The sequence below is a fragment of the Ruditapes philippinarum genome, unplaced genomic scaffold (genome assembly GCF_026571515.1).
Source record: "Ruditapes philippinarum isolate M1 unplaced genomic scaffold, ASM2657151v2 ctg2142_1_1_1_1, whole genome shotgun sequence".
Taxonomy (NCBI): Eukaryota; Metazoa; Mollusca; class Bivalvia; order Venerida; family Veneridae; genus Ruditapes; species Ruditapes philippinarum.
The window spans coordinates 149,819-221,907 of record NW_026861827.1 but is presented as its reverse complement, the minus strand read 5'-3'; the positions used below and the strand labels follow the sequence as shown (position 1 = coordinate 221,907).

At 32.4% G+C, this 72,089-nt stretch overlaps 2 protein-coding genes and 1 long non-coding RNA gene across 3 annotated transcripts; 1 reads left to right on the top strand and 2 right to left on the bottom strand.

The window, feature by feature from the left end:
- Nucleotides 1-13,538: 13,538 nt before the first annotated feature.
- Nucleotides 13,539-15,998, bottom strand: LOC132716959 (uncharacterized). The gene is made up of 3 exons (XR_009623889.1): nt 15,782-15,998; nt 14,652-14,754; nt 13,539-14,384 (listed from the first exon to the last, which is right to left on the bottom strand). It is a non-coding gene; the product is annotated as an uncharacterized LOC132716959 (long non-coding RNA).
- Nucleotides 15,999-19,036: 3,038 nt separating this feature from the next.
- Nucleotides 19,037-30,525, top strand: LOC132716958 (CAAX prenyl protease 1 homolog). Its single transcript, XM_060700303.1, has 11 exons — nt 19,037-19,166; nt 20,122-20,241; nt 20,994-21,140; nt 21,740-21,826; nt 22,328-22,444; nt 23,000-23,152; nt 23,816-23,957; nt 24,420-24,535; nt 25,466-25,654; nt 26,174-26,314; nt 29,529-30,525. The coding sequence occupies exons 2-11, from the start codon at nt 20,158-20,160 to the stop codon at nt 29,745-29,747; spliced, it is 1,395 nt and encodes a 464-aa protein (XP_060556286.1). The 5' UTR covers nt 19,037-19,166; nt 20,122-20,157; the 3' UTR covers nt 29,748-30,525.
- A 3,846-nt stretch (nt 30,526-34,371) lies between these two features.
- Nucleotides 34,372-48,847, bottom strand: LOC132716957 (baculoviral IAP repeat-containing protein 2-like). The gene is made up of 10 exons (XM_060700302.1): nt 48,213-48,847; nt 47,757-47,908; nt 43,426-43,480; nt 41,983-42,120; nt 41,462-41,646; nt 40,585-40,678; nt 39,772-39,864; nt 39,020-39,133; nt 38,293-38,328; nt 34,372-34,576 (listed from the first exon to the last, which is right to left on the bottom strand). The coding sequence occupies exons 1-10, from the start codon at nt 48,238-48,240 to the stop codon at nt 34,389-34,391; spliced, it is 1,083 nt and encodes a 360-aa protein (XP_060556285.1). The 5' UTR covers nt 48,241-48,847; the 3' UTR covers nt 34,372-34,388.
- Nucleotides 48,848-72,089: the final 23,242 nt, after the last annotated feature.

The window sequence follows — 72,089 nt, the reverse complement described above, 5'->3', positions numbered from 1 at the left end:
ACAACCGTTTATATACGGCCATATAACCTGTCAGAAATATTTATAACGAATTTATAATACAGCAAGCATCATTTTTAGAGGAATAAAGCGAGATTTCTTTATAAATCGACAGCAGCCGTGTATATAAAACTATATAAACGTCACGATTATCCAATGAAAAGCGACGTTACAAACGTGCAGTATTATAAAAAAAACTATATAAACGTCAAGATTATCCAATGAAAAATGACGTTACAAACGTGCAGTATTATAAACACTGACATAATTATATTATACCAGGACGCCTTACTTCCTCTGATGTATTTTTACGGTTTATTTCTTATTCTTTCTTTTTACTGGTAGGAAATGTTGATATCAGTGTCTCAAATTTGCATCTGTTAATGTGACCGCATAGCTTGAGGCATTTCAGTGTGTCTCTTCAGGGAAAACAAATGTTGACGCTTAACGAATTGCAAAATAATGCGTCGAGTTGACGAACTTTAAATTGACTATTATCGAGCTAATTGTTTTACGTGACGAAAAAATCACTTAATATGTCAAGTTTATCTCATCCATACAAATCTTTGTTCTTTATGTCAATGACACTCATAAAATTTATGGTTTTCACCTTTAAATGGACTCTCAACATTTTTGTGCAGGTGGTAAACAAGTGGTCAGCCGGCATGAACTTAAACTTGTTGGGCAATCTGATGTGCATAATAATAGAATAATAATTATCCTAATTGAATAACACATCTTACAGAATAAATTATAAATAGTAATGTCGAATCAGCAGTTTCTTTCGTATTGGCGATGAACATTGTACTTGTTTATGCTAAATAAATAGGGAATATTAAAGGTTTTCTATAAATATAGGATTTATTTTCATCGAGTGGTGTGAAAATAAATAGTTAATATATGATAATTTTCAAAACCACAAGATGAAAATAAATTGTGCATTTATAGAAGAAAAAACTGGAAGTTTCTGTATATTATATACATTTTCTCTTCTTTTTTCACATAACAATTTGAAAGACTTCCCCTTAGCTGAATTTTGAAGAAAGTAGTCCTGCTAGACACCAGTGAAAATACAGAAAAAAAATTTTAACTGCAGTGAAAAATATTTTTTACAGTGAAAATACAGAAAATGAAAATTCGCAATTATTTTATCAATACTTCTCAATATATCATTTATAAAGATATAATAAAATATTAAATTGAGCTGAATTCAATTGGTCAGAAGGTCCAAGGCTTATGTATGCATTTGTACATACCGCGTGCGTTAAAATAAAACTTTTAGTGAAACAAACAAAGAACATATGATTTACATGAAGTAAAAATAATGACATATTTAATGATTTATTATAAACAAATGTTTTAAATCTACGCCAAGGCATTGACAAAGTAAGTACATCAACTAACTAACTAACGTTCAAAACTGATTTCATCTTCAAGAATTGCTTTGACTTGACGATGAAGCCGATTCACTGCATCTCATGGGGGTCAAACTGAACAATTTATACAGAACTAAAATGTCATACTTGTCAACAATTTAATTAGATGACTTTCAAAAAAAGTTGTTTAAAATCTTTACTGTCGCGGATGTGTATGTCACACTGTCGGGATGCTGTCTCCATCTTGGGATAAGATTGATTGTATGAATGACTTCTTCTGTTGTTTTTTCATTTACATTTAACATTTTACAAAAATTTGTAAACAGGAAAGTAACAAATTAGTCCCGCACTAAATGTATGCCGTAAGCAAATTTGAATTTCTATTTTAAGACTATGTCGATCTATGTAGAGCTATTCAGTTTCTTAAGATGTAAAACTATAACTCGCAAATTAAATATAAAAACTTTTATACTTTAAATTATTATTATTGTTGTTGTTTTTGATGATAATGATGATGCTGCTGCTGTTGTTGTTGTTGTTGTTGTTGTTGTTGTTGTTGTTGTTGTTGTGGTGGTGGTGGTGGTGGTTGTTGTTGTTGTTGTTGTTGTTGTTGTTGTTGTTGTTGTTGTTATTATTATTATTATTATCATTATTATTATTATTATTATTATTATTATTATTATTATTATTATTATTATTATTATTATTATTATTATTATTATTATTATTATTATTATTATTATTATTATTTATCAAGGTACAAATATCCAACCAATTAAAGACAGTCCTATATATATTCAAAACACATTAGCTGAAGATTGAATACAATTGAGGTAGGAAATAAACAACTTTCGACCAAAAAGGACATTGTTTTTTCTGCAGCATTTGGAAAATAAAGAAATTAATTTTTATTTTATTTTTAGCATTTCATAAATACTAACATTTATCGATGCTCATTTCTAAAATAGGTACGTGCATGCGTTTACGTGTGCCTTTTTACTTTAAGTGTAAAACTATTTTGGTTAAATTCATAACTTTTGCATCGTTATTTGTTTAAAATTTACACTATTTTGTGACATAAAAGTCGTTCCGTATTATTTAACCATTCTATTGTAACATTTTATAAGAAACAAAACGCTTTTTAACGTTGACATGCACAGTAAAGAATGTGTTTCAAACCGTTAACTTATTCACGTGAAATTATTTACGGGAATTATAACGCTATAATTTGAAATTTGTATTGCAAGAACTATTTTGGTAAACACAGAACAACGCATGTAAAACGAAAATGTTACGTTTTGTTGAATACAAGACATATAGTCTTTTAATTTATATAAATTAACTTCAGGCCAAAAACTGTCCAGTTCGTCTGCATTTATTTTTGAGCTGACGTAAGGAAATCACTCACGAAACAATAAACAGATATTGATGATGATCCTCTTTCAAGACTCTAATAAACATCAAATGACGCACAGGTATGATAGAAATAGCAACACTAAAATGTCTAGTGTGTTTTTATATAAATGCCAACTGATAAAAATGTCATTGTATTTATAGCCATAATAAATCTGACGTTTTACCACGAAACTAATAATAATAAATGAGTAGTCTATTAACAGCGTATAAAAACAACATGTCCTTGAACTTTGACCGTATGAAACATTTCTCAATATACAGAAAGGTCAAAGACTTCTAAAATCATTTACATCAATAGCGATAACATTTTTGTTATTTGAAAGTCAAATAAAGATTTGAAAGGATGAGCTTGAGAGGTTGTGGCATTTTAAGAAATCAAATTGTTTGGGTTTTTTGTGATCTTAATAATGCGTATTTATACCGATATATTGTCCAATTTTCAACCAATTGGATAACTTATAGAAGTAATTTTTTGGTATGTGATTGCAGTTGAACATAAAATTTGTTGTTAAAAATGCCAGGGTTCGCTGCATCCTACTCTAGAATAAATATATACCATAGAGCACAATTTTCTGAGCTGCTAATTTAATATATTATCACGAGTTGTTGTTTTATATTGATACCTTGCTTTAGATATTTAAAAATATATCAACTTTTTAATTAATGTAGCATTAGTATTGAATTTAATATGTGTAAGAAGCTTGATCATTCGGAATTTGAGCTCCATTTCATATCCAAAACAAACTTCTGCGTGGTCTCCTTATCGTAGTTTATGCGAAACGACATTTGAACAAAATTAGATAATATATAAACAAAATTACAAACATTCAACTCAATAAAAAATCTTGTCCAGACTTTGCTGAATTTATGAATTGGAATAGTCCTCTTTGAAACTGTTTGACAGTTTAAAGAATTTCAATATTAAAATACAAAATTCGAGAAACAAGCAGTTAAGTCTTAATGGACTAATTTATCATTGTTCTTTTCTGATTTACGAAATCTCATGTTGATAAGAAGGGATTCACCCTAATCGCATCTTCCATGTGAATGTTGAAAAGCTAATTTTAAAAAATACAGTTTTATATAACACTTAGTTTTCTACAGCATTTCTGACGAAAAAGAAACATTATCAGTTCGGATTCAAAACGATTGCGATTTTATAATCGAAAAAAAAAATCAAATTTAGCATTTTCCCGTTGTTAATATTCTAGAGAAACAACCATATTGCCTTTTTGTTTGTATGTTTGTTTGTTTGTTGTTGTTGTTGTTTTTTTTTTTGTTTTTTTTGGTGTTTTGTTGTTGTTGTTGTTGTTGTTGTTTTTATATTACATGTTAAAAAAGGTTAAATTTACTCGAAATCAAATAATATTAATGCATTAAACATTCCAAATATGTTTATTGCATCAAAAATACACAGACAAAAGACGCACTCACAAAGTACGTAAAATACGATTCTTTACTAAACATCCAAGATTAGTTCTTGCAGATTTCACGTATTTTGGTAGATTTCAAGAACATTCATAGATTAAGAAAATAATTACATATGTAACATGTGAATTTCTGCAAGGTAGGTCAAGTATAAAAATAATGTTTAAGATATTTTTCTATGGTCAATACCTGTGAACATGTAAACAAAAAGTGATATTTGTTTTCAATTAGCCTTGACGAACAATAAAAATACATGCTTTCGTGTCTAAATATGTGTATTTGTCTGTCCTTTAAAAATAACTCGCAAAACCGCGTGCCAAGTTCGATTTTTATGTCCTTAACATAGTCAAGATGGTGTTCAAACTCAAAATTGACAGAACCGTATGTTTCCGGCCGACTAGAACTATTTGTGTAACAATATTAGCTTGGAAGATAAATATCTAAATTAATGACCGTATTTTGATGATAAAATACTCATTTTACGTGACTAATAGGTTTTCCCAAATGCATGACTGTCCGCATTTATTTCACACATGTATTATTTTATCTGAAGATTCCAAATGCATTTGATATATTAACGTCAATTTTAGTGTGTAAAAGGTTTTGAAAAGAAGTAATCTTTCATTGCATATCAACAATTGTATTATAGATGCTTAACTCTCATTTATTTACTTGATTGTTTATTTACTTATTTATCACGTATTTGATCATAAATAATTCCTTTTTTTATGAATATATAACATAAGCCGCCGTATATAGAGTGTCAAAATTGATAAATTTATCATACGGTCAAAATTGACACATTATACTTTTCTACAACATTTGGAATGAATTAGTTCAACCAAATGGATTGTCAATAAACTTATTATGATCTACGGTCCATTTCAAGTTTTGCGTATATTTTCAAGATAAAAATATTCAAGGAAATAACTAGTAAAAAATTAGCTTCTATGTATATAATCATGTCAAAAAATGAATGTTTGAATATTTCCGCTATTATATAATCAATCTTTGGACTTGTGTAAAAAAGACATTTTTAGCTTCTACTTTATTAAAAAAATAAAGCGTATTGGATTATAATACGCACATTTACTATAAGAATTTCAAATAGTAAAACAAAAATAAAAGATTGAAATGCATCATTTAAACATTGTTAGAAAATATTCTTTAGCAGAAACAATTTAAATATCAAAGTTCTAAGCGATGTAGTCATAACATAATATGAATGATGAATAATTATTAAAATATTTTGTTTGAGAACACTGTATTATATCTTCTATATAAATGTATGTAATATCGGATCATGTATATCACAAATCCAAACAACATCCATATATAATTCTTTCATGGTGTGTTGGTATGTCTGATACTAAATAATATCGACGCAATTATTTATTGTATTACAAACCTTCCATTTTAGACCAATTCACTATAAGTACGTAACTACTATATTGAAGTGCGTGCTTTCTGTTTTTGTTTTTATTAGAACCGTAAAGATATTAAAATGTATAAATTATGTATTATGAGTCAACAATACCATCTGTACATACAGTTTATCTTTCTTTATCTTATTATTACACTCATCTTTGTCCTAACAGAAACAACAACAAAGCCTTGTTTGTTTGTGTTGTTTTCTTATGTCAGACAAGTTCATTGTTTCAAAGGGCACATTGTTATATTGAATTTATGTACCGTACCTTTTTATGGTCATTGCATAAAGGGTGTAAAACAATTACTGATGTAAGTCGCCATAAAGCTGTTTAATTATGTTGTCATACACCTAGCACGACATCTGGTGTGATGTAACGCACTTGAAAATAAATGAGAAAACATAATGAAACGTTCGTAACGGTAATTAGGTGTGTCTAGCAATGATTTCGCACACGTGCGTCGCCCGCTTCATCGGATATTTAGAAACATCTTTCTGACAATTTAGGTTCTTTGGTGTGATTTTGTTCAAAATACAAACACAATATCTATCAAATACAGGCATTCCCAATATAGTTCTTCTAGTAATTAAAATGATGAAGATAAGTTAAAAATATCTTTAATATATAAGGCTTTTTTTGCACGAAAAGTTAAGTTTATACAGAATTTATTTTATTTCAATTGTGCCGGAAGCTATAAGCTTAAAGATACTCCTGGAACTAACCTGTACTGATCTAGTAATAAGTAAAACGTTTCTTGCTCAAGAAAACAACGGCTTTCCCCCTGACGAGGTTTGAAGCTACGTGGCTAGCGATCCACAGACGAACTGGCTATCTGGCTATCTCACAAACCCATGATGTAATGTCAGTGCATATGTCTTTCGCTATAACATTATCATTTTACAGAAAGTTAATGCATGTGCACTGTTTTCGGGAAATGAAAAAGGATGTGACGTAATTGGAAAATGTAAAATCTTTAGATGACATTTATCAATATATTTTTTTTTAAATATCAGTTTAAGCTAGAATTTAGAACAGCTCAATAAACCAAAAGAATTTTTCGTTAAGGTAACTTTTCGTTAAATCTTCGTTCGGAATGTGCACTCTTCATAAAATTTGTAGTTGGCCCTGTGACATCATACAGTTTTCATCTTAATTTCATGAAAATATATAAGTGTGTAATACTGGTAAGTTGTTTTTATGATCTCCATATTGCTATCTAGCTAGGAACGCTGTTGATAAAAAATCATTTTGTTCTGAAAAAAAAGTAAACATAATGAACAGACTAACATAATTATGTTTTTAAACATAGATTAGTGAACATGTATAGGTACTTGGAATTTTATGACATCTTTCTTAAAATTTGTTCATTCTTTCGCTTTTTGATAACAAAAATACATAAACTAAGGGATATCTAATTAACAAGAAACCCTTAACTTTCGACTTTCCCCAATTGCACTTTCCTCTGTGCCGATTTGTCTTTTCTTTCTCCAAATTTTGTTTCTACGCAAACCTCTTTTGCTTTTTTTAAAGTTTTTGCGTGTTTTAAGTCTTTATTTAAATTTGAAATAAATTATAACATATGCTTTATTTTCTTCTTTGTTTCTTCTGTTGTTTTTGTTGTTGTGGTTTTGCTCCAGACACTCAATGAAACTTAACTAAACAAGAAAAATATTTTTGATTTAGAAAACAGAGAACAGTATTAAGATTTTAAATGAAGACGATCAAAGCATATTTCGAAGATTTAAGCATTTTTTTTTCTCTCAAAACATTGGTAAAAGGGTAACCTCCATTTAGAAAGAATGTGAAAATTGCGCCGTGATCTTTCCATAAATAAATACTGCAAAAACAATAAGTGGCAGTTCTCTATAAATGAACTTTAACTACAACTTTAATGTCAGATTGTTTTCGTTAGACAATATATAATGTATAAGGACATTTATAGCACTTGGTAGGAATAAAATAATAATAAAGCTACTAAATACGTATCTAATAAAAACGTCTATGGGCAAGCTGACAGTTGTCTAACTATATCAGGAAGTATTCTATGTCATAAGTTGGCTGTTGTAATTCCTACGTCACGATGGAACATTTGTGACGGATTTTTTATATGTCAGGATAAGGTCCTCGACTGATATCTTGAAATTATCTTTGGTCCGTTCGACTTTTGTGTTTGTACTGTACATGTAAAGTAAATAACATGTTTTAGGTATGCAAGGAAATATTATCTAAAAATAGTAGCTACTTTAGAAGACATCGATCCTGATTTAAAGCCTGGAGTTTGTTAGATTTCAATAAAAAAAATACCGGTATAAACACAATAAAAATAAGTGTTCAGTTTTCGTTTAAGAATTCTTAAATATACATTTCAATGTTCACGCTTTGGTGTGATAATTATTAAATTTGCTCTCTATAATTGCTTGCACAAAAAATACTCAAGTTCATTATTTGTATACCGGTATCTCACAGAGCCCGGAATGTTATCTTTAATTTTGAAGGCATTAAGTCCTGCTTCCTAGGTTTGCATAAATATCTCAGTTTTTATTGAATAATTATCAATATAAACAGTTCAATATCTATTACACGTGCTCACGTTTTGGTGTGTTTTTATACAAAACGTAAGCAAATTTTGTGTTAAAATGTGCAAAGAGGTGAAGGCGAAACATTAAACATTGTGTAGACTTTACGTTAATGCATTTTTGCACATTTTTAATACAAATTTGACCAATATTTTGCATCTATTACATGTACATGTATAAGCTTTAGTATAGCAGTTTTCCCTCTACTTTTTTTTCTTTCTTTTTGTGTGCATGAGTATGTACGATAGGTGATCAGAAAATACATATACTTTCTATATAAAGTAAAAACTGTGACAGATATTAAAAATTTATCTATTTATTTATTGTTCTAACAACTCAATTGCTTTGCGGATAAAATACATGACTATGCTCAATTATAAATTAATAATTTGACAAATTCGCTATTGTGGTCTACTTGAAATCAAACTGAGGAAAAAACGATAACTGGCAATCGACATATATTCAAGTTATTAATGCTAAGAAAGAATGCATTTACTACATGCACTTGTGAAGATATAGCCAAATTATGCAGTTTAGTATGAGTGATAATTGCACTTTAGCTCCCTATGTCTGTACCTTGTTAGATCTGTTAATTATGTGCGGACGTCTGACAAAAAAAATCGTAAAGAAATGGAATGTAAAGTGAAACATGACAGAGGAGAGCGATCCTTTCTGTGAAATTTAAACTCTTGTTGTGCGCATTTGTAAAACAAGTTTAAAATTTTATATTGTCAGTCCCGAGATGCATGGCTTGTCATCATTTTTGACATAAATCTGGATGATGTTTGTATATCTGAAAGCTGTGTTTCCGTTCTTGAGTGTAAAAAAGACATGCCTCCGTAAAAAAATCAAAATAAATTAGAGAAGATGACATTTTGCTTGAAAAGACAATTAATATCATCAAAATATGCGCATTTAAATTTATAAATAATAAGGACATTTAACATTGTAATAATCTAAGCAAACAATTTTGAAGAAAAGAACAAAACTATATACTTCATTTCAAATTTATGGCTCTAATATGGGCCACAATTTTTGCACCCTGCCGGACTCCTGTCGTAGTACCATCGACTGTCTCTTTCCATCCTGTCATTCGCAAATTCATTTCTTTGTTCGTTGGTTGCAGGTGCCGGTAACAGTATTCAATGCATTCTGTTAACAAAATGAGGCACATCCTCTAGAGTTATTCACCACAGGTCAACCAACCATCCCGTGTTATTAAGATGACTTCACCTTGACCAGCCGTGTTCCTTTTTCACGACGAGCGTGCCTAGGGAGAGATTTGGTTAAAATGAAGACTTAATTCTACGACAAATGAGAAAACACTTTTCGGCACTACCTTTATGTAAATTGGCAATCAGTTTGTAGTTGCAATTGTCTAATCCCTGATGTAAACAATTAATTGGGACACGCAATCGGTACAGCGGTAATAGGTTATCTACATACAAGAAGTGCTTTGCCTATTACCATTCATGGCATGGCACTAGATTCAATGTTTTCATTATTTAAAAGTAATATAAATATCCAAAAGTAGTTTACTGCAGGGATGCCGATGCTAAAAATAAAACCTTAACCAGGCGTTGTTTGAGATTCAAAAGTATCAAAGATAGTTTTACAAAGCCAGCAATCCATGACGCCGTTTAAACTGTCTGTCAACGTAGAAACGGCTATCGTTTATTTTATTTACAAACATGATAAGTTATGATTAACTATTAGAATCAAAGGGAAATGAGGCAAAGACAATTTTACATTATTTCCTGGTGTGTTTAGATGTTTGTGTAGCAATAGATATTTCCCCAAAGCCGGGACAAATACTGTTTTGCTAAATTTTTGTCATGGTTAAACGTTCAGCAAAAATATGTTCGGCATGGTAATTAATGGTACAACATGTCAAAACAGTAACACATCAAGCATGTTTTGCAATTTAATTACATATATAAACATATATAATCGCTTAAACTGTACCTAAAACGCCAAGCCTGTCACAAATGTGTTATTTTTAGGTAAACTAATTTATATTTACATGGTCTGTCATGTGCAAACATCTTTCCGGATCCAGTCAAAGCGACACTTACTTTCCACAGCTTCTAATGTCCAGGGGGATAACTTTTATATGGGGACTATTCTATATTTAAATGGATGTTTGTCTTAGATACATTTTCAACATCAATTTTATTATTGTAACTTCTAATATAAACTTTGGTTAATCAAAAAAAAAGGCCAAAAATCACATACCGTTGATTATAAAGCACAAGGACCTCATTTAAAAGAGTTGGATCATTTTACAGGGGAACCATAGCAATAAGAAATATACATACGAGTCCGAGTACTTATTTATTTGTTATAATTTTCATTTACACTGGGTTGCTAAAGCAGAGACATTCTTACTGTAGACTGTATTATTGTTGATCTTTTTGCCAGAGAGATAAAACGTGCCGTTTTAGGTATCGACTTTAATAGATTTTGTGCTTCTACGGAATAAACCTCAGGTTTTTGTACTGCCCAACTATTGTAAATGGGATAATTTCATGTTAATAACATTTTTTTTTTCAGCTTCCATATTTCGGAAAATATTGCTTGTAGAACATTGGCGGCAGAACAGGCATCTATTATGGAATATCTTAGTTTGTTTTCTTCTACAAAAGTTGATTTACTTTATCCCGGCCCGTCACTGATAGAAATGGATGTCTACTACTAGTTTAAATACCTGCATGAGTATTTTTAAACATATTTATATCTAATGAAATGAGTTATACATGTATATTTATCAAACAAATATGAATATCTGAACCACTGAACTACGTCAATACATTATAACTCGTAACAAACATAGAAGACGGGGGCAATATGTTTGCTTCTTACTGTTTATTAATCTATTTTTATCTTAAGATAAAATTATATTAAAGCATTACAAGGCAGTCATTCATCTTTAAGGCATTTTGTGAACACTTGATTGGTCATGTTAAAAGTTAATGTTTCTATATCTGGCGGATTAGTCTCATAAAAACAAAACACTTCACAATCAGTAATATTTAAGCTACATAATTAGGTTTCAAAAGGTCAAACTGTTCTTTAAAATTTGATTTTCCCCAAAACACGCGTTATTAATATAGAGAGTTTATCACAAATATATATGCTGTTCTTTTACTTGGGGACCATACGCCGCATTTCATGGAATGGCACTACTGTATCACATTGAGGTTCCATGGTAACCGCCGTATGAAGACATCTGCGGATGTTTCTAAATTCAAAATTTCACCATTTTCGTGTTAAATGTTGAATTCTGCTTAAGCCGGTGCTATGGGGCGTGAACGGTAACTTGCACTTTCCAGTACCGTCCATGAACAGGCTCAATCAAACCGAGCCTGCAACATTTTCAATTTTGTTATGTTGGACTTTCTTTAGGGATTCTGGTTTTTTTCTGTTTTACTACGACACTGATAAGCCTGTCACATTAGCATCATCTTGTTACATACTAGTAGACGTGACCAGGCAAATGTTTCGTAAAATGCCTCTTAACATGTTTGAACCCCTTTTCAATGAACTTCTCAGAAATCAGTTAAATATTAATTAAATTTTTCATATATCACATGCTCGACCAATCTCTTAATCCAATCTCTAACATTTCTCCCTTCATTTTTAAACCAATCGCCGTCAACGTTACAAACACTTAAAGGGAATCCACTGAGGTTTAAAAGCCTAAAAACATAACATTTGAAGTTCTTACATAAATGAGCTGGGGCTCTTTAAACAGAAATATGTGCAAAGATAGTTAAGAGATATACTTTGAAATAAATTGGAACTTTTCTTAGCCCGACTTGAGTGAAAAGCGTTTAAATGCTTTTTCATTTTGGGCCATTTTTTACAATTTGAATAATTATTCTGGAAAAACGAAGTGCGCGAATGATCGGAAATTTTGCTCAAAGATTAGTGGTCTAAACCTTCATCAAATGGTTCATTTATCTGGAAAAAATATGTCCAGTCCAGTCATGTCAAACAACCTCAGTGGAGTCCCTTTAAGTATGACTCAAAGAAAATATTAAATGTTTGGTACCCATGTATCCAATAATAAATCTTGCTCAAAATACTACAAATTACTATTGATATGGATGCTTATTTAACACCTTATAAAATATAACCAATGAACTTACAGTGTTTACATCACGTGATGTTCCAATAAAAACTCATTATTGGATCCAATCTCGTTTTTAATTTCCAGTGTTCAACAAACCGTACCAAATGCATATCGTACCCAATAAAGCCTCGAATCAACCCCCACATAACCCAGCAAAAAGAACCAGTGGCTAGGAGCCCAGGAGGACCCAAAAAAAGTCCTTTTGCACTTGAAGTATTTTTGTCAAATTTAAATATAAATACAAATATGGTGGTGTGAAATAAAGAGGTCATTATATATTGTTGTGAACAATACTGATTCTATTGGCTCGTACACAGCTGCAAAACCTTTATTCAAATCGGTTTGCGCTTCGTCCGATTTATCGGTTTGACTGTGTTGTACTCGTTCAGTAGAATTCAGAATTGTACTCAACAATGTATAATATCATCATAAAACTCACCACTTTCGGTCCAATCAAAATTTGTAGCTTAATGTTTTCCAAAACATACCATAGTTTTTTTCAGATGTAATAAAAAATAAAAATTGCTATAATGAACACAATTAGGTTATTTTATCTATATAATTACTCGGATTACAATATGTATAATATATAGATTTTTATGACAAAACACACTAAAACAAAAACAAAAAACAACAGAAAATACAGCAAAACAAAAATAGTACTGAAAAAACTATAATAAAAACAAAATGAACTTTAGCTTTATGCCTTGTTAAATCTTTGAATTATGTGAACATTTGGGTTTTTATATATACGTATAATAAATAGGAACTTATATATCTAAATGTAAAGTGAAACTTGACATGGCAGAGCATTCTTCAGCGTGAAGTTGAAACTCTAGTTTATAGTTCAACAAGTTACAGATTTATTCTGCCAGTCCCTATATGCATTACATGTCATAGTGTTTTACATAAATCTAAATGATGTTTGGATATCTGAAAGCTGTGTTTCCGTTCTTTAGTTTTAAAAAAAGTATTATTTATGTTAAAAATCACAATAAAGTAGAAAATATGACATTTTAGATGAAAAGGCAATTAACAATATGAAAACATGCGTATTTTAAATTTTCAAATAATAGGAAAATTTAACATTTTTTAACGATATTAACAAACACTTTTACAGAAAAAAGACAAAGTACCCAGCAAACAAAAGACGTTGTACCAACGTTGTACTGACGTTAAACCCTGACGTTGGGTAAACGTTGGCAGAAGGTTGGATTTGAAAGTTTTTTAGACGTCAGAAACCGACGTCTATACAACGTCATAAAATGACCTTTATCCAACCTTTTCTGACCATAATCCAACCGTTTCTGACCATTATCTGACCATAATCCAACCTTTTCTGACCATTATTTGGACATAATCAAACCTTTTTCTGACCATAATCCAACCTTTTCTGACCATTATCTGACCATATGCCAACCTTATCTGACCAAATTTTCTAACCATGATTTAACCTCATTCAAAACTTTTGGAATACGATTTTTTTTAATTTTAAAGCTCTTTAATAGGGTTAAAAATAAGCATTATTATGATTTTAGCAATTTATTTCATACTCGGAATCACAAGTACAAAACAAGAAATGTGGTACTATATAACAAATGCAAGATTTACATAATATTTTTTGAAACTATTTAACTTGACGGTATGTACTTTAATAACGCTTCATGTATTAATTAAGCATGTTAAACAAAATCCTTCTTGAATATTAACACTGACATTTTATATAGCAAACATCCATGCATGTGTTTTTTCTTATATCACCACTGAACTGATCACTCTGAGTTTGGGATTTTTCAATCATCTATCCAACTCACTAAATGTATATTTGTCTTTGTATTTTATAACTGAATCTAGATCTGAATGTTAAATGGAACAATATTCTGAATATTTTGTTATAACTATAAATAGCAATGTTCATGTAACTTCATTAGTATTCTAGCTTCTTTCGTCCTCCTCCACTAAGTCGATCTGGGGCATACTTTAAGCGTATCATTACCGTCTCCAACCTGAGATCTCATCACACTTTCTGAAATTAAAAAAATAAAATAATCAGTTACAAGTGCAAGAAATTAATCACTTTTACATATTATAATTAAACGAAATTCTAACAAAACTCTCCAACTACTTAAAAAGATACATGCACTTATTATTTTTAATTTAGTTTAAACCATGTAGTTTCGTTTACCTACTGTATATATCTATTAATTTTGATAAAAATGGCTTCGTGAAGAATTTCATTATAAAATCAAGGGTAATAAGATCACTGTATTTTCTATAATATTTTGAAATATACCTGTCACAAAATCTTGGTAGGTTTTCATTTTTCTTTTCCTCTAAATATTTTCATCTTCCTCATGAACTTTTGACACATGTTGAATTATCATAATTTTCACAATCTGAAAGACGAAATATAATCGTTTTAGAATTTAACCATGTGGTGAAAGGATGTTTGTCTAATACAATAGGCAAAATCAAATTACTATTAATCTTAGTTAATTCATAAGCGCATGAAAAACTGATATAACAAATACCGAATTAATTCTACTCCCGCAAAAATTGATATTGTTATTTTTTATATTCAAAGTACTTTGTACAAATGCTCATACAACATCAAAGAAATTCACATGTTACTGTCATTTGTATAGATATCATCTCTGCCCAGCATGATCTGGTCTGCTAAGTGTATATAGGACAGACTGGCTTAGTGTAAAAACGTTTTATGATACGAGCATACAACTTGTTGATAAGCAGGCTAATTAACAAACTATTACTTTTATTGATTTATAACTATGATAATGTGTTTTCTGATTGATAATATGTTGTTTGATTACATTAATAAAAAGATAGCTAGTCAAATACAATGTGCTTTCAGATATATCTTACAAAAGTAGTATCATATACATGTATCAAATGCCATGACTCATTATCATAATACATGTATAAGAAACACATGGTATGCTTACAGTATGGGTAAAGTACTACAATTAACAACGAGTAGTTTAACAACTACACAGATATCAAACTCAAACTGCATCTGATACATGTGTAAATGACTGGCCCCTCATATAAGTGAAATTCATGTTGATAAGAAATAAGAGGAAATTTTATTTACCTGCATTTGAATAATAAGAGTCTTACGTACTGCATTTAACTTTTTATTGATTTCAATTGCTAGGATATTTCCTACCATTGATTGTGCATTTATTTGGCATGGCGATATAGTGTGGGAAAAATGATCCGATTATACAGACTGTTCTATAGCAAATGATAAAGTGTTCTTACGTGGAAACAAAAATATTTATCTCGCGTAATCACGTGACATTAAGTTTTACCAGTCAAACATTTCAATGATCAAATAACCATCGAATCCATGCAAACATGCGGTAAATTAGCATTGAAAAACAATATATAATGTTTGCCTACCTTTTTCTTTTGTTTGGAATACACAACTTTGTCTGTCAACCCGTCGTTTTTTGTCCGCCAATACAATTGAATTTCAAATCCGATAAGTCGCAAATTCGAATTTACTAAATTATTTACCACTATAAAATGAAGCCCTCAAAAATGATAACAACTTCATTGTAAATTATATAAACACTTCTTAGACTAATTCGAGGAGATAAAATATTATTTAAACGAAAATAGAGCAAATATTTCATACTGATCTGCGACTATCCGTTTACAGAGCGCCACCTATCGAATATCGTACGTTAGCCACCCACGTGATACTGTTGTTTTGATGGAGAAAATAAATATATAATGTTCCCTTTCTAAACTTAAACTTAAAATTCTCGCTGTTTATGCTTTCATTTATATATATATTGGTTTCATAAATTAAATTTACCTATTGTCAGATTACCGACCAAAACCCGACGTCGAGTCGACGTCAAAATGCAACGTCTGTTAGACGTCGGGGATTCAACGTCGATTTGACGTTGTATGAAGGTCACCGACGTCGTGACCAAAATTCAACGTTGATCAAACGTTGGGTCAACGTCAGGTGTTTGCTGGGTAACGCACCTGTAACAATTTGGCAAAGAAATCTGCTTCATTTCGAGTGGTCGAAATATTACTTGAAAGAATACTCGTAATATATTATTTAAATCAATGTTTATACGTTAAATGAAAGTATATTTGTAATTAGATTACAATAAATTGAAACATTTGAGGTTGGCAAAAATTGAAAATTTGATTTCGTCATTTTGTTATTTAATAACATCGAAGTAATGGTTTTTAAGATACATTTTCATCAAAGAATGAGAAACAACTGAAAAGAAAGTTTTCCTGTAAAATTCAGTAATTTAGGTTTCAGAAGTTAAAGACGTGTTGTTTTTCATAAATACAATATAATCTTTTTATCCTCAGAAAATATAAACAAAAAATGTATGTTGCTTTTTTATGTTAATTTGTGATCTTTTTATCATATCTGCTCATTGAGAACATTTTAATCACTATTTCTTTGTGAATGTATATAATTAGTTAATATGTAAATTATGTTATAAATTGTATATTTTTGAAAATGATTAAATATTTATGTGACTTGTAGACCCAACGTGGCCGGGTGTTGTAAAAAATGAATATGTATCGTTATTATGTATGTACATAACACAATGTCACTATAATAAAATTTACTTATCTTATCTTATCTTTTGATGAGCAAATCTAATTAAAGTTTATTATTCATAGGAAAAAAAATATTTTCAATTTTAAGAACGGTTATATTTTCTTTCAAAACAGACACATTAATTAAATACGTTTTATAACAGGCTGAATGAATACGTTCATCTTTAGAACCTCTCTTGATAACCTTCAACTTTCTCTTCATGAAATCTAACATAGAATTCAAATCAATGTGTTTAGTTAATCATTTAATTCCTAGATCAAAAGTAAATTATGCAAATGTTGTAAAGGCAAAAATTGTATGCTTATCTATAACATTTTTCAAGCTATATACCTTGTTAGTTGGACAATGGTAACGTATACATATGTATAACTTTGAATAACGAAACAAAGTATAAACTCGACAAAAGCTAATGAATTATACTGACTCACATAAAATATGAGCATGAAATGATTTGTATATTCTTTTCAAACCCAGATCTCACTTTTAATCAAACTTTTTAACGAAGGCAGTAACGTATATTACCGGAATGAATGTAACATTTAGAGTTTGACTGTATGTTTTAAGTAGAGAGAATAAAGTAATAGGTACATCACAACCTATATATTGGCATTTTTACATGATTAATTTCTCATAATGATTATATTATACTTGATAATACAACCGCGGTAACGTATGCTGCATTTTTTATACCACTGGAAAAAATGAAATGCATTTTTAAGAGGGATTTTAAGGTATGAAAAATACTTCTGTTGTGTCTGCAACTATACAGATATTTAAGCTGGTATAATAACGCATGAAAAAAAATTCAAATATATATTTTTGATGAGCTAATTTGTTACTATGTCATTTGCAGGATGTTTTGGCGACATTTGGCATTTAGTTTTAACGACCACATGCATATACCAGTCACTAATTGTTCAACCTTTGTGACTTCTGGGACACTGGTTTCTACAACAAACATGGGAGTTGAAAATCCTAGTTGGCGACAGTAAAGTATATTGGATTTTAGAGCATTAAGCGTACCCAGTGATAAAAAACAACAAGATAAATGTGAGCAATATTGAATATGCGCCCATTAGGCAAGATGTATACCAGTATTCTTAAAGCATTATAACTACAAGAAACAGCTTCGTATATGAGCTATAGATAATAGATTTTATCAACAATTAGAAACTTTGAGATTTTTAAACATTGAAAGTAATTATTGCAAATGTTAATCATGGATATATGACTCTATCGAATCAGAATAGCATTTTATGTTGTCCAATTTATACTGATATGAGAACCAAATATTTTGGAAACATTTTATGACCTACCGTACAAAACAATCGACTATATTGTCCACTAATAACAAATGTTTATTCTTAAATGTGCTCACTTTGTTCATAATGCATTTAAGTTGAGGCAACAGCCTCTTGAATATATATAACACTTATTGCACCTGAGTTTGATTCATGTATTCTTTTTGTAATATATTGTATTATATGTTGCACTCCCTTTACCTTCGAAAACTGGAACTCAGACGTATAGATGCTAGGTTATCCCTTCTCTATAAGATTCACCATGGTCTTGTTGCTATCCCTATAGAAGAATATTTGACACCCCTGTCCCGCCCGAATATCACGCCATGGCCATCCCTTATGTTATAGGTTATTCACAGCAACTTCAGACTATTATAAATTCTCATTCTTTCCTAGCTAGGACGGTACATGTATAAACCACTGGAACCACCTAACCCCTGCAGTTGCCCTACTCCCTACTCCCTACCCCAGAGCAGTTCAGTGCAGCCATAGCTTGCAACGCACATGTCTCACCCAAGTTTTCCAGGCTCTGTTTTTTAACATTTTTAAAAATTCTTTTATCCTCTTCTAAAAAAAACCTCTTTTTAACTTTCTTGCGATTTTTGACGCGCAGACATGTCTTCGTCCCCGCGAGAGGTTTGACATTAACGGAAGATAGATAGATATAATGTTTCTGGTGTTCAGATTTAAGAACATGCAGTGAAAAATTTGTCGTAATCAATAGAGTTCTCTGAGGCTATGTTTTGCGGCCCAAGTCTATTGGAAAATCAGTAGTACCGTATAACCTTAAGTAACTGATAAGGAAGAAAAACATTTAGTGTTATTTAACCTAAGTGGTTAGTGAACGTGAAACAGAAAATTGACAAGCATTACAGTACCCATTGTTAGTATTAATTTAATCGTAATTGAAAATCGAAGAGAAAATCTAGATCAAAGTATTTTCTTGCATTATTTTTAACTTTTGAGCAGTTGTTCGTCCTGGAATTTTTGAATTGCATAATTGTAATCAGTTTTCGCGATAGGAAATTATTCAAATTTTACCAATGTGTCGTCATCGCTGCCTCATAATTCCAATATAATTGTGTATAATAGGCCTGACGTTAGTAAAAGAGTTAAATATGTATGAAATGAATGTAAGAAAGTGTTCAAGCCACTTAATGAATAGAACAAGCTTGAAACCTAAATGCAAATGATATGCAATAATAAACTAATAAACACCTATAACTCATGCTGGTTTCCTTAACTCCAAAAACAATTAACATTGCTATTTCAACTGCAAATGAATTTATTTGTAAATACTGACCTGCAACCTCTGTTTAAACTTAACTAAAAACTTTCTTGTATTATTTGGAAATTCGATTGGTTGCTGAAGGCTTGTCGATAAGTGATGATTTTATTCTGCATTTCACTGCAGATCATTTTTGTCATCCTTAATTAAGTGTTTAAAATGCTTTATCATAGGAAGTATTTGTGTTTTCTGATTCAATTAAACTAAGATAAAAATTACAGGTCTACTTAGTCATTTTTAATACATTTTTCCTGGATGTACTGTAGTCGAAATATATTGACATGCCAAAGCTAGATTCTGATAAACTTTTGTTCTGGGTAAGAATCTCGCTTTTCACCAAAGAAAATGTTCTTATTATGTTGTACGTAGAGGGGAGATATTGTGTTTACATAAAATAGCACAATATCTCATTGCTTAGTACAAATAGTTGGACTAGGATGTTATATTAAGAAAAAAGTATGAGAAACCCTGCTTATACGAGAAAGGGATACTTGTATCTTTTGCTTCAAATTCAATTAGATTGTTTCAAATCTTGCTTTCTTTTATTTAGATTTGTTCCTCATTGGCACAATTTTGAAGAAGAAAAATGGATCCAGAATCTATATTCTACGCTGTGTTTGCATTTATGTGGCTGGTCTATTTATGGGAGTCATATTTATCATATAGACAGGTAAGAACTAAGATGATTTGATATCACAAGTTGCATGACTATTTGGGATAACAGCTAGTTTGAAATACTACAAAAATATATACAGGTATACATGTCTACGTCCCTGCAAGGGGTTTGGCATTAATGGAAGATAGATATGAAAACCCCCATTAAACTGCATAATGGAACAAACTAGAATGCCATATAAATTTATGTCTAAATCTGCGATTTGGTAATAAATGTTTTTTAAAATTTTCTTCAAATTAAATAATCTTGATGTCATCAAAGATGTACATTATTTTACCATTTCCCACTTAAAGCAGATTAACAAACTACTTTTTAAAAGGATAGTAATGTTTGGTGTAAATGTTCTAACTCTAGTTAAAGCCATTAATTTTTCAGTTTGAACAAATAACCATTATCATTGAACATTAATTCAGAAACAAACATACTTATTACTTAAAATACAATGTTCAAAGATACAAATTTTTTGGGACATTCTTTTTTTTTTAAGAATTGAAAAATGTGCCTGATAACTAAATGTATAAGGGGAGGTTATGCATATTTGAAAAGCATTTATAGCCTATAAATAACAAAAAATTTGCTTATAAATGTAATAATGTTGTTAACCTCTATTACACATTCTATTTATACAGTACAATGTCTATCAATATGATAAAATAGCCTGAGTTACTGAAGATGATAAAATAAATAGCCAATCCTGAGGGTGATAAATTTGTACATGTATATTTGAAGATTTGTCTATTTTTCAGAGGGAGCTATACAGAACTGTGACACATATACCAGAGAAGTTAAAGGGTGTAATGGATCAAGAGACATATGAGAAAGCCAGGCTGTATAATCTTGACAAGAGCAACTTTGGCTTCTGGGTAGGAATTTGGGGAGAAATTGAACATTCTGTAAGTTAAATAAATTAAGTTTCAGGTGATAGTCTAGTATTGTAGCCCCTAAAATGCTTTAAAGCACCTAAGAGTAAAATAAGGTTAATCTAAACAAAACAAAAAAAAAGCATTTCTCAGACTTGGGAACTCTTCATTGATAAACAAAGGTATTGCTAGATCTAACTTCATTTTCATCTTGACTATTCAAAGAATAGGGAGAGCTATTGTACTTTCTCTGATGTCAGTGTTGACGTTATTGTTACATTTCCGTTAAGTTTTTACCTGCAAGTTGGTATCTTCAAAACTACCGAAGGGAATGGGTTGAAACCTGTTTTTTGTGATTATCTAATAGGATGGGTGCAGGTCCCATAACTTTGAGTTACCTTGTTTACAGAGTTATGCCCCTTTTTGGACTATCAAGCACTGAGAATAGCCGTGTACGCTGTCAGTGTTATGGACAGTTATTCAAATTATTCAAACCTTAATTATTTTATAACTTTTTTTTCTAAATTTTGATTAGTTTTAAGTGAAATCAAATTTGCATGGTCAAAGTGAATTCAAATTTGTATGCTCAAAGATCTTATAATATGCTCATTTATTGATTGTATTTGTTACAGCTGATATTGTTATATGGTGGAATTCCATTTCTGTGGAATATATCTGGAAATGTATTGGCCAACTATGGCTATGACTCCAGCTATGAGGTAATTTATCATTAATTTATGTATCAAACTATCTCTGTTAATGGACATGTTTCTTAATGATTACTAATGTACATTTAAAATCTTATAAGCAGAATATTATATTTTAGCAGATACAAAACTTTTATTAAAAATGTATCTTTCATTAAAGAATATTGCCTTGAGCAGGGAAATTTGATACAAAGTGAAATGTTCTTGTATGAGGAAATTATCTGTTTATAGTTTAGATTTTTTCAAGTAATCAACCCTTAACTGCTGAATTTTGTCCTGCTTTGAAACTGGAACAGTCTATTCAAAGTAAAAGGGATTTTAGCATCAAAATACAAAAATTTATCTACAAACCAGTATAGAGCTTGGTCAGACTGCATGAATGTCTAGGGTGGTCTGATGTGCAAATTGCATTTTCAGTTTCAGCAGGGTTACAGTTGCAGAATTTCAAAGATATGACTTAAAAATAGATATTTACTTGTGTCTTATTTCAATATAAATTTTTCCAAATTTCAGATTCTGCAATCAGTGGTATTTCTGATGTTTTCCATGTGTTTTTCAACAGTCACCAGTATGCCATTTTCAGTGTACAGTACCTTTGTCATTGAACAAAGACATGGATTCAATAAACAGGTTCCACATAATATATATTACAATATAGCATTAATGCACCCTTTTTTGTGCATAGATCTGCAGAAGCAAGGGGAGGCAGAGCAAGATATGTTATAAGGCAGAGAGCCTCTGCATATATTAATGCACAAAAAAGATGCATAAGCTATTAAGCACTATTCTTGCATTACAGTATATGTCTGATTCAGTCATTTCTTGTCTCGTTACTAGTTTAATGTCAGTATAAAAAGGTATAGAAATGAATCTGTTTGAAGGTCATTCATGCTGTATGTTAAGTTGGCATTCAATTGTCAAAGTATGTGTATGTATTATTAAAATATATAAAGAAAATTATAGAAAGGATTGTTTAAAAATTAATAGCACAAGCACATCTTCACTTTAACTGACATTTATTTATGCTTTACAGTTACTTGTACACCTGCTTTAAGCTCACCTGAATCATAGTTTCGAAGCAGGCTATTAGAATGTAGGCAGGTTGCTTGATAGTCCAGTTATACCTTTTTCTTCATCACTTTTAGTATAGTTAAGTATATTTGGTGACTATATTTTGTATTTTAGACACCAGGATTCTTTGTGAAAGATCAGATCAAGAAGTTCTTTGTAACCATGGCGATTGCTTTACCAATCACAGCGTTGTTGATCTACATTATACAGATTGGTGGGGACTACTTCTTTATCTATGTGTGGCTATTCCTACTAGTAGTCTCCCTTGTAAGTAGATTTTAAATTTTACATCTGCAAAAATAAAAGGGAAATGCCACAAGTTAGTGTGTTATTCTGACAGTGGTTACGCTTTGCTAGCTTAAAATTTGTTTTTGGATTTTGTCAAAGAATACTTTCAAAATGCCTGTATGAAAGAAATATGGTGTATTTGTAAATTTCCTTAAAAAGTGAATGGTGCATGTGTGAAATCATTGCTAAACAGTTAAATGTCTGCTTGAAATAGCAGCAAAATATTTTGTTCTGCAACATTTTATTCTGTTAATATACAATATGCTAGAGTGTTGGATAACAAAGATATTCTATGTTACAACTTTTTGGAGAGTATGCCATAAGATTATAGAAACAATATAGGATAACTGTTTAAAAAAAATTATAAAAATTTTCATTAGATGTGGATTTATACCCTTTTGCTTGTGCTCTTAGTGTAAATATGGGCTGTATTATATTTTACTCTTATTTAATGAGTTGCATGGCATAAAAGAACAAAAATATGATTTTAAATGGTGAAAAACCTTCAGGAATAAAATCAGGTTTGAAAAGTTGACAATGAAAATTGTTACCATCAGGGTGTAAGAATGAAAAAAAAAATTGGGTTAAGCAGGCTCTGTAGAAAAACAAGTCAAGGACTGTATACCATATTTTATTTTACAGCTGATGATTACAATCTATGCTGATTACATCGCTCCATTGTTTGATAAATTTACACCATTACCTGAAGGAGAACTGAGAACTAAGATTGAGAATCTAGCAAAGAGTATTGATTTCCCTCTAACTAAACTCTATGTGGTGGAAGGTATGTATACCAACCAGATGTTTATATGATAACAAACCAAAGTTTTATATTTTTCAAAGATCTCTCATATTATATGTCTCAGAATTATCTCTAAATTATATACATGTAATGTATTTGGGAGCTTTATTGGTCAAGGTTACTGTTATTGAAAATTGATTTTGGAGTCATTTGCAACTCACCTCTTTCATTTGAGAAAAAAGAATTTTCAGTGAAATAAATATTACTGTATAGGCCAAATTGCCTAAAATTGTCTCAAGACTTAACTCCCAGTGGTGGAGCATTTAATAGAGACTTTTAGTGTACATACACTTACCAAAGGTTTAAAAATTTGAAAGTCATAGTCCTCACTGTTTCCTAGGTTTTGGGACTCGACTTTCACTTGACTGCTGCATAAATATGAATATTTATTCAAATTTACTAAATTAAATATAGAATTTACAATGGTTATTTTTGTTCTGACAGGTTCTAAGAGGTCTTCCCACAGCAATGCCTACTTTTATGGGTTTTTCAAGAACAAAAGAATTGTTTTGTTTGATACATTATTAGAGGATTATTCCCCATTGAATGAGGGCAAAAAGGTAAATCCTAAAGATTCATATCATCAGTCACATCTGTATGGAAAGTACTCGTGCAAGTGGTGAAAGAAATCTGTATTCTTTCTTTTATACTCATTTCAATCATATTTGCTCATGCCGACAAGACAGGATATATCCATTTCAATCATATTTGCTCACAAGATTCCAGGGGGGACGAAATTAATTGTACATATTGCCCAGGTTGTCCCACAGCCTGTATGGACAAGAACGAACTGTATAAAATATCATACAGGCAAAAAAAAAAATGTTTAAGATAAAATGGATTTTGCCCACTCTGAAGACTGGTTAAAGCCATTTCAGTTGTGTTTGCCTGTAACATGGGATGTACCCATTTCAGTCTCATTTTTGTACAACTATACAAGATAGGATAGGATGTACCTGTTTCAATCATGTTTGCCTACAAGATAGGACATAGTGGCTTCAGTCATGTTTGCCTACAAGATAGGACATAGATGCTTCAGTCATGTTTGCCTATAAGATAGGACATACTTGCTTCAGCCATGTTTGCCAACAAGATAGCGCGTAGCCGCTTCAGTCATGTTTGCCTACGAAATAGGACATAGCTGCTTTAGTCATGTTTGCCTACACATAGGACAAAGCGACTTCAGTCATGTTTGCCTTAAAGATATGACATTCCTGTTTCATTTATATTTCCAAACAAAATAGGATATACCTGTTTCATTCATGTTAGCCTATATTATGTGTTATAGTATCCATTTCAGTCAAATTGGGATATGTTAGCCTGTGAGATGTGTATATCTCTATCTGGTGGATATGTAACATTTTATCTGATTTATTGATTTCTAGTTTGGTCATTTTCTCTAATTTTTATTCAAAGTAAAATGTAGTAAAGAAAAAGACCAAGCATTTTAGTGTTTTACCTAACAGTATCAAAAATTTAATTCTTTATAGGAAGGGGAGTCTGAAGATAAAAGTGATGAAAAGACAGAAGAAGAACCCAAAGTGGATGAAACCAACACAGAGAAACCCAAAGAGCATAAGAAACAAGGTTGTAACAATGAAGAGATTCTAGCTGTTCTATCTCATGAACTAGGCCACTGGAAATTAGGACATATAATCAAAAATCTAGTCATATCTCAGGTTTGTAAATGTGACAACTGTAAATTTGTATATTCAGTAATTACTTAAGGCAATGTAAAAAAAATACAGCCGCTATAAGCTTGGTGAATGTGACAAATTTACGTTACTTTGATTTATACAGAACTGATCTTAGTTTAATTGTGTAGGAATTTATAGCTTAGAGACACAGTCTCAAATCTTTTCCTAGGACAAACCAGTATTGATAAATGAGCAATTAGTGTTAGGTTTTTTGCTTAAGGAAACAACAACTCGCCCCCTGACATTTGAACCCACACGGAGGGTGATCCTTGGATTATGAGTCCCATCCTGTGAAACACTTGCATTTCAAAATAGTTCTTGTATTTCACTAAATGTGGGGGGTGGGGGGGGTGAGGAATTATTGAAATAAAATGCATGTATTGTGAAATAAGCTCCTACAGGCATCAATAGGGTTAAAATTTAATTGAATCAATAAACTACTGCATTCTCTATTGTTCATACTAATAAATTGTTTCATTTTTTTTCCCCTTAATTATTTAGGTGAACTCATTCATGTGTTTTGCTGCCTTCGCTTTCCTCATAGATCAACAAGTATTATATACAGCATTTGGATTCAATACTCGGCCAACTCTTATAGGACTCGTTATCATTTTCCAGTATGTGTTTTCACCCTACAATGAGGTAAGACATCTGCATGTTTACTTAGACCAATATAGACAAATAAAACTTTGATTTTTAAAGCTACATGCCTCCAGATGAACCAAAACATTTCAAGAAATTTAACCTTGAGGAAAATGTACCAAGATTTTAAGAAAAGTAAAAATACTCACAATTCAAGAAAGAGTTTCCATGTTATGTGATTAATCATGACTGATTTTGTAGTGTTCATCACCTATTTCTACTGTGTGACTAATGCAGTAAGGGCTATTTGTACATATTCTGGCAATTTCCGTAGATTTTAAGTGACATTTGAAAAGTATATACAAAAATGTATTATTTTCTTTGTTCACTTGACAATATTTTACATTTTAATATATTTTTAAAAAATTTTGTGAAAATTATTATATATATCTTGAGGCATGCTGCTTTAACCTGAACATAAATGTACTGTAGGAATTTTTCTTATGAGGAAAACATTAGCCTCCTGTAATACTATGTTAGGTACAGAGCTTATAGACATGTCAGGGGATCTTTATGGCTTTGAATCTCTTGCCCCATCTCTTTTATGCTGTTGGTTCATAGAATTTCTTCAGGAACATTGTATTCTTTTATGTGGGGGAAGATTTACACTTTAAATTACAGCTAGCTTATGGACAGTTGATGGTTCTACTCATATTTCACTCCTGCCTGAAATAAATCATTCAGGGGCATCTGTGGTCTTACTTTTTGCACCAGTGATGCTGAAAAGTGATTTATTGCTGTCAATGGAGTTTTAGCTGGAATATTCGAAAAATAGAGCTACCGGTATTGTACTCACTCAGGAGTCAGAGTCACACTTTAGTTAACATTTCCTACCAACAGCCCTCATTTCAAATTTATTATCCCCCGCCGAAAAATTTCGGCGGAGGATATAGAAATAGTCTCCGTCCGTCCGTCCGACCTTCTGTCCGTCCGACATTTTTGTCCGGAGCATATCTCTAAAAGTATTTGAGGTATCAACTTGAAACTTCATAGGTGGATAGACCTCATTTAGGAGGAGTGCAGTGCACAAGAATGATAACTCTACCTTGCATGATTTTTGAGTTATTGCCCTTTGTTATTTTTCAAAATTGATTTTTGTCCAGAGCATAACTCCAAAAGCTTATGAGATATTAACATGAAACTTCATAGGTGCATAGATCTCACTCAGGAGGTGTGCAGTGCACAAGAATGATAACTCTACCTTTCATAATTTTTGAGTTATTACCCTTTGTTATTTTTCATACCTAATTTTTCACCTGAGTGGAGCATAACTCAAAAAGTGTTTGAGATATCAACATGAAATGTCATAGGTGGATAGATCTTATTGAGGAGGAATGTTGTGTGCAAGAATGATAACTCTTCCCTATACAATTTTTGAGTTATTGCCCTTTGTTTTTTTTTATGTTATTTTGTCCAGAGCTAATATCTCAAAAAGTATTTGAGGTATCAACTTGAAACTTCAAAGGTGGATGGATCTCATTGAGGAGGAGTGCAGTGCTTAAGAATGATAACTCTACCCTGCATTATTTTTGAGTTATTGCCCTTTGTTATTTTTCAAAATTAATTTTTGTCCAGAGCATAACTCAATAAGCCTTTGAGATATCAAAATGAAACTTCATAGGTGCATAGATCTCACTCAGGAGGTGTGCACTGCACAAGAATGATAACTCTACCTTTTATAATTTTTGAGTTATTGCCCATTGGTCTTTTTCATACTTAATTTTTCAATTCAATTTTTTTCTCAAAAAGTATTTGAGGTATCAACTTGAAACTTCATAGGTGGATAGATTTTACTGAGGAGGGATGCAGCACACAAGAATGATAACCTACCCTGCATTATTTTTCAGTAATTGCCCTTTGTTATTTTCAGCCATCAGTATTCACATAGGTTTCAAATCTGTAATCATTATAGCCATCAGTTTTCATTACCAAAAGACCTCTCAAAATGGAATTATTCCGCTCTACTACATATACATTCTTCCAATGAGCAAACACATTCGGCGGGGGATGGCCATGTTGACATGGCTCTTGTTCCTAAATAAATTTGTCAGATTGTATGAAAATAATTTAAATGTTATGAAATGTTTTTATTAGTCCCCTACCGGTTTAACCGGAGGGGACTTTAGGTTTACACTCCGTCCGTCTGTCTGTCTGTCAGTCCGTCCGTCCACAAAACTGGATCCCGCAATAACGCAAAAAGTGCTGAAAATATTTTTATGAAACTTGATATAGGGGTAGATGGCAGTATGGAGATTATGCACGTCTTTTTTTTTTCTTCCTATGTTGAAAATTCTGGTTGCTATGGCAACAAATAGTCTGAAAATATGGCAAATATAAAACATAAACTGGATCCAGTGATAACTTAAAAAGTGCTGAAAATATTTTTATGAAACTTAAAATATTGGTAGATGGCAGTCTGGAGATTATGCACATCTTTTTCTTTTCTTCCTATGTTGAAAATTCTGGTTGCTATGGCAACAAATAGCCTGAATTTCAAGATTTCTGATTTAAATTTTTCAGCTTTTTCACTATAAGTTCTTTATTTCTTAAGGTGTTTACTTCAAACTTTAAATATAAGTTTCTGGTCATCAACTACATCATATGTGATAAGGTTTACAACTCTAGCACAAAAATTATCAGTACCTCCCTTGAACTTAGAATTTTTATGAAAAAAAAAGTTGTCTTTTTTAAATAACTTCTTTATTTCCTAATGTATCTACTTCAAACTTCATATATATGTTTCTTATTATCACTTAACATTTTTGAGAAGGTTAAATACTCTAGCAAGACTATTTCCAGAATTATGTCCCCCTTGAACTTAGATTTTTTTCGAGAAATTGGTATTTTTCACTCCATCTTCTTCATACCTTATAGGATTTACTTTAAAATCCCACATTGTAATAATATGACAAGGTTGTATAAACATAATTTCCTTACTAGGCAGGGAAACTTAACACATTACTATATCAAACTTAGAACTCAAAAGATATAAGTTCATTCATGTCATTCATTCACTGGTAAAATTGAATGGCCAATAACCCATCAGAATGTTGCTGGGGTTCTAACCGGTAGGGGACTTATGGATTGCTTGCAATACTATGATAATTGCTTGTTTTTTATATAAATTAAGAAAATCATTAACTTTTTATATATTTTGATGATTTTTTACTTTCTGTAGTTTAAATTTCCTAAAATTTTGATCGATTTATTTCAGATACTGTCCTTCTGTGTGACTGCTCTGTCGAGGATGTTCGAGTTTCAGGCCGACAACTTTGCCAAGAAGCTGCGATACACGGAACCACTGAAAACTGCCCTCATTAAACTAAATAAAGACAATCTAGGTTTCCCCGTCAATGACTGGCTGTATTCAACATGGCATTTCTCTCATCCTCCGTTGCTGGAAAGAATTAAGGCTCTAGAAAAATCTGATTAATATCATATAGACTTTTTAGCTTATCAGATTTAAATAAGCTGTGCTTTACACTTCTACAGCTGATGTTGTATAATTAATTTTTTTCTTTTTCTGCTTTGAATTATTATTTATCTGTTGTTAATTTATGAGGTTTTTGTCGTTAAAGTGAATTGGTCTATAATGGAAGGTCTGTAAAACTCAATAAACAATTCATTTGAACATATTCTAGTATTGTACATAACAACAAAACATGAAAGAATTATATATGGATGTTGTTGGCAAGTGTGAGATACACGATCTGATTTTAAATATTTTTAGGCTATAAAATTTTGTAGAACAAAATATTTTTTACCATATGAATGTCCATACCAAATCATTTAGAACTTTATCAACATTTTTTTTTCAAGCAATGTTTTTTAAGAATATCCAAACGATACATTTCTGTTGTTTTTTGTCAGTATTTGAAATACTGAAAATATGTCTGTTGTAGACCAATTCACTTTAATAATTAAGTGGTGCATCAATTATGGCATATGTTAGAAAATTTTAAGAATTTAAAGTACAAAACTTGGATTTCTGATGTAATGTTGAAAGGACTAAATCAAGAAGAGCTATATAATTATCACTACTATATGTGTACATATCTGAACACTTTGCTGAAAATCTTTATGGATTTCATTGTATATAAATTGCTAATGTTATTCAGATAAAACCTTTGTAAGTAGCAGTGTACAAAAAAATAGCAGTGTTCAAAAATGTATCAATGACGGAATGTGTAAGTAAATGTATCAAAAAATCACTGTGAAATTTGCTGAACAGATATTAACCTTTAAAGCTGCACACCTCCAGATAAGCAAAAATATTTCGATAAAATCAAACCTGAGAAAAATGTACAAAGATTTTAGGAAAGGTATAAAGATTCAAAATTCTTGTACAAATTTACATGAGTGATTAAGCCCAATTTTTCAGTTTTTTAAAATAACTTCTAGTGCTATTTAATGCTGAAGGGGTATTTTTTGCATATTTTGCCTCTTAAGTAATATATATAGGTTGTGCTTTTTAAATGTGAAAAATTGCATTTTTTGGTTTACTACAATAAAAATAGTATTAAAAAACTTTTCAAATTTTCAAAAAATTGGGCATTTATCTGGGGGCATGTTGTTTTTAAATAACTGGAAAAAAAGAAACAGTGTTAAACAGGCATATCGATGCAAATTGGGCTAGGTTAGATTATTTTTATATTTAAATCTCTTAAAAATGAAAAGAATTCCCTCAAATTCAAAGACAGCAATACTTCCAGGGAAATGGTTAAAGGGCATGACTTCAAACCCCTTGCCCCACTGCTGGGGTTTGAATCCCAACAGGGACTTTGGTTGGTTTCATGTGAGGAAGCTATCCAGCTAGCTTGTGGACTGTTGGTGGTTCTACTCGTGTGCCAGTTTCGTGCCTGAAATTTACATGGAAGGGCATTCGAGGTATTCCCCCGGGCCAAAAAAACCCGGGGAAAGTCCCCATAGTTTATTTAAGGGTTTTAAACCCCAAAACCCAAAAAAATTTTTAAGAAGGCGGCAAATTAAAACATAAATTCTTTTATGGTAAAGGTTAAAAGGTACTTCTCAGAAACCTCAAAAACTTGTTATACCCCAAAAACGAAGTTTGGGGGGTATATAGGAGTCACCCGGTGGTCGGTCGGTCCAGACGTCCGTTGCATTTTCCTTGTCTGGAGCATAACTTGAAGAACTAATGGTTGGAATTCAATATAACTACATACAATGGTTCAAGCACATTGAGAGGAAGTGCAGTGCACAAAGAACCATAACTATATCTTGACTAATTACAGAGTTATTGCCCTTTGTTACTTTTCCTTGTCCGGGGCATAACTTGAAAACTACTGTTGGAATTGAAAAACAACTTCATACAATTGTCAAACACAATAAGGGGAAGTGCAGTGCACAAGAACTATAAACTCTATCTAAAGTAATTACAGAGTTATTGCCCTTTGTTGCTTTTCCATTGATTTTTTTTTTTGTCCGGACCATAACTTGAAGACTAATGGTTGGAATGCAATATAACTACATACAATGGTCAAGCACATTGAGAGGAAGTGCAGTGCATAAGAACCGTAACTCTATCTTGACTCATTACAGAGTTATTGCCCTTTGTTACTTTTCCTTGTCCAGGGCATAACTTGAAAACAACTATTGCCCTTTGTTACCTTTCCTTGTCTGGGGCATAACTTGAAAACAACTGGTTGTCATACAAAACAACTTCATAAAATTGTCAAACACAATAAGGGGAAGTGCAGTGCACAAGAACCATAACTCTATCTAAAGTAATTACAGAGTTATTGCCCTTTGTTACTTTTCCATTGATTTTTTTATCTGGACGATAACTTGAAGACTAATGGTTGGAATTTAATATAACTACATACAATGGTCAAGCACATTGAGAGGAAGTGCAGTGCATAAGAACTATAACTCTATCTTGACTAATTACAGAGTTACTGACCTTTGTTACTTTTCCTTGTCCGGGGCATAACTTGAAAACAACTGGTTGGCATTCAAAACAACTTCATACAATTGTCAAACACAATAAGGGGAAGTGCAATGCACAAGAACCATAACTCTATCTAAAGTAATTACAGAGTTATTGCCCTTTGTTACTTTTCCATTGCTTTTTTTGTCCGGACCATAACTTGAAGACTAATGGTTGGAATTCAATATAACTTCATACAATGGTCAAGCACATTGAGAGGAAGTGCAGTGCACAAGAACCATAACTCCATATTGACTGATTACAGAGTTATTGCCCTTTGTTACTTTTCCTTGTCCAGAGCATAACTTGAAAACTACTTTTTGGAATTCAATACAACTTCATACAGTTGTCAAGGACATTAAAAGGAAGTGCAGTGCACAAAAGCCATAACTCCATTTTGACATAATACAAAGTTACTGCCCTTTGATACTTTTCCTTGTCAGGAGCATAACTTAAAACGTACTGGTTGGAATTCAAAACAACTTCATACAATGGTCAAGCACAATAAGAGGAAGTGCAGTGCATAAGAACTATAACTATATCTTCAGTATTTATAGAGTTAATGCCCTTTGTTCCTTTTCTTTGTCTTTCTGGACTTATTACAGAGTAATTCAATTAAACTTCATCAATGGCCGACCACATTGAAAGAAAATGCAACATACAAGAACCACAACTATCTTTAATTGCCCACAACCATAACTCTATATTTCAATTCTTTTACAAGGTATTCTGTTACTAGTAACATCCTCATTTCCGAAGCAGTCTTGTGGGGGTATTAATCACATTTAGTGATAGTTCTAGTTTCCTAATAAAGTGATAAATTACACGATACTTCGATATATTGCATGAAAATTGACCTTTCTTAGTCGACTTATACTGCCTGTTCAGTTTGATATAAAGGTTGTACTTTTCTAGAATTTTTTTCATTGCTGCCATAGGGCTTATTTTTGGCTCTACAGTTTGATTTTTTGAATAGATTTAGCTTTAGTATAGCTTTTCAATTATGTAGTTATAACCTGGGGTTACAGTTACGAACTTTTTAATTCATTTACTACTGAAGACTCGTCACTAGTAACATGTTTTTTAAAAAATTTTAATTAGGTTTCTGTCAAATTCCCCTAGGGCGGTTTTTTTTTAACGAATTTTTTACCCCCAACAAGTTTTATAAAGCCCCCTCTTTTTTGAGGGGTTTGGGGTCGATGACTTCTAAACCAAATTACCTTTTCTGGCGTGGGTTTTAAACCCCGGGGAGCTTTGGGAGTTTAGGCGGAGGAAGGGGCGTTAGTTTTCTGGTTTTTAACTCTCCAGAATGATTTGGGTTTGGAAACTAAACCCCCCATAAGAAAGAAATTTTCTGTTGGGAAAAAAGGGGTTTAAAAAGAAACAAACAAAAAAAGTTTTTTTGATAATCCCTGAACCCAAAAATTAAAAGGGGCTGCTCTATTTTAAAATCATGTTCAATTCTTCGTGTTTATTGTCTCCATTTAAAAGAGGGAGATGCCCAATTTTGAGGGTGGGCATTTAATTTTGAAACAATTTCTGTTCCCTTAAACTACTCCTTTATTCACTATATAATCTATACACAAGTAAATTATTTTTCTAAAGAGCTTTCATATGACAATTGCTTTTTATTTTTTACCAATTTTGTTGAATGATAAATGGATGATTTTTTTTTCATTTCACTGTCTTATGATGAGTATCGTAACAAATAAAACCTGGTAAAAGTATTGTTTTGTTATCATTTAACAATGTAACAATAGTTTTGCTTTAAAATTCTGGGTTTAACTGCTAGCTTGCAATTATAAGGTAATTTTTTGGTTTTGGGCATATTTTTTCCCCCAGAATTTTGGGAACATGACCCATACCCGAGGAATAAGGAATTTGAGCATTGTTTTGTTAAAAATTGGGAAAAAATGTGCAACTGAAATTTTGCAGTGATCAGGAAAAAATGCAAACAATCACTGTCTAGGGTGGCATTTCAATTTAATGAATGTAAAAAAATCATTTTAAAATTTTTTATTCAACATTTTAAATGGGAATTTCTTCCTGTGGATTGACTATTTTCAATTTGGAATATGACCAACAGTATAACAGACCACAGACAACAATATTGGATCATTAATTTTGTTACGATAAGTATGTTTTAATTTTTTCAGAGATTTTCTGGTCACACACTGGGCAAACTTGAACTTTTTCAGCACATTCTTCACACATCCTATGATGTGTACAGGGTAAAAATAAAATGTTTGTATCATTCTCTCGACATACCATACATTTCATTATATCTCGAAGTCGGCGATTTTCTTCCTCGGGATCTATGAATGAAAAAAATATCATTTCTATACCACATAACAATACATCTTTTCTATAATATTTAAAGAAACACACAGGGTTCTAGTCAATGCTAACCAAAAATAAATCTTACCTACCGGTATATACCTATATGATAGAATAAATAATAAACAACATTACTGTGGTCATATGACTTGAGAAAATTACAATGGGTAACACAAGAGTGATCTGTGATCACATGTGTTGCCCGATGATAGCCATGATAAATAAGAAATATTGATTAAATAAAATGCATATTTTCATTTTCAATGTAAAAATTTATTTTCACTGCAATGAAATATATTTTCCGTATTTTCACTGGAATCTTGCCAATTTTTTTCTGAACTCTGCCAGTAAACAAAATTTAAGGGATTTGTAGTATGAAAATTATCAAATTTCACTGGCTATCACCACTCACGAAATATTTATTTTGTATACCACTTGATGAAAATAAATCGTGTATTTATAGAAAAAAACTTGAATATCCTCTATTTATTAAAGAATAATGTTGGAAGAGGGTGATCCCTGTATATCACCACTACTCAGTAGCAGGTGACACAAAAATCAATGCAAGCCTATATTATTCAATAATTATTTAAAGCACCAGATACTTCCAATCACAGTACCTTGCTTAAACTTGTATGTATTTCTATACATTTCAACTTTTACCTTTCTTGTTATACCCAGAAGTCCACTGTGAAAATATTAAAATATTTGCGAAAGACCAGAATAGTCAATATTAGATATTAAAATACACATGTACAAAAAGACATAAACAACAATACATGTACATATAGCAAAAAGTAACCCCCTGGAATGCCAGACATAGATATAGCTAGCTGTATTACCATATACTAAGCCAGACAAAATGAGCAGAATGAGTGTAGTAAACCAGAATCCATGTTTTAAAGCAAGCAAGATAATTGTAAAACATAAAAACTTAACATTATTACATACTTTATACTAAACACTATGAATCTGAAATTTGGGGCTGTCATGTTTATAGGTTTTAACAGGTACAGCCGGTTTTTAGCTAAAAAACGTTTAGACAAGAATTTGTAAGAGTTACAAATGTCCCCAGCCTCAGGAAAGTTTTATATGAAGCATAAAATTGTGCTATTTCAAAAGATTGAGGTATGGATCTCAGGACTTTCAGTCCAAAATTATGATCAATGCTAGATCTGCAAATGCAACAATTTTAATACAGAGATAACATGAAACACGGAATTTAAAAATCTATCATGTTAAGCTTTGACCTCTAAGTGTGACCTTGACCTTGGAGGTAAGGGTGCAGGTGTTGTACATGACATCGTCTTATTATTGTAACTGTGCCAAGTATTTTCAAAATCCCTTGAACTATGAAGAAGTTATAGATTAGACACAAAATATACCCTATAACAGACTATGATAATTTTTTACCTCTAAGTCTGACCTTGGAGGTAGGGACCCATGTTATGCGTCTGTCATGTGGTCTTACAATTGTGATAATTTGTGGGAAGTATTTTTAAAATCCCTTGATCTATGAAAAAGTTATGGACTGGACACAAAATATACCCTATCACAGACTATGTAAATCTTTGACCTCTAAGTGTGATCTTGACCTTGGAGGTAGGGACACAGGTGTTACACATGACATATCATCTTATCATTATGACTATTTGTGCCAAGTATTTTCAAAATCCCTCGATCTATGAAGAAGTTATGGACGGGACACAAAATATACCATATAACAGACTCTGTTAACCTTTGACCTCTAAGCTTGACCTTTGAGGTAGGGGTGCAGTGGTTGTACTTGACATATTGTCTTATTATTGTGACTATTTGTGCCAAGTTATTTCAGAATCCCTTGAACTATTAAGAAGTTATAGATCAGACAAAAAATATACCCTATAACAGACTATTAATTTTTGACCTCTAAGTGTGACCTTGACCTTGGAGGTAGGGTTGCAGGTGAAACAAGAAAGTGTGATGGACGGACGGAAAGACGGAAATTCTAATGGGAGAGTATTAATGTGGCTACTCTATTGTTCTTTTTAGCCTAACAAAAGAAAATAGCCACATAAAAGCATTACTGAATGAATGACATCAAAGAGAAAGAACAGTTACCTATTGTCCTTCAAGCCACATTATTACTGTCCCATAAGAGCGGGTGGACAGACCGACAACCGGAGCCTATTTCTATATCCCAATTTTTTCTTCGTAAAGGTGGGGGACAAAAAAGAACTGGTAACCGAATTAATATTTGACAAAGAGGCTAAAAAGTTTCAAATTGATTCTTTATATTAACTCTGTTTTTTACAACAAGATATGACGATTGGTTTGTATTTTAGTTGTACTCAATGATATAATTCGAGAACTGTACAACCCTAACAGAAAATAGTTAGTCCATTTTCAGATATGTATTGTAATCATTTTGAGTACAACAAAATACAAACAAAATGCCATATCTTGTAATGAAGAAATAGTCAATGTTGACAAGTACCAGTATTTTATTAGTATAGTCGGTTAAACATAAAACACAGTTATAAGGTTGCCTTTTAAACAGTTAGCATTTTTCTAACTGTGACATCCCAAAATTTTTATTATATTTTATAGAGAAAACAGATGTTTTATATTTTCATTAATTTTTATTATCACATTAAAAAATGGGATTTAACTCAATACAGGATTGGAGCAGTACCTCTAGACGCTTGCAGAAATCATGATCACAAAATAGACAAATATCGTTTTTTTCGCTGATTTTTACATTTTTCATTCGTTATCATACTTAAATCGGTGTGAAAAGATGAATTAGACCTATTAAAGTTCATTCCGTTGCGTGAAAAAGCAAGATTTTGGCATTTTACGATTCAAGCGCCTTGCCCGGTATATACCGGAACACGGTATTTAGTGTCCTGCTCTAATCCTGTTTTTAGTCTCACTCTAAAAAATGTGTCTGCTGTCTTACACTCCATGCTAACTGATGAGAATAGCAGTGATTCTAACTTTACAATTATCAAATCCACCTCTAATTAAGGTCAGATGATTAATTTCTTGTTTAATACTATTGCACTGAAAGTTAAGACATACCCATGCTAATTCATCACTAAAATCAAAACCATAGCAATGACCTGAGAGTTTGGAGACAAAAGAAAAGTAAACACATGGCTAATCTCCCCATGATAATGTACTGCCAACTGCCACAGGGAGTGGTAGCAAATGCGGCAACAGATTGGTGCAATATTCTTATATGTGAAAAAAAATTTAAAGACTCCCAAAATCCACTAATCTATGAAAGCAGTATGCCTCCAGATTTGTGCTCATATTTGTTTTTAAAAGTAAAATATTGTGAATTGAACAATGAAAAGTAATAAACACATAACAAATGGCACTGATAATCCATGTAAATTACCAGAGAGAGTTTAAATATGCCAAAAGATCCCATACTGTGTTAGTCATACAGTAGAAATAGTCACACAGTAGATATATGTTGAAAAAATAAAGCAAAATCAGTCGTTAATTGCACATTACATGTAAATTATTACTTGAAACTTAAATCTTTTTACTTCTTTAAAATCTTAGTACATCTTTCTCAAGTTTGATTTTCTTGAAATATTTTGACTCATCTGAAGGCATGCAGCTTTAAAGAATAGTTTCAGTATCAAAAGAATGTAATAATTATAAGACTGATTATTTTCTATGGTGCAGTTGTTATATTTACCCAAGTTTTCAGGAAGCAAAACAGCAGCTGTGGCTCCTGAAAAAAAATTAATGTAAAAGTATGCGAAAGCTAAAAAGGTATCAATGAACTTCAGTGACAGAAGAAGCCTAAGTTATGCCACAGCAAAAAAGTTATCAATGAACCAAAGTAACAAAAGAAGGCTGAAATGTCTACAATAAAAGTTGAATGAGCAGATATAAAAGATCAGTGACCTTGACCAAAGTGACCAATTCATCCAATCAAAGTAAAAGGACTATCAAAAGGTATCTACCTACCAAATATGAAAGATATCAGTCAATAATTTTTTAAGTTAACTTTTTTAAGTATTTAATTTATGTTGATAATTCAGAATTTAACTTAAAGTCAGGTAGAATAATTGTTCCTAGACAATGTACTTTCTCTCTATGGCCTCTTACACTATGTTAAGTTACTATTTTAATCAGTCCTTCAGTTCTTTTCAACATCATCCTCCAGATACAAGTGTAACAGAAAGACAGAAGAATGACCAAAGCCGTTCCTACATGTATATGCTCCCTCTCTTCTTGGAGCATAAAAAATCAGTGTTTATTAACTCAACTTGTATTTTATTTTCATATTTCATATTTTTACAACGGTAAACAAAAAAACTATTTAAATGCATCATTGTTATTTCAAGAATATTACTCCCCCAGCCCTTCCATCCCTTATTAATGTCTAAAAATGAGACATTTTCAATAGAAAAACTAACCAAGATAGGTGTCCATGGGTGAATCTGGGGGCAAGGCCTCGCCTCTTGCTTCACGATCTCTAAGAATCCGCACAAGATCTGTGGAACCATAGTCATTCTCTTTACCAGGAGCAGCTGAAAAAAAACCCTTTACATATAAGTATGTTACATATAACAAATCTCCTGTAAAGTAACTGTCCGTAACATTTGCAAAATTTCAAGTGAAAACCTTCAATAGTTTTGAATACTGATCTTGCATGCAAAAAATTAAACAATAATTTTTTTCCAGTTCACAAAGGGCTATAATTCAGTCAATAGCCATTTTAGAGTTCAGGACCTTGGATAGTGAACTCTTATTTTGATCATAAAGACATGTGTAAAGTTTCAAACACACATCTCTTCAGTGATTGATGGATGAGATATGAAGTTGCAAACAAAACTGTCACCAAGTTACACTAATACTGATGCCCTCGTGTGGTGGATAGCCATAATATTTTTTAAATAGGCAAGTTAATAGGATGGAAATTCTCTTTTTTGTTATATATAACATTTGCATTATAACATTATGCTATCTGATATGTTAAAACAACACCTATTGTTCACACAATGCATAAAAAACACATTTTTTGTCAATGCTGTTTGTTATTTTTTATAGACAACTATAAATAAAATCTATTTTTATCCTGCAGGGGAAATGAGACAACATTCACTGTTTTTGTTGTCTTTAATGCTTATAAAAATTCTAGTTGTAATTGGATGGAGAAGTATCTTACCTTGACGTTTATATTCATCGATAGCGATCAAAACTGCACGTCGAGAAAAACCAATTCCAATCACAGAGTGAGCAGCGTATGTGTTCAGAGGACCTGAAATAAAATGAATAACACTTCAAACTCTTATATGATTTCCTTTTTTACCCCCTTCTCATTGTTTTTTATTCATTTATATATTTTTTGTCAGAGTTTAAGCCTAATCAAATAGTTGGTTTAGGTAATGATTTTGTTTTAACTCCCTTAGAAAGTACAAGATAGAGTAAAATTTCACTTTTCACAAATTTGTATATGGATGTGAGCACCAACAATTGCGAACAGAGGACCATTCTCCATACTTAAAAACTTATGAAAGTGTAATTTAATAAACACTTCAACCCAGTCAATGAAGTTTGAAATAAACTTTTTTTTAAGTAATGATAAAGGCTTACATTTTAAATTCAATCGATGGTGTTTTTAAGCTGAATGCGACCAGATGAGCCAGAATATTTCATGAAAATAAAACTTGAGAAAATGCACTCAAATTTCAAGATAAGATTTAAGATTCAAGTAATAATTTACATGATGTGTCGATTAATGACTGATTTATTACCATGTTTCTACTGTGTCACTATTGCAGCAAGTGCTATTTTTTGTTATTTTGACATCTTTTTGGTAATTTACCTGAATTGTTAGTGTTGCTTGCAATGTGTACATAATCTTCTTTGTTCACTTTACTGTATTTTACTCCTAAATACATTTTTAAGATTCTGTGAAAAATACCATGACTCTGTCAACATGCTGCTTTAAAGATATACCAATGTCCATACAACTTACTATTGTCTTCTAAGTTCAAGTCTTCCATCCCTTGTTGCACAGGTCCAGTTCTTCCAGCCCCTTGTGCTACTGCAGGAATTATAACAGATGGGTCCTATATCAACAAGATGAAAATACTATTCAATATAGCTACACTTTCTAACCCTTAACCTGCTTAATCATTTGAGCCGCGTCACGACAAAACCAACACAGTGCGTATGCGACCAGCATGGATCCAGACCAGCCTGCGCATCCGCATAGTCTGATCAGGATCCATGCTGTTTGCCATCAGTTTCTCTACTTGTAATAGGGTTGGTAAGCGAACAGCATGGATCCTGATCCAACTGTGCGGATGCGCAGGCTGGTCTGGATCCATGCTGGTCGCAAACCCATTATGTTGGTTTTGTCATGGCACGGCTCAATTTTATTCTCCTTCCTTTCATTTTGGTACAGTCCATTCTAATTAAAAGGGATTTCTATTATCAAAATACAAAAAGTTTGAACTACCAACAGTATAGAGCCTGGGTGTGCTTGCTTATTGGGCTCTATATTGAAGACAAAAAGCAAATCACTTTAAATTCTAGCAGGTTAAAGGACTTATAAATAAATTATCAAAATGAGGGAAAAGATTCATTATTATTAAGAGTTCACAGAATAAAACATTACATGACAAGATGTTCAATAGCTAACCCTTCTCACTTATACTAAATTTTACCAGCATCATACTTTATATATAAAGTAATTCTGTATACATATTATGTACTTAAGGCAGCCAAAACATAGCTTTATAAGACAGGTTTACATCATTTAATTACTTGGATACAAAGTTAATTTATCAATATTCAACTGATGTAGAAATTCACATCATATGGAATTATAATACTGCAACATAATTAACCTCTTCTTCAGCACGAGCCTGTGCCGCCGCCTGCTGTACCATGTTGATATATTCCTGCCCTTTAATCTGTCTCACATACTGACATTGTGGGAACCATCTGGCATGTTCTATCCAAGGATCGTCATCTGCGTCCCAGCGCTGTAACCCTCCGTCACATGTGAAACATCTACAGAGGTCGTTCATTCCTGTATAACGCATGATAATGATTTAACTGTTTTTTCTAATATTTATGCCCATTTCTAACACATTTCCGGTCATATCTCAGTGGTTGATCCAACAAGTTGAATATGCCATTAACATTTAAGTTTGTACTCACCACAAACAGTTAAAATTTAAACACTTTCAAGTTGATATTTTGATTGATGGAAGAAGTACTATATTCTTTTATACAGCATACTTTTAAGATACATGAAAACAGCTAGTTTTGGCTCCCTACTAGCCTATCAAATCACTAATACATGAAAATAAGTTAAAAACTGACATGACCCTCATTAGTCAATGTTGCATATAGCAATATTTACCTGTGTAAAACAAGCCAGCATCAGCCAACCTTTGTGGACTTTGTTGTGCAGTGGTTGGCCATTTGTCAAATGAACTTAATCTTGCTGGCATCTCCTTAAACTGAGGGTTCCTGACTCTTGCTGCAGTGCTCTCACTCCCTGCTAAATAAAAATTTATTCACAGAAAATACTTAAAACCTAATTCATCATAAATGCTCTGGAAATACTCAAACCTTGTTCCAAGCAAACAAGTAAACCTTATTCCCTTCAAATACACAAACCTTATTCCCAGCAAAAAGCTTAACTTTTTTTACAGAAAACTCCAAACAAACACATAAACCTTATTCTCAGCAAACAGTTAAACTTTATTTAAATCAGAGTCCTAGGAAACACATCAACCGTATTCCCCATAAACTGTTTAACTTTTTTTTTAAAGCAAACTATTAAAGGAACTCCACTGAGGTTTATAAGCCTAAAAACATAAAATTTTATTTTTTTACATAGTTAAACATGAGCATTTAAAACAGAAATATAAATAAAATATTGTTAAGAAATATACAAGAAATATATTGCAAGTCATATGTTTGTGCTATTTTCAGTCCAATTTGAGTGAAAAGGGTTTAAACGCTTTTCAATTTTTGGTCATTTTTCACTATTATAATAATTATTCTGGAAAACCGGTGCGAGCTAATGATCTGAAATTTTGCACACATGTTATTAGTATAGATCTACATCAAATGGAGTAATAGCTTCAAAAAAATATGTCCAGTCCCATCATGTCAAAAAACCTCAGTGGAGTCCCTTTAATTCTTATTCCCAGCTGATATTAATTCTATACCTTATTCCCTGAAAATACCTAAATTTCTTTAACCTGCAAACAACACTCAAACCTTATTCCAAGTAAACACTCAAACCTTATTGCCAGCAAATACTAAAACCTTATTTCAAGCAAACACTTGAACATGATTGCTAGCAAATATTCCAACCCTATTCCCTGCAATCAAATCTTATTCAAACCTTATTCCCAGTGATCAAACCTTATTCCCTTAAAAATCTGAACTAGTATCATGCTAAGGTACATAAAATATGAAATAGAGGTATATGGCAAAGACTGGATTAGAGTTGTTCGTTGTTTGCTTTATTAATCATGAAGAAAATTCAAAGTAAAATAATAAATCAGTATCCACAATATGAATCAATATTAACAATATGATATTTTTTTTTTCTTTTTTGGTTTGATTTTATGTCAACAGTATAGGCCAAAATGGTGACTTTCCAGCTATACTGATGGAGGAAGACCTCAGATGCCATTCCATGCATTATTTTAAGTACAAACAGGCACCTGAGTAGATCCATGGACCATTATTAAGCTAGCTAGATAGATTCAAAGTCTGCAGTAAGTGGCAAGTGGTAAGAAGTCAACAACCTTAACCACTTGGCCATAGACTATCATAGAATTATTACCTGCAGTTGTAGCAGTGTTGCCCGCCTGTTGTGATTGACTTGCCTGCAGATTATCCTACAACAAAATAATTACACATTGTACATACTTAGGGGTTAAATTGTCGTGATTAAATCTGTATCATTAAAATATATTTCATATCAGTGTATGAACAGAACAGATATTTTTATTAGACTTATACGTAAGTATATCATCTTAATACATAAACATCAATGTTAAACATGTCACATATCTAGAACATATTACAAGAGTTTAATCATATGCACTTTAACATATATTTACATATACTACATACATGTATAACAAAGACAGTAGGGTAATAAGTATACTACAGCGTATCAGGTCATATTATTTATATACGAATTTCGAATATATGAACATAATAATTCTATAACAATAAACATTCATCAAGATTCATAGAAATATAGAAAGAGATTGAACAGTGAAAATATAGTTGTGTGAACAAGTATCTTAAGTATTTCAAGCTGGCATAACAAACTTAAAATCGGCACATAAAATAACTAAATGGGACAAAAAATGAGCAGAAATTGCCCTTAAAACATTTGTAACTGCCTAACTGGGTAAAAATATGGTGATGAAATAATAAATTCAGACATTAAAGCATGTGATACAATACACTGGTCGTTATTATTTATAAGATTATTATACAATTTTAAAAACAATACTGAATTCTATTGCACTGAACAGTTAAACCTTTATAAGACAAGGTGCTAGTTGAGTCCAATACAGGTTTTGCAGCTGTGCAAATAAAGTCCAATAAAATCAGTATGGTACAAAACAATTTAACAAGAGCACCGCTAGGCGGAGCATTATATGCCCGAAAGTGTTTTTTTTTTTTAGTAAAGATGAAGCATTTGTAAGACATGGGACTAAAATAAAGTATTACCTCCTTCAAATAACAATCATCCTATGAAGTTTGAATATTGTGGGCTAAATGGAACTAAAGTTATGCTCAAGAAACTGTTTTCAATTTCTAAGTAATAGTGACCTTGACCTTTGACCTTGTGACCCCAAAATCAATAGGGGTCTTCTACCCAATATGGACAATTATCCTATGAAGTTTGAACACTGTGGGCCAAATAGAACTTAAGTTATGCTCCGGAAACTGTTTTCAGTTCTAAGGTAATAGTGACCTTGACCTTTGACCTTGTCACCCCAAAATCAATAGGGGTCTTCTACCCAATATCGTCAATCATCCTATGAAGTTTGAATACTGTGGGCCAAATGGAACTTAAGTTATGCTCCGGAAACTGTTTTCAGTTTTAAGGTCATAGTGACCTTGACCTTTGACCTGTGACCCCAAAATCTAAAGGGGTCTTCTACCAAATATGGACAATCATCCTATGAAGTTTGAACACTGTAGGACAAATGGAACTTAAGTTATGCTCCGGAAACTGTTTTCAGTTTTAAGGTCAGTGACCTTGACCTTTGACCTTGTGACCCCAAAATCAATAGGGGTCTTCTACTAAATATGGACAATCATCCTATGAAGTTTGAACACTGTGGGCCAAATGGAACTTAAGTTATGCTCCAAAAACTGTTTTCAGTTTTAAGGTCATAGTGACCTTGACCTTTGACCTTATGACCCCAAAATCAATAGGGGTCTTCTACCCAATATGGACAATCATCCTATGAAGTTTGAATATTGTGGGCCAAATGGAACTTAAGTTATGCTCCGGAAACCAAATTGCTAACGTTTTCAGTTTTAAGGTCATAGTGACCTTGACCTTTGACCTTATGACCCCAAAATCATTAGGGGTCTTCTACCCAATATGGACAATCATCCTATGAAGTTTGAATATTGTGGGCCAAATGGAACTTCAGTTAAGCTCCGGAAACCAAATTGCTAACAGACGGACGGACAGACGGACGGACAGACGGACAAACAGACGGACGCCAGGGGGTATAACATAATATGTCCGAAATTCTTTCGGGCATATAAAAATGACTCTTTATTTCATACCAAAACTTCTTTTGGAGATATATAAAATTATATTGAAGAAATCACTCAATTTGACAAAATCAACAATGTTTTTGTTTTATATTAAAGATACAAATGCTTTGACTACAATATGGATTTGATATGGTACTTGAGAACTTGGAAAATAAGGCGGGATATAATACAATATGGATTTGATATGGAATTTGTGAACTGGGAAAATAAGGCTAGATAGAATACAATATGGATTTAATATAGATATTTTAGACTTGGAAAATGAAATGGAGGCTAGATGGAGTAATAAGCATTTGATACAGATTTTTTGGATTCAGAAAATGAAAACCAGGCTAAATTGATAAGATAAGATCTAATAATTTTGGAATATCACACAGTGCAAATATGGAATTTTATTGATGACCATGAAAAATAATAATGGTTATTTGGCAGTGCATAACTTTTCTGGTTTAAAGAGGAAACCTTGCACATATTTTCACAAAAGGTATCTCATATGTCAAGCTGCATAATTACTTAAAGTTTTCCTTTTACCTCATTGACATATGTAACACACAAAACAAACTATTCAATACTTCCGTCAAATCAAGTTAAACTTATACTTCGTTCAAATCATGACAAGGAAGTTTTGAATAGCTTTTTGTGTATTTCATCATTGTTTGCGTATTGGACTATATCTAGTCCTGTTTCATATACAAGTATATAAGGTCAATAATACTAATGGGTTGAATAGAAATATTTCATGGTGTTAGACGATAATACAAGTGTAAGTGCCAAGTTATTTGCTATTTGGTTAAGTTTAGAAGTAAAAAACTTCCCCAAAAAAGTTAATTCCGCCTACTATTTTAAAGTTCAGACATAAAAGATTAGTTTAATAAAGCAAAAAGGATGTCAATGTCAATCTGACTTAATATATATCGTCTGAACCCACAGTACACATTCGGAGTATACTACATTGGATACTGGTATATGGTAAATAGCCTGGGTTACTGAGGTATTTATATAGATCTACTTCCTATAGCAAAATATAAAAGCCGATTTTAACCAGATTGCCAAGGATATGAAACTTGCTTGACTCATAACCTTTGTATTGCTAATAAGCTTTTTTTAAGCTTTTACATGGCACCAACTGTAAATGTCATATGGTGACTTTCCAGCTTTACTGGTGAACGAAGACTTCAGGTAACCTTCCATTCATTATTTCATGCACTAATTGGCAACCGAGTTAAACCATGGAAGTTCTATCAGCTGGCGGGATAGCTTTCTCACATAAACAAATTTGAACTCATGGGATGAGGGGCAAGTGTTTTGAAGTCAATGACCTTAACCACTTGGCCTTGGGTGCTTAACAAATGGCTAATAAGAGTACATATACACACATGCCAGTAGTTTGAATCTATAGGTACTTGTACAAATTCAGATGGAAATCTTAGTTGCAAAAACGGGTTAATAATACCAATTTTTAATTAAGACATGAATAAAGTATTTTAGTTACTCAAACATTACAATTGCTGCCTTTGTATTGAAATGAAATGTGTGTAGATAAAACATTATGACTTCTATGCAAGCTAGCTTAATGAATTAAAATAATCATACCTATTTATAGAGTTCATACAGGGAAAAATGAATAAAATTAATTGCATGGTAGTTTTTGCCACTGTAATATTATTTGCCAAATTCAAATATGACTGCCTTAGCAATAGTAAAATACATGTACATGTTTGATATCTAAAAAGTAAAACATTAGTCATACAAAATACATTAAGTACAGATTGTTCGGTGAAGAATTTTTTCAGAAAGTACAGATTTGTTAAATCAAGATCTATTTCAGATTATTCAGATTGTTCAATCAAGATCTATTTCAGAAAGCACAGATTGGTCAGTCAAGAGCTGTTTCAGAAAGTTCAGATTGTTCAGTCAAGAGCTGTTTCAGAAAGTATAGATTGGTCAGTCAAGAGCTTTTTCAGAAAGTTCAGATTATTCAGTCAAGAGCTGTTTCAGAAAGTACAGATTGTTCAGTCAAGATCTGTTTCAGAAAGTACAGATTGGTCAGTCAAGAGCTGTTTCAGAAAGTTCAGATTATTCAGTCAAGAGCTTTTTCAGAAAATTCATATTGTTCAGTCAAGAACTGTTTCAGAAAGTATAGATTGTTCAGTCAAGATCTGTTCAGAAAGTATAGATTGTGCAGTCAAGATCTGTTTCAGAAAGTACAGTTTATTCAACCAAAATCTGTTTCAGAAAGTACAGATTATTCAATCAAGATCTGTTTCAGAAGCATGAGAAAATGAGCCTTTTCATAAGTACTATGTTACTCTGTTTATGTAAGGAATAGTGATATACAATGTATGTATAAAGACTTACTCTATATGCAATAAACAAATCTTGTCCGAGAAGATCTTTTAGGAAGCTACAATCTGGAGAATGTTTTATGTGTTCAAACAGAGGTTCGTCCGCACCCGCCCAGTCCTTAAGACCAATACCACACTGGAAACACCTTATCAGGTCCAACCTCCCTACAATATCACACACAGAAGTATGTATACCATCAGGTCATGAATGTACATTGTACTAGCAGCAAAAGAATTATTATTATACAAGTTATCATTGTAAATCATTTTTTTATTGGTAGCAAATGCAAAGCCACCTTTCTAGCAGTGTTATAGACCTTTTTATGACATATACTGCTATAGATACACTGTACTTCTTTGTACTTTATTCTATAATTTTAAACAATGTCTTAAGAAAAAATGCAATCTCTTTGCCAAAAGCCACAATGGCATATAACAAAATGAGAAGAAAAAAAAATTGTTACACTACCTGTGTAAAAGAATCCATAGATAGCCATTCTTGCAGGATCCTGCCCTGTTGTTGCTGGCCAGTTAGTGAAAGACCGCTGTCGAGCTGGTTGATCCGAGTACTCAGGGTGTTTTGGTCGCTGCTGCGCTCTGCTGAAACGACTATCTGGTAACTCGCGACGTAGTCTCGTTCTCAATGTCCTCTCTGAATCTATAGATACAGTTGAGCTGGGAGTAGGAGATGATAAGTTGTTGGCGAATGCATTAAATGTTGACCTTGATGAGGTCACCACCAGTTGTCCAGGTGGAAGATCTAAGTCTCTATTACTAGCATCAGATACTTGTATAGGAGGCTGGTTCTGTGCACTCTCAGCAGCTTGAGAGCTGGAAGCACGACCATGTTGATTTCGTCTGTTTCCCTTATTTTTCCGTCTAGTTGGATATACGTAACCAGATACTCTCCATGACCTTTCATGATGTAACAGGGCTGTCAAATCTCTTAATAGCCAGCTTGTTTCTTTGCAATACTTATCATATCTGTCTAATAATGTATTGTCATCAGTGATGTATTTTTGCTTTAGATAATCGTTTAGTATCCAAAGCCAACTCTTTTGCAGCTTTCTTTTTCCATTTTGTTTTCTTTTCAGGACTTTCAGCTTTCAGTTTCCTTTTGAACCGACCAGATTGTCTTTTCTTTCTCTTTTTCCATTGTTTCTTAATGCCCAACTTGCAAACCTTTCTGATTCTTAATTTCTTCCTCTTCCAGTAAGCTTCTCTCCTTTTCATCCGATACTTGGTGTGAAGCTTGCTCCACTGTCTGTTTCTTTCCTGTTTCTGTTCATTATTATTTTTGGAAGTTTCTGAAAACTTTTTTCTTGATTCTATTGCATGTGTCTGTGTTGGTATATTTTGGCTTGGTATGTCTTCTTGATCAAGTGTTGAACTTACTTCATATATTATAGTAACATCAGATTGATCAACTTTACTCGACTTCAAAATTTCAAAAGTTTTCTCAGATGATAACTTCTCAATTTCTGGTTCTTGTCTTTCTTTTTCTTCTGATTCTATATCTGATTTGTTGGCCACTGTTACATGAGTGCAAGAGGAAGGCACTATGTTTTGGGACAATCTAACTTTAACATCTTTTCTTGTCTTACTTTGCACTGATTTATCACATTTTTTGTGGCATTTTACTTTATTTCTTTGATAATTTTTGACAGCTGCCAGATCTGTGAAAAGTGCATCAAAGTCTTTCGTTTTTAAACTGTCATAGTCTATTTTTGGTCTCCTGCCATTCAGACATGTCTTTTCAAAGTCTTCTTCTGGACAGATACTTACCAAATCTTCTTCCAAAATTCTTTTAGAAAATTTGAAGAAAAATTTCTTGCTACTTAAATTGACTACTATCCTGTTATCCTTTGCTTTTTCTGAAAATAACTTTAATACCTGTAAGACACTCTCTTTTCTGGTACCTTTAGGAATGACTACTTCATACCAAATATTATCTACTCTTCCATCCATTTTGGATCTGCTAACAGGATATCAGGAAGTGCTTCCTAAAAAGACAAAAAGCAAACAATGATCACAGGTCTTGCCTGATAATAGCCAATTCAGCAGTTGTATTGAGAGGTGGTAAGACAGTTTGTTCCCTATATATCGCGGCTACTCTGTAGCAAGTTGCAGTTATTGTGTACCAAGACAAAACAAGAGCACCGCTAGGCGGAGCATTATATGCCCAAAAGTACTTTTTCTTTTAGTAAGGATGAAGCATTTGTAAGACATGGGAATTAAATACAGTATTACCTCCTTCAAAAATCAATCCTCCTTTATAGCTGAAGAACATTCATGTATATATACAGTTGCTGTTTTCAAAGCACCACCATCAAGTTGTTATCTTGTAAGTAAAAATGCTACAATGGACACAGGGGTATAAAGCTTTTAATCCTATAAAAATTTTACAGCCGTAGATTGATATATGCTATGGTTATTGAGCAAAAACTGTTTCCAGTTTAAAGGTGATAGTAACCTTGATCTTTGACCTTGTGATCCCAAAATCAATAGGGGTCTTCTACCCAATATGGACAATCCTCCTATGAAGTTTGAATACTGTGGGTCAAATGGAACTTAAGTTATGCTCTAGAAACCATTTTCAGTATTAAGCTAATAGTGACCATGACCTTTGACCTCGTGACCCCAAAATCAATAGCGGTCTTCTACCCAATATGGGCAATCATCCTATGAAAATTGAATACTGTGGGCCAAATGGAACTTAAGTTATGCTACGGAAACTGTTATCAGTTTTACAGTAATAGTGACCTTGACCTTTGACTTTATGACCCCAAAATCAATAGTGGTCTTCTACCCAATATGGACAATCATCCTATGAAGTTTGAAAACTGTGGGCCAAATGGAACTTAAGTTATGCTCCGGAAACCATTTTCAGTATTCAAATAATAGTGACCTTGACCTTTGACCTTGTGACCCCAAAATCAATAGGGGTCTTCTACCCAATATGGACAATCATCCTATGAAGTTTGAATACAGTGGGCCAAATGGAACTTAAGTTATGCTCAGGAAACCATTTTCAGTATTCAAATAATAGTGACCTTGACCTTTGACCTTGTGACCCCAAAATCAATAGGGGTCTTCTAGCAAATATGGACAATCATCCTATGAAGTTTGAAAACTGTGGGCCAAATGGTACTTAAGTTATGCTCCGGAAACCATTTTCAGTTTAACGGTAATAGTGACCTTGACCTTTGACCTTGTGACCCCAAAATCAATAGGGGTCTTCTACCCAATATGGGCAATCATCCTATGAAGTTTGGAAACCAAATTGCTAACCGACGGACAGACGGACGCCAGGGGGTATAACATAATATGCCCGAAATTCTTTCAGGCATATTATGTTATACCCCCTGGCGAAATTCTTTCGGGCATATAAAAAATAAAATGGCAAAAATGCTTTTTTTATTTAACTAAAAGGGCCATAACTCCGCCAAAAATCATTCACCAGAAAACCTTTTAAATATGCGCAAGTACTTTAGGTATCGACCAATCCTTTAAAGTTTCACTCAAATTACATAAGTATTATACATAAGAGAATTGGTTTAGGCTAAACTTTGAAACTTCTAAATAATTAAAGGGCCAATTGATGAAATGACACCAGTAGTTTTTAGGAGTAGTCTGCACAACTTTAGAGGTGGACAGACAGACGGACAAAAGTACAACAAAGAAGTGATGCTCTGTGTCGCCACTACTAAGCACTCTGTCGCCTCTAACATCCCTGGTTGTAACCAGAATATAACATTTTTAAAAGCAAAATTCTTAAACTAAAGAGGAGATAACTCTTTTGAAATAAGATGCCACGCTTATGAACATTGACTAACATGATATAAGTGATGAAAAATAACAATTATCTTAAGCTTAAAGTATGTACCATGTACAGGAACAAAGAAGAAAAGGGAAAACATATATAAACAAGAGGGCCCTAGACCGCTCACCTGACCCATCAAACTCATCCGAGCAATTACTTAGACAAGCATCCAGACCAAGTTTGATGACAATTGATTAAACAAGAACTGTTGGAGGACAACAACGCCTGGCTTTTCACAATGCTTACCTAAATGAATACATAAAATTGTCCGAAAAGGTACAAAGGCTTGTTATTTAGATGTTTATTGAGTAAATCAATGCTTTATTAGTATGAATGCATAACATAGTCCCAAAAAAGGCAAAACCCCTTCAGAAGTTATGGAGATACCAGCTTACAAGCAAACACTTTACCAAGAATTTTTAAGCAAAAAAAGGGGCATAATTATGAAAAACAAGAGCCATTTCAACATGGCCATCCCCCGCCGAATGTGTTTGCTCATTGGAAGAATGTATATGTAGTAGAGCGGAATAATTCCATTTTCAGAGGTCTTTTGGTAATGAAAACTGATGGCTATAGTGATTACAGATTTGAAACCTATGTGAATACTGATGGCTGAAAATAACAAAGGGCAATTACTGAAAAATAATGCAGGGTAGGTTATCATTCTTGTGTGCTGCATCCCTCCTCAGTAAAATCTATCCACCTCAAATACTTTTTGAGAAAAAAATTGAATTGAAAAATTAAGTATGAAAAAGAACAAAGGGCAATAACTCAAAAATTATAAAAGGTAGAGTTATCATTCTTGTGCAATACACACCTCCTGAGTGAGATCTATGCACCTATGAAGTTTCATTTTGATATCTCAAAGGCTTTTTGAGTTATGCACTGGACAAAAATTAATTTTGAAAAATAACAAAGGGCAATAACTCAAAAATAATGCAGGGTAGAGTTATCATTCTTAAGCACTGCACTCCTCCTCAATGAGATCCATCCACCTTTGAAGTTTCAAGTTGATACCTCAAATACTTTTTGAGATAAGCTCTGGACAAAATAGCATAAAAAAAACAAAGGGCAATAACTCAAAAATTGTATAGGGAAGAGTTATCATTCTTGCGCACAACATTCCTCCTCAATAAGATCTATCCACCTATGACATTTCATGTTGATATCTCAAACACTTTTTGAGTTATGCTCCACTCAGGTGAAAAATTAGGTATGAAAAATAACAAAGGGCAATAACTCAAAAATTATGAAAGGTAGAGTTATCATTCTTGTGCACTGCACACCTCCTGAGTGAGATCTATGCACCTATGAAGTTTCATGTTAATATCTCATAGGCTTTTGGAGTTATGCTCTGGACAAAAATCAATTTTGAAAAATAACAAAGGGCAATAACTCAAAAATAATGCAGGGTAGACAGTGTTCCCACTTCTATTTTTCATTGGGAGTATTTTTACCCCTTACCTTTGAAAACTGGGGGTAAAATAAAAATTCAGGGGGTACTTAAATTTGTACAATATTTATATGAAATTTAAGGATAATTCCAAAATCATACATCAGACAATTATGCTGTTTTCTTCAAGATTCACTTCATCACTGCCCCCCACCCCCCCTTAGGTAAAATTAATTGTGACCAACACATACTGGCATATATCTCAATCTCAATTAATATAAACATTATTGAAGTTATCTAAGTTCATAAACAGCATATAAATTGTGACTACACACCTTTGAACAAAACAAAGCTTCCCTTTTGTTGATGTTTTTAATTAACAAAATCGGCATCGCGAAAATATGTGAAAATGAAAATTGAAAAATTTACAATTCCAGTTGTTGCTGATTACAATTATATTAGAATTAATATTTTTTTAATATTTTAAGAGTATTGGCTAAAATCGAACCCAAAGGGCAATAAACTCAAAAATTATAAAAGGTAGAGTTATCATTCTTGTGCAATACACACCTCCTGAGTGAGATCTATGCACCTATGAAAAATTTCATTTTTTGATATCTCAAAGGCTTTTTGAGTTATGCTCTGGACAAAAATTAATTTTTTTATTTGAAAAATAACAAAGGGCAATAACTCAAAAATAATGCAGGGTAGAGTTATCATTCTTAAGCACTGCACTCCTCCTCAATGAGATCCATCCACCTTTGAAGTTTCAAGTTGATACCTCAAATACTTTTTGAGATAAGCTCTGGACAAAATAGCATAAAAAAAAACAAAGGGCAATAACTCAAAAATTGTATAGGGAAGAGTTATCATTCTTGCGCACAACATTCCTCCTCAATAAGATCTATCCACCTATGACATTTCATGTTGATATCTCAAACACTTTTTGAGTTATGCTCCACTCAGGTGAAAAATTAGGTATGAAAAATAACAAAGGGCAATAACTCAAAAATTATGAAAGGTAGAGTTATCATTCTTGTGCACTGCACACCTCCTGAGTGAGTTCTATGCACCTACGAAGTTTCATGTTAATATCTCATAGGCTTTTGGAGTTATGCTCTGGACAAAAATCAATTCTGAAAAATAACAAAGGGCAATAACTCAAAAATCATGCAAGGTAGAGTTATCATTCTTGTGCACTGCACTCCTCCTCAATGAGGTCTATCCACCTATGAAGTTTCAAGTTGATAACTCAAATACTTTTAGAGATATGCTCCGGACAAAAATGTCGGACGGAAGGACGGACGGACGGTCGGACGGACGGAAGGTCGGACGGACGGAGACTATTTCTATATCCTCCGCCGAAATTTTTCGGCGGGGGATAAAAAAAAAACAAATCAGAGTTATGGGACTTGTGCCAATCATGTTAGAGAATCATAAAGAACAAGTGTACGGAGTTTTAATCCATTCCCTTTGGTAGTTATGAAGATACCAGTTTACATGCAAAAACTTAACCAAGGATTTCTAAGCCAAAGAAGAACCGTCAGAGGACAGTAACGCTCGACTATAAGAAAAGTTGTCACAAGGGGGTTTCATAGAGTATAATAATGCTTACCTACATGAATACATAAAATTGTCCGAAAAGGTACAAAGGCTTGTAATAAAGATGTTTTGTCAAGAAAATCACCGCTTTATCATCATGAATGCATAAAATTGTCCCAAAAAAGGCACAAACCCTTCAGTAGTTATAGAGATACCAGCTTACAAGCAAAACCTTTACCAAGAATTTCTAAGCCGAAAAAGGGGCATAATTATGAAAACAAGAGTTACCAACGTCCGCCTCGGGAAGCTTTATTTGAAGCATACAATTGTGCTATTTCAAAAGATTGAAGTATGGATCTAAGGACTTTCAGTCCAAAATTATGATCAATGCTAGATCTCATTCTACAAATGCAACAATAAATTTATTAAAGAAATAAAATGAATGTTATATGCTTTGACCTCTAAGTAAGACCTTGACCTTGGAGGTAGGGGTCCAGGTGTTGTGCATGACATATAGTCCATAAGTATTTTCAAAATTCCTTGAACTATGAAGAAGTTATAGATGGGACACAAAATATACCCTGTAACAGACTATGTTAATCTGTGACCTCTTAGTGTGACCTTGGAGGTAAGGACCCATGTTTTGGGCCTGACATATCGTCTTATTATTGTGATTATTTGTGCAAAGTATTTTTAAAATCCCTTGATCTATGAAAAAGTTGTGGACTGGACACAAAATATACCCTATAACAGACTATGTAAATCTTTGACCTCTACATGTGTCCTTGACCTTGGAGGTAGGGACACTGGTGTTACACATGACATATCATCTTATCATTGTGACTATTTGTGCCAAGTATTTTCAAAATCCCTTGATCTATGCAGAAGTTATGGATGTGACACAAAATATACCATATAACAGACTCTGTTAACTTTTGACCTCTTAGTGTGACCTTGACCTTGGAGGTAGGGTGCAGGTGTTGTACTTGACATATAGTCTTATTATTGTGACTATTTGTGCCAAGTTATTTCAAAATCCCTTGATTTATGAAGAAGTTCTAGATTGGACACAATATATACCCTTTTACAGACTATGTTAATTTTTGACCTCGAAATGTGACCTTGGAAGTAGAGATGCAGGTATAACAAACATTTGTGCCAAGTTCTTTCGAATTCCTTTGATAAATGACAAAGTTATGGACCGGACACGAAATATACCCTATAACAGACTATGTTAAACTTTGACCTCCAAGTGTGACCTTGACCTTGAAAGTAGGTGACCGACTGTTGCGTGTGACACATCATCTCATTATTGTAAACAATTGTGGCAAGTATTTACAAAATCCCTTCAAAGATAAGAAAGTTATAGACCGGACACGACATACACCCTCAAATAGACAATGTTGACCTTGAATGAGCAAGTGCAACCTTAACCCTGGAGGTAGGGGTCTCGTTGTTATGCACGACACATCGTATTATTATAACAAACATTTGTGCCAAGTTATTTTGAATTCCTTTGATGAATGACAAAGTTATGGACTGGACACAAAATATACCCTGTAACAGACTATATTAATGGTGACCTTGACCTTGCAAATCAAAGGGGGTCCAAAAGCAATCCAGACCTTGGTCTTTATACCAGCTTGCTATGTATACCTTATCATGCGATCCTTTTTTGTGAATGTTTGGACAAACTGACATCCATCCAAATTGGGATAAAGGGCCATTACTATTGCTATTTACTTTTGTTTAATAGAGGGCTATGGGCCCTTTCCTCTATTGTTACTGAATGAACTCTTCATTATCTTTAAATGTTTTGTTACACTGGTAAGGGACTAATAATCTGATAAATGAAATATTTTACTTTTTTACACAATGGACAGAAGGTTATATTGTTTGTAACAAAACCTCTATTTTTATATAAGTCGAGCTAAAAAGGGGGAAATAAATATGGTAAATTATTTTCAAAAATGTTCAACGATAGATTAAACACTTGGGCAATAAAATGCATGTACGGTACCATATTTACATGTAGTCTTATTATGAATTCATTAAATATATTAATTAACTTTATGTTTGTGTGTAGACTTTACTGTGGCTGACCATTCAGAAAGATATATTATATGGCTTAAACTGATTTAAATTAATTAGATATGGAGTTAGAGATAAAATATGAAATTGTTTATCATCCTCCTGCCCCCCCCCCCCCCCACACACACACACAAAGGATAACCTTTATAATCTTTTTGTTTGCTATGCATAGATAACTATTTTGTTCTTGATGAATTTATACTTTTACGTTTATGGCTTTGAAGGAGTTGATCGAGGTTTAAAATTGATATATTATAATGTAGATAATATCTTTATTGTATTTGAAAACGACGAAGGTTTATATAAAAAGTTTATTGTTGTTGAAGAATTATTATGATAGTAAATGGAGATAAACAGTAAATATCAAGAAAACTGAAAGAATGATTTTCACAAAAGGCATCTACTTAGACGTAACATAATGGTATATTCATTTGTTTATAAATAAAGAACATTATGGAAATTATCAAAACATTTATTTATTCAGGAAAAGCTTATCCTGCTTTTAAAATACTATCTGATCAAAACTCTATAACAAACAAAATATTTTTGATGTTTTTTTCTCTCTGTTTTTGCATGTCCTCGTTGATAGGATATCTTCTGTCTTATCATAACTTACCAGTAATATGATATCTTGAGATTTGTTTGCTTTATACCTATCTTTTCAGTTGCTTGATTCACATTTGACTTTTTTTATGCCATACTCAGTATTTGTGTTTGTGAAAAGACTGCTGATCACTTCTTCCAAAATCTGATCTCGGGGATGTTCATTTTTAAGATCTTTTTAGTGGTCACACTTTTGTGTTACTTTTCATTTTCAGTATCTTATTTTTATTTTCTTTATAACAGTCCTTAGGTCTTTATAACAGTCCTTAGGCCTTTGTCAAGATCAGCAGACTCCACACAACTTTTAACTTAATTCTATTTTATGTACAAGTTAATGTGTATGGCCAGTTTTATCTAGATACATTTATTTATTCATTTTTATTACATTTACAGTAATTTGAATGTTTTCTCTAGCATGTCAATATTATTTATAATTATTTCATTTTGAACTATTATAAGTAGCATCTACATGCCACATTATAGTATTACAATTAGTTCAACTTGTTTTACCATTTGTCTTTCAAAGATTATCATTATGTGCTTCTTTTATGAGTTACTTATGTTGACATGCATGTTTGTCGATCAAAAGCTATACCTAGCTTATTTTTTGTGAAATGTTATTTCAACTTATCTATACGTACCGCCAATCAATAAATTTTGAATTGAATTGCATTTTTTACATACCGTGTTATTATTCTCAACGACATAATGAACATTTTCTTAATATTGTTCAAATATGAGTGTACTTTAGGAACTTATTGATATAGGATCATTTGACTTCATAGTCGTCTTTTATGTTATACATTAGTCTAATAATTAGGTAATATGATATATGCATGGACATAGTTACAGTACCGTCTGTGCATTTTTTTAATTAACTTACGTCGCCTGTATAAATCATGTCGCCTGTTTAAATCACGTTGTCAATATGTGTCAATGAATAGATAAATAAACATCTCCAAATTTAAATCAAAATTTCAATAATTTATTTTTTCATTATAATATGCTTTACAATAAATTACAGGGATTATTTCTGGCTTATGTTACAGTTGATATTCTGTCATAATACCAACTGAAAATAGTACATTATTTTCCCAATCCACAGGAAATAATCCCAATTGAGAGTTACAAAATAAAATTATTGAGTAAAAAATTCTAAAACCTATGACTTTTTTTTGGTTGAAACATGTTTTTTGTACATATAGATCTACTACACTTCTGTGGTATGATACTTATCATTCTCATTTTAATAACAACTAATGGAATGCTATTAGGATCTGGGACGGAAGTACTATCTTTCTGTCCCAGTAAGGATCTACTAAGAGAAATTTTAATCAAGCGGTTATCAGGTTAACCGGAAATCAAGACACATTGAAAGTAAAACGCACATGTCAAATTACTTTCATAAAAATATGTCATAGCATACTATTTAAAGTAATGTGTCACGATTCACAAACACACGCAATCGGATCAAAAATAAAACAAATTGAAAAACAATTCTCATACTTTTCAGTAGGTCTATGTTATACATATCCGCCATGATGCTACTATAGGTCACGTGTTCGTATCCAAATTATATTGAGCCTTTCAATGAACATACTACGTCATCGCGCACCTGCTAATATCACAGAAGAGCCACCGCCGGGCGGGGGCAACGCTCGACTTTTTCCTTTTTCTAAAAGCAAACACAGAAAGGTTTGAACATATCTTAACGTTTCCTTTTTATAAATTTAGTCGGTCTGTCTTGTCACATTAGTTTTGTTTATCTATTTTGTATATATATATATATATATATATATATATATGAATAGAAACACTCAATTCTATAAATAGAAACACGCAATTCTATAAATAGAAACACGCTATTCTATAAATAGAAACACACAATTCAACAAATAGAAAGACGTAATTCTATAAATAGGAACACGCAATTCTATAAATAGAAACACGCAATTCTATAAATAGTAACACGCAATTCTATAAATAGAAACACGCAATTCTATAAATAGTAACACACAATTCTATAAATAGCACAATTCTATAAATAGCAACACGCAATTCTATAAATAGTAACACGCAATTCTATAAATAGAAACACGCAATTCTAAAAATAGTAACACGCAATTCTATAATAAGAAACACACAATTTTTAAAATAGAAAAAAGCAATTCTATAAATAGAAACACGCAATTCTAAAAATAGTAACACGCAATTCTAAAAATAGTAACACGCAATTCTATAAATAGTAACACGCAATTCGATAAATAGAAACACGCAATTCTAAAAATAGTAACACGCAATTCTAAAAATAGAAACACACAATTCTATAAATAGTAACACGCAATTCTTAAAATAAAAACACGCATTCTAAAAATAGAAACACGCAATTCTAAAAATAGTAACACAGAATTTCTATAAATAGTAACACGCAATTTCTAAAAATAGAAACACGCAATTCTAAAAATAGTAACACGCAATTCTATAAATAGAAACACGCAATTCTAAAAATAGAAACACGCAATTCTATAAATAGTAACATGCAATTTTAAAAATAGAAACACGCAATTCTAAAAAAGTAACACGCAATTCTAAAAATAGTAACATGCAATTTCTATAAATAGTAACACGCAATTTCTAAAAATAGTAACACGCAATTTCTAAAAATAGTAACAGGCAATTCTTAAAAATAGTTACACGCAATTTCTATAAATAGTAACACACAATTTCTAAAAATATAAATAGTAACACGCAATTCTAAAAAAAGAAACACGCAATTCTAAAAATAGAAACAAGCAATTCTATAAATAGTAACACGCAATTCTTTAAATAGTAACATGCAATTCTAAAAGTAGTAACACGCAATTTTTAAAAAACAACAACACATAATTCTTTAAATTGTTACACGCAATTCTTAAAATAGAAACACGCAATTCTATAAATAGTAACACGCAATTCTAAAAATAGAAACAAGCAATTCTATAGATAGTAACACGCAATTCTAAAAATAGAAACAAGAATTCTAAAAATAGAAACACACAATTCTATAAATAGATACACGTTGTTGTTGTTGTTGATGATGATCATGATGATGATATTTATCTATATATATATATATATATACACATATATATACACACACACACACACACACACACCAATAAATATATAATTATGGTCATTTAATGCACAAATCTGAGAAAATTCAATAATTTAACCTTCAAGGTCAAGGTCATTAAAGAGCCCAAGTAAATTTGGGTTTGATAAACAACAAGGTCTGGTCCTTAAGAATGTTCTGTTATAATATGAAGTTGATCCCTTCAATAATAGCAAAGTTACAGTCAGTTACAGCCAAAACAATTAAAATTTCAATAATTTGACCTTCAAAGACAATGTAATTAATGAGTGAAGGTCAAGGTCTGTCGGGTTATTTTTAAGAGTTATCCTGGAAGATTATTATGTTCAAGTTTGAAGACAATCCATTCAAAAATAACAAAGTTACAGCCAATAATAGCCAAAAAAAATGAAAATTTCAATAATTTGACCTTCAAAGTCAAGGTCATTTATGAGTGAAGGTCAAGGTCTGTCTAGTTATTTTTAAGGGATATCCCTGAAGATAATTATGTTCAAGTTTGAAGACAATCCATTCAAAAATAACAAAGTTACAGCCAATAATAGCAAAAAAATGAAAATTTCAATAATTTGACCTTCAAAGTCAAGGTTATTTATGAGTGAAGGTCAAGGTCTGGCTGGTTATTTTTAAGGGATATCCTTGAAGATTATTATGTTCAAGTTGAAGACAATCCATTCAAAAATAACAAAGTAACAGCCAACAACAGCATGAACAAGCAAAAATTGGACTTTTAACCTTGAAGGTAAAGGTCATTTATGGATGAAGGTCAAGGTTAGTGTGGTCTTCTGAAAGGTCTTGTCCCAAGGGTTGTTGTGGCCAAGTATGAAGACAATACACCAAGAAATATAAAAGTTATGATCCAGGTACATGTTCCGGACAGGAACGGCAACGGCAACGGCTACGGCAACGGCAACGCCGACCCGACTTTGACAATACCTCTACTCTTTTTTTTCCAAAAAAAAAAGTCGAGCTAATAAATAAAACGGCAGGGGCGCGGAGCGAAAACACGCTTATTAGCACCCCCGCTAATTAGCGTGTTTTCGCTCCGCGACCCCGCCATTTTAACTTGTTAATTATCGACTTTTCGTTTGGCGGGGTCGCGGGATGAAAAACACGCTAAACAGCGGAGGGGGGGGGGGCAGGGGCGGTGACAAAGTTTTTATTAGCGTGTTTTCGTCCCGCGACCCCGCCGTTTTATTTCTTAAATCTTGCTCCGCGCGCCCGCGGGACGAAGTTTTATTTCTCCACGCCCTCGCTAATGAGCTGTTTTCGCTCCGCTCCCTCGCCATTTTAACTTGTTAATTTTCGACTTTTCGCTTGGCGAAAACACGAATGGCACAAATCAGACACTATACAATGTGGACAATTACTTTGCGGGTAACATTCACGCAAAATTTATTGTTGTTCCGGTTAGAATAATGGAGGGTTAGAAAAAAGTGCGCGGACAAATTTTTGCTTGGTAAGTGTCTATTTATGGATAAATATCATCCGATGAAGACAAAATTGTTTACAAAAGTGTTTACTTAGAGTACAAAGCAAATTATTGATACACTTTTAATGGTGAGCAAGTAAACTTTGATTTGAACTTTCTGGTGTCGCGCTCCATTGAATACATGTAGCTGTATAAACATTTATACCAATAATTATATCATATAATATTTTATGAAATTAGGTGCTACCTATGGCGCGGAAAGCGCTTATGATTTAAGCATAACATGTTAAGTGTACATGTTAACCAGATCTATCATGCAATTGGTTAACAAGTAAAATGGTTTCCTGCGGGGAACATTTATAAAGATTTAAAGATATTTCATTTAACTATTTTCAACATGGTTTGGGGAAAAAATTAACGTTTGTATCAGGAATATAGTTGACAATAATCGATCAATAGGAGAAGGTCTTTGGTCTTGGTCGAAAATAAAACAATATTTTCTGTTTAAGAAAATGATTAAATACCATTGTATGAATAATTCCGTGCAAAAAAATAATAAAATAAAATAAAGTAAACACACAAGTTTACGCAGAAAATATCTCTATCTATTATGGCAGATGCCACAAACGAATGTTTTAATTCTGTGTAAAATTTCATATAGATATTAAAGAAACAATTATAATTTTCAAACACATCATGCAAGTTTTTTCACCTTAAACGGTAAAATAATAATAGAAAATTAGAAATATCACGTAATAGTGTTATGTTCTTAATTGGGTGTAATTCGGACTAATTCCCTAGCATTGTGTACACTGGTCATTTGAGAGACCAGTGTGTATACAATGATTCCCTAGAGGTAAATCCGTAACGTACCGGGAAACGGTATTTAGCTAGGTTTTCGAATAAGGTCTATTAACCAATCATGTACGGTTTACAGATCACATGCTCCTCCATGTACCGAAAACAGGTCACGTGCTCCTCCATGCCTCAAAAAATTAAACGCGTACCAATACCCTGCGGGCTCCGGAATAAGTAAACGCAGGTATATTTTGTACCGTAAACAGAAACGAATAAATTAATGTTGTTCAACCTATCATCGGAAGAGGGACCACTGCGCATGCGTCGGCGTTTGGAAAATCCCGTCCGCCGTTTTCTGTTAATCTCTAATCACATCTGTTGTTTTTACGTTATTTTTATGTGCTAATTTATCAAAAAGGATTTAAAAGTAACTTTTTACATTTATCATCGTTACTGAATGAAATGAATGTTTATTTTCTGATTTTGTACATCATTCTTTAACCGGAAGTGTTATTTAGCATGCGTCTGCTAGCAATAGTCTGAATTATGTAGACGCCCATTAAAAGTGCTGTGATATCTATTTTTAGCTCAAAAGGATTTCAAAATGGCGGCGCCCAGTTAACTAAGGATTTTTTTCACAGCTCATGAGGTATAGGATATATATATTTTTTTTAATTTTCATTTACTTTTAATTTGATTTCATTTTAATTGAATCGCGTCATACATGTTATCTAAGAGCGCTACAGCCCCGCTCGGACTTTCCGCGTATTATGGTTCCTATATAAGTGCGCAGGACACCAGTCTACGCTCCCGTTTTCAATCAGAGAACATCGGCTTTTATCGTTATCTTGTAATTCGAAAAGTTGCGATGTGTCAATTCGGTACTTCGGACGAAAGTTTTCAAAACTATCACTTAGCAGGTACTCGCGTTACGTAAATAAATCGGTCACAAATAAGCACCCCTGTGTCTTCTGAAAGTAATAAGAGGGAACTCTCGTCGCCCTTTGACCGAAAGTCAGATCACTGTCTTGAAAATTCTGAAATGGATGAACCAGTTACACATATTACGCCTCTGTGATGAAGACCTCATGAAAATAAGCTCGCTTCTAAAAAGCACTTTTCGGACCCCGAACTCTCAACAATGTTGAGTGATGTTATTAATGGTGTTTGTTTGTCGAATATTCAACTCTAAAGTCGAGGTACTTGAAGCTGAAAATAAAACCTTGCAAAGCAGAGTGTCCGAGCTCGAAACCCGGCTCTTGTAACCGAGGCTAAATAAGACAGATCGGACCAGTACTCTCGGCGTAACTTGTTACGCATTAGTGGAATACCAGAAAAAAAGTGGCGAATCCACAGACAAATCGTGCTTGATGTCGCTGGGCACTGGGGGCTGAGATTACCATTGATGACGTGGATCGGTCCCACAGGGCAAAGGTATTTAAATATGAAACCAATGGACATCATCGTAAATTTGTGAGTTATCGTGCTAGGTCTAAACTTCTGAGCAATAAAAGCAAATTAAAAGTTCTCAAAGTTTAAATGCGTGTACCTCAACGAAGACCTTACACATACATGTATAGCCTGTTGTTTCAACAGACTCGTAAATTAGTCAAAGACAAAAATTGGACCGTAGACGGTATAATAATGATAAAAGACAAGTCTGACAACAAACCCGCACGGAAAACAAAGAAAGATTACCGGTAGACATATTCCTGTCAAAGTTATAATGTTGACGGCTTACAATATAGTATTTCACGTTGTGTTTTATCTGTTTTGTTTCGATCACCCTGTGTGTTTGTAATACCGATTATTTAACGGTTGAGTTGTTTACATTTTTTATAACAGTAAGTCAAAGACCGGCTTATTATTTTCTTTCGTTTTAAAGAACACACCGTATTACCGGCGGCAGTGATGGCAGATCACTGCAGTGATGGCAGATATCTGAAAATTACCGATCAATACAGGTAGGTTATAAATTTGGTTGGTTTAATTATATTACACAAATACGGCCATATCATTGCTATAACTATTGTCCATTGAATGGAGATACTGTAAGGTAATTTTGGACTCGTTTTTTTCCTGTTTTAAGACTATTTTGAGCAGGTTAAAAGTGAAGCCTTGGAAAAAAATCGTGAAAAATGTCTGTTTTCTGTTCAAAATATCTCAAGTTTTAAGTAAATGGCAGGGATTTCCTGTTATCAATTAGACGTTCATCCATTGGGTCACGCAAGCCAAATATCTACCCCGTGAGTATTTTCTTGAAAGTTTTACAGACTCTCAATCTTGTCCTGGTCGAAGAAAAATGCTGCCGTTGTAGGCAGATACATATTATAATGCTGCCGTCGATGGCAGAAATACACGAAAGTGGCTAACATTCTGACAGAAAATCAAAGTTCAATTTTTATCAATTTCCTCTTTTCTTTGCGTCCTTTTAGTCGGAATTGAGACGTAATTCATTTCTAATATTTTTCTCAGATAAAAAAGTTATTAAATGGGGGTGGCATCAAAAAAATTTTTTAGAACATGCGTTAAATAAAAAAAAGTATTTTTATACGAAAATTTACTATAAATAGAGAAATAAACATAAAAAACTCTTTTTTCTTTTCATGTGTGTGCTTGATCTTTTATATAAATTGAAGGTCAAAAAGGAAAAATATAACAAAAAAAAAAATTTATTTTTTTTCCTAAATACGGTTTTATTTTATTCTTGTGATTGAATCTCAAAAGGGTTTTATTTTTATTTTGTCATGGTTACAACTAAAATTTTTTAAAAACTGCAAATTTAATTTTCCTTTTACATTAAAATACTTTGATATGTCATGATGCAGTTGCGGGTTAAATATAGTCTTTCCCCTTTATTAATCAATTTAAATAATTTAAATCTGCGCCGATTAAGTAAATTTCAGCCTTTATTTGTCATAAAAGCGGATGAACATTATTACCTCGAGAAATAATGTCATATGCTAGCAAATGATATCCACTTTACAGAAGTTACTTGCTGTAATTATGCAATTGGCGTTATGTCTTAAAAAGGGAGTGCGATTGCTAAACTTAAGATACATATAGTATTGTATGCATGAATGTAACTGACAGAACAACAGATCAAGCACAATGCATGAAATATAGAAAAATGAAGTTTTTCATGTTCATTTCTCTATTTATAGTGAAATTTTTGTGGGTACTAAATCATAACTTTTTGTATTGTAACTGCATTTGCTAATAAGCTTTTTTCGATGCACATACCGCATTAATGAAAAAAATCAAAAAATCTACAAAACAGCAATTTTTCTTCAAATTATATGTGAGGCCATGTTTTACATGGAAAAAACGCGTTTTGGGTAATTTCGTTTTTTTTCATCATTTTCTGTTAACCCATTACCAGATATATACGCCTTTCTACGCCTTTTCACCCCTCTTTTTTTGCTTTCTCAAATGGTGAAAAAAAATGCCTTATTTAGGCCCCAAACCACTTGTTTTTATTTGATAAATGTTGTTTAAAAAAATTGACCACTTTTTCGGCGCGGCCCCCACCCCCATCCAAAGATACATCAGGGGGGTTGCCCAGAAGGAGGATGTGCCCCCTTCTGTTTAGGGGGGTTTGAAGCGGCGGCTGAGTCCCCCATCGCCAAGAAAACTTTGGACTTGTGGGAGGTTAAAAATGGCCCCAGGTCGATCATAAGGTAACGTGTAACCAATGCTGAAAAGCCTTTGACTCTATCTCAATCCATTGAGAAGTGACATCACTTTGAAATCAATTTTGATGGAAAAAAATCAACGCAAAATAGTGATTTTTGGCAATTTTGAGATGTCCCCTACTTGCTATGGTAACAGGAAATTTCAGACTGAACATGTTGTTACAAAGGCAATGGTCCAGTCAACATTTGTGCCAAGTTTGATTAGTATTGAAGCAGTTTTTATAGTTTTATAGCAACTTGAACTTGTAACGGGAGACCTTTCAATGAAAACAGCCATTTTTCACAAGATGCTCATGGGGTAATGGGTTAATAACTTTTCTATCTTGGGAAAATATTAGAAATGATAGTTTTAACGTCTCAATTCTGACTAAAAGGACGCAAAGAAAAGAGGAATTGATAAAAGATTGAACTTGATTTTCTGTCAGAATGTTAGCCACTTTCGTGGTATTTCTGCCATCGACGGCAGCATTTATAATATGTATCTGCCTACAACGGGAGCATTTTTTCTTCGACCGGACAAGATTGAGCGTCTGTAAAACTTTCAAGAAAAGACTCACGGGGTAGATATTTGGCTTGCGTGACCCCAATGGATGAACGTCTATATTGATAACAGGAAATCCTGCCATTTACTTAAAACTTGAGATATTTTGAACAGAAAACAGACATTTTCACGGATTTTTCTAAGGCTTTCACTTTTAACCTGCTCAAAATAGTCTGAAAACAGGAAAAAACGAGTCCAAAATTACCTTACAGTATCTCCATTCAATGGACAATAGTTTTATAGCAATGAAATGGGCCGTATTTGTGTAATATAATTAAACCAACCAAATTTATAACCTACCTGTACCGATCTGTAATTTTCAGATATCTGCCATCACTGCAGTGATCTGCCATCACTGCCGCCGGTAATACGGTGTGAAGAAGGCCTTAGAATCCTAAATACGAAGTCGGCTTCAACTAGATTATAAGCTATTTTCCTCTCGTAATGCTATATGCATGTAGTTTTATTTTTAATATATGTTTTCTTCACACAGTGAATATCTCATTTAATAAAATGTCACGGGAAATATAATAACAATAATCTTAAAAAATATTCAAATAAAAACGATGTTTATTCAGTAAAAATATTTGTTGTATAATTATAATAGACGGTACGCTGACGAATATAAGGGACACAACCAATTGCTTACTCTATATTTCTATACCGCCGAAACGAAGTTTGGGGGGTTAGGAGTCACTCGGTGGCCAATTGGTCGGTCGGTCGGTCTAGCCGTCCGTTGCGTTGTCCTTGTCCGGAGCATAACTTGAAAACTAATATTGGAATTCAATACAACTTCATACAATGCTCAAGCACATTGAGAGGAAGTGCAGTACACAAGAACCATAACTCCATCTTGACTAATTACAGAGTTATTGCCCTTTGTTACTTTTCCTTGAGCATAACTTGAAAACTACTGGTTGGAATTCAAAACAACTTCATACAATGGTCAAGCACCGGTACCGTTGGCCTAGTGGTTAAGGTGTCCGCCTTCGGATCGGGAGGTCGAAGGTTCGAGCCCCACGGGGAGCGTTAATTGAAGGATGAATGTTAAAGGGGCTACACTGAGGTCTGACAGGTAATTTGGTGTCCAAAAAAATGTAAACAAATTTCCTCACAAATCACAATATTATAACTAAAATAACAATAACTTACACTTTAACCGACCCTCTAACAACAATTATGTTAGAAAATGCATTTTCACATTAGCTTTTGATGCAAAAATGAAAGCTGGTTTTCCCAGACATGTACAGAAGTTACCCACAATTTTCATCGGGTATGACTAAAAAATACGCAACGGACATTTTTTCGGAACAACAGAGTAAACGGGGGTAAAAAAGTCTATTTGATTTTTTCTCAACACTCTAAACCTATCATGTTTATATAACTTGAGTATAACGAAGAAAAAACTGTATAAAAGATAATCAAAGGTAGCAATTTCGTTTGTCTTGAAAAATCAAAACGCCAGCGAAGCAGACATTTTCTAGACAAAACGGAAAGATATTATATACATGTACAATTATTTTCATTGACATTTCATTTTTCAATTTCAATTATTCTAAGGCAAACATAATGCATCGGTGATATTTATACTATAACGAGCACAGTGTAATCACACTAATAAATGTATTTAACGCTATCTATAACGTATTTTAATCAAATACAGTTAATGACATGTCTCATTTGATTTGATTGTTTTTGGGATAGAGTGGGGGTTACGTCGCACTTACAAACTTGCTTGCATGATTTCAGTCGGCCATATTCCCTAGCCATGAAAGATAACTCCCTGTCCACCAAATTATTCCCTTTCAAATGAACTCAAAGAAGGGACCTTTTAAAAAGACTTTGTATTTATTTATTCGATTTTTTGTTCAGAAACAGACATTTTTTTCTTTACCTTTGTTTAATTTGCTTTCTATCTATATATGGTTCCTTTGGTAAACATATGAGTTTTGATGGTAAACAAATGAATTTTCTGAACCGAAATTAATCTAACACACAGCGTTGCTGTCATCACATGTAAACAATACATTAAGTCGGTAAGAATATTGAGATATTTGTTTGACTATCAGTTTCAAATGCAAAATACTAATATGGAAAACAACTTTGTGTAGTTTATGTGTATTGATTTAATGTGTTTGTCTGATATTTTAGTTGTAAAAGCCATGTACACTTAGTGTCGCTTCATAGCAACCGAGTTTAAAACGTGAGCGGTAACTGAACGAGATATGGCAAAGCGCATGCTCGCGCACTGACTTCCGCTCTATCGAAATACTGCATGTACGTATAGCGAAAGTTCGTAAGTGCGTCGCACAAAACTGTGTAAGTCATTTTGGCGACTCTTCAGTTTTACTGGCGGAGTAAGAACTCAGGTGCCCCCTTTGAAAAATTGTTTCTGGCACAAACGGGCATCTGTGTATGTAGTGAGTGACGTTTCGTAGGCTATCTTGATAGGATCGTATATACACGTTCCACACACAATTACATCATATTCATATATCATAGGCAAACCCTATGAACCAGCTTCTGAATGTGGCATTTCTATCGTTATTCCACAAAAAAGCACCCCCCTCCCCCCCCCCCCCCCCAAAAAAAAAAAAAGAAAGAAAAAGAATGAGTACATCAATGGGCATGCTCTGGAGTGTTGGAAACTATTACCTGCACTCCAGTTACGCACTGTGCATGTATATGAATTCGATTTAACTCTGACATGTTTTCAACAGAAAAGTCTTCAAACTATGATACAATAAATGTTTATGATTCTATTGTATCATAGTTTGGAGAACTTTCTGTTGAAAATGTGTCAGGGTTAAGTCGTATACATATACATGCACAGTGCGTTAACTGGAGTGCGGGTATTAGTTACCCGCACTCCAGAGCATGCCCATTGATTGGCTCATTATTGCTGGGGTTTACACATTGTGACGGCAGTGAAAGTGAAATCGACAGAAATGTCATATTTAGATGCTCGTTCATTGGTTCATTTTTTGCCGGGGTTTCATATTGTAACAACAGGGAACGTGTTTTTATGTTTGACTATGATACAAAAGAGAAAGAACACCAAAAACACTCGGTAATCTGATTAATACTCGGGGGCTACGCCCCCTCGTACAAATCAGATAACCTGTGTTTCGGTGCTCTTTCTATTACTTAGAAACTTGTTTAGACTTTAATGATTTTTCGGTGAAAACGATATATAGTTTACTTGTACTACAGATAAGATCAAAGTGCTGAAGGCACTGAAGAAAAAACCGGATAAACTAACACATTTTCACTCCAGTTTCACAGGTAAATTAATTTTATATGTCGCGGTTTACATCTTAAATATCAGCTAACCTTTGCTTTTTGAGACTTTTGGTTTTGAAAATAAGTCTAAACGAGTAAAATAAACCCACTTTTATGGGCAAATAATTTAATAAGTAGCATCCCCCGATTTTTCTTTCATAAAATTGGCTTTTAGCAAATTCTTTTCTATTCAAAATATTAAGAACATTCTGTCAGTGACGTGTCTTCTACTTGAAATCTTCCTGGTGGTATTTTTTTCGGTAACAGGAAGAAAATGACAGTCTGTTCATTTGATCATGACTGTGAAAAATCATGTTTTGTGAACCAATTTATCCTGCCGATAAAGATTTTGCAAGCAATCTGGTGGTTTATGTTCTAGTGCTTACACTTAGTATTTAATTCCAAAGAACATTTCTTTTCATTCAGCTTTTAAACAGAATCTAAAAGAAAAATTTAAACCCCCAATAGTTCCCCCATTCTTCATTTCTGGTGAAAGATTTTCACAGTTCCATCATGCAAGAATACGTAATAAATGTAGTAACCTAAACTCCGACTTATTTTACAACCACTTACGTGATAATCAAAAATGTGACTGTGGATATACCATAGAGGATGCAGAACACTATTTTTTCAAATGTCCGTTATTTCATCAACAGCGCCATCAATTATTCATTAATACCCGTCCATATCATCCTTTAAGTGTAAAGAAACTGCTGTTTGGAATTGATAACTTGTCGCCTGAAGATAATGACATTATTTTTTGGCATGTTCAAAAATATATAAAGAATACGAATCGTTTTAGAACTTAATATATCTTAATGATAATTAAATATAACTCCGTGTTTCTATTTTTAATGCTGGTCCAGTAACGGAAATGGAGGCGAAACCTGTTTTTGTTTTGTTTTTTTTTTTCAGAGGAAAGGTGAACAGAAGTTTGGATGTTTTTAGAATGTGTATTTTTTTTCTATTTCATGATATTTAAACCTCATATCAATTTTTTTTGTTGTTGTTGTTTTTTTTCTCATAATAGTGTCATCTAAATACTTTTATATCAATATAGATATATATAGAAGCAAACTGTAAATATTACTCTGATGATGGCCAAAAAAACCCTATATTTTCTTGTTTTTTCGCCCAAAAAATTAAAATTTCTAAAAAATTTTTTTATTTAAAAAAATTTTTTTTTAAATTCTAAAAGGGGCCCAAATTTGGTAAAATTTCAACATGTTTTCCCTTTTTAAATAATTTTCCTTTTTGTATTTTTTTAAAATTTTTTTAATTAAAGTAACTTATGGGAAAAAAAAGAAAATTTTTTGAAAAAAATAGAAACCCTTTGGGGTTTTAATTTTTTCGGTTAAAAAAATTTAAAGAAATTTAAAAAAAAATCTTTTTTTTAAATTTATTTTTTGCAAAAAACCCGTTTTTTTAAATTGATGTTTTAATTAAAAAAATTTTCTGCAAAAAACAAAATTTATATTTATAATAAATTTTTAATTTAAATACCTTAAAATCTAAATCTTTTTTTTAAAATTTAAAAAGAAATATATAATTTTAATTTTATTCAAAAAATTTATAACCCAAAATATTTTAAATTAATTTTAAATTTTTTTAATTTAAAAAAAAAAAATTTTTTTTTTTTAAATCCCAAAATTTTTCATTTTAAAAAAATTTTTTTATTTTCTGAAATTTTTTTAAAAGTTAAAAATTTTTTTATTCCTAAAATTTCGTAATCAAAAAAAAATTTAAAATTTAAAAAAAAGCAAAAAAAACAATAAATTTAAAAAAAAAATTTAAATTTAAAATTTAAAAATTTTTTTTAAAAAAAAAAAAAAAAAAACAAAAAAAAAACAAAAAAAAAAATAATTTTATTAAAAAAAAAAGCAGGTTTTTTTTAATTATTAAAAGAAAAAAAATGCAAATCATTTTAAATTCATCTTTCTATGTTTTTTTCAAAAAAAAAAACCCCGTTTTTTTAAAAAATATTTTTAAAAAATTTAAAAAAAAAATTCAAATTTT

Coding starts and splice junctions, on each gene's coding strand:
- LOC132716957 (XM_060700302.1), bottom strand. CDS start 48,240: ATGGCTATCTATGGATTCTTTTACACAG. Junction 47,909..48,212: donor CTATGGATTCTTTTACACAG/GTAGTGTAACAA, acceptor GTGATATTGTAG/GGAGGTTGGACCTGATAAGG. Junction 39,134..39,771: donor CGATGAATATAAACGTCAAG/GTAAGATACTTC, acceptor GTTTTTTTTCAG/CTGCTCCTGGTAAAGAGAAT.
- LOC132716958 (XM_060700303.1), top strand. CDS start 20,158: ATGGATCCAGAATCTATATTCTACGCTGTGTTTGCATTTATGTGGCTG. Junction 20,242..20,993: donor CATATTTATCATATAGACAG/GTAAGAACTAAG, acceptor TCTATTTTTCAG/AGGGAGCTATACAGAACTGT. Junction 23,958..24,419: donor TAAACTCTATGTGGTGGAAG/GTATGTATACCA, acceptor TTGTTCTGACAG/GTTCTAAGAGGTCTTCCCAC.